At 44.6% G+C, this 72089-nt stretch overlaps 1 protein-coding gene across 1 annotated transcript; it reads right to left on the minus strand.

Annotated features, from left to right (window-relative positions):
* Positions 1-34692: 34692 nt before the first annotated feature.
* Positions 34693-37950, minus strand: LOC134601740 (acrosin-like). Its single transcript, XM_063446243.1, is given in 4 exon segments — positions 34693-34941; positions 36536-36681; positions 36801-37059; positions 37774-37950. Coding segments are annotated over 4 exon segments (831 nt in total).
* Positions 37951-72089: the final 34139 nt, after the last annotated feature.

The raw sequence follows: 72089 nt of genomic DNA on the forward strand, positions 1-72089 counted from the left end.
AGAAGCTGGCAGGCAGGCAACTGCTCTTCTATTACAGTGGAAACAAAATTTTGGTTGTAAAAGCACGCTATAGAGACACAAGATATGAGTGGCAACTGTCAAAGCACGCTGGCACAGGTCTGCAGAGCACACGCTGAAGTAGGCCTGAAACACAGACGCTTGCAGACAACTCACTGCTCTTCTATTACAGTGAATTATTTTTTTTTATTTTAAATCTAAAGCTTAACCAATTGTTAAAACAGATATGAGTGGTGGCACTGGGCTAGTGGGCACAGTATCCAATGTGAACCTCACACAGAAGCTGGCAGGCAGGCAGGCAACTGCTCTTCTATTACAGTGGAAACAAAATTTTGGTTGTAAAAGCACGCTATAGAGACACAAGATATGAGTGGCAACTGTCAAAGCACGCTGGCACAGGTCTGCAGAGCACACGCTGAAGTAGGCCTGAAACACAGACGCTTGCAGACAACTAACTGCTCTTCTATTACAGTGAAAAAAAAATATTTATTTTAAATCTAAAGCTTAACCAATTGTTAAAAGAGATATGAGTGGTGGCACTGGGCTAGTGGGCACAGTATCCAATGTGAACCTCACACAGAAGCTGGCAGGCAGGCAACTGCTCTTCTATTACAGTGGAAACAAAGTTTGGTTGTAAAAGCACGCTATAGAGAGACAAGATATGAGTGGCAACTGTCAAAGCACGCTGGCACAGGTCTGCAGAGCACACGCTGAAGTAGGCCTGAAACACAGACGCTTGCAGACAACTAACTGCTCTTCTATTACAGTGAAAAAAAAATTATTTTAAATCTAAAGCTTAACCAATTGTTAAAACAGATATGAGTGGTGGCACTGGGCTAGTGGGCACAGTATCCAATGTGAACCTCACACAGAAGCTGGCAGGCAGGCAACTGCTCTTCTATTACAGTGGAAACAAAATTTTGGTTGTAAAAGCACGCTATAGAGACACAAGATATGAGTGGCAACTGTCAAAGCACGCTGGCAGGGTTGTGCAGGGCACACGCTAAAGGAAGGCCTGACAGAGCCGCTTGAAGGACACTGACTGTCTGCTATTAGCTTACACTGGAAACCTTTTTTCTTTGTAAAAGCACGCTAAAGAGACACCAGATATGAGTGGCAACTGTCAAAGCACGCTGGCACAGGTCTGCAGAGCACACGCTGAAGTAGGCCTGAAACACAGACGCTTGCAGACAACTAACTGCTCTTCTATTACAGTGAAAAAAAAAATTATTTTAAATCTAAAGCTTAACCAATTGTTAAAACAGATATGAGTGGTGGCACTGGGCTACTGGGCACAGTATCCAATGTGAACCTCACACAGAAGCTGGCAGGCAGGCAACTGCTCTTCTATTACAGTGGAAACAAAATTTTGGTTGTAAAAGCACGCTACAGAGACACAAGATATGAGTGGCAACTGTCAAAGCACGCTGGCACAGGTCTGCAGAGCACACACTGAAGTAGGCCTGAAACACAGACGCTTGCAGACAACTAACTGCTCTTCTATTACAGTGAAAAAAATTTTTTTATTTTAAATCTAAAGCTTAACCAATTGTTAAAACAGATATGAGTGGTGGCACTGGGCTAGTGGGCACAGTATCCAATGTGAACCTCACACAGAAGCTGGCAGGCAGGCAGGCAACTGCTCTTCTATTACAGTGGAAACAAAATTTTGGTTGTAAAAGCACGCTATAGAGACACAAGATATGAGTGGCAACTGTTAAAGCACGCTGGCACAGGTCTGCAGAGCACACGCTGAAGTAGGCCTGAAACACAGACGCTTGCAGACAACTAACTGCTCTTCTATTACAGTGAAAAAAAAATATTTATTTTAAATGTAAAGCTTAACCTATTGTTAAAACAGATATGAGTGGTGGCACTGGGCAAATAGGCACAGTATCCAATGTGAACCTCACACAGAAGCTGGCAGGCAGGCAACTGCTCTTCTATTACAGTGGAAACAAAATTTTGGTTGTAAAAGCACGCTATAGAGACACAAGATATGAGTGGCAACTGTCAAAGCACGCTGGCACAGGTCTGCAGAGCACACGCTGAAGTAGGCCTGAAACACAGATGCTTGCAGACAACTAGCTGCTCTTCTATTACAGTGAAAAAAAAATATTTTAAATCTAAAGCTTAACCAATTGTTAAAACAGATATGAGTGGTGGCACTGGGCTAGTGGGCACAGTATCCAATGTGAACCTCACACAGAAGCTGGCAGGCAGGCAACTGCTCTTCTATTACAGTGGAAACAAAATTTTGGTTGTAAAAGCACGCTATAGAGACACAAGATATGAGTGGCAACTGTCAAAGCACGCTGGCACAGGTCTGCAGAGCACACGCTGAAGTAGGCCTGAAACACAGACGCTTGCAGACAACTCACTGCTCTTCTATTACAGTGAATTTTTTTTTTTTATTTTAAATCTAAAGCTTAACCAATTGTTAAAACAGATATGAGTGGTGGCACTGGGCTAGTGGGCACAGTATCCAATGTGAACCTCACACAGAAGCTGGCAGGCAGGCAGGCAACTGCTCTTCTATTACAGTGGAAACAAAATTTTGGTTGTAAAAGCACGCTATAGAGACACAAGATATGAGTGGCAACTGTCAAAGCACGCTGGCACAGGTCTGCAGAGCACACGCTGAAGTAGGCCTGAAACACAGACGCTTGCAGACAACTAACTGCTCTTCTATTACAGTGAAAAAAAAATATTTATTTTAAATCTAAAGCTTAACCAATTGTTAAAAGAGATATGAGTGGTGGCACTGGGCTAGTGGGCACAGTATCCAATGTGAACCTCACACAGAAGCTGGCAGGCAGGCAACTGCTCTTCTATTACAGTGGAAACAAAGTTTGGTTGTAAAAGCACGCTATAGAGAGACAAGATATGAGTGGCAACTGTCAAAGCACGCTGGCACAGGTCTGCAGAGCACACGCTGAAGTAGGCCTGAAACACAGACGCTTGCAGACAACTAACTGCTCTTCTATTACAGTGAAAAAAAAATTATTTTAAATCTAAAGCTTAACCAATTGTTAAAACAGATATGAGTGGTGGCACTGGGCTAGTGGGCACAGTATCCAATGTGAACCTCACACAGAAGCTGGCAGGCAGGCAACTGCTCTTCTATTACAGTGGAAACAAAATTTTGGTTGTAAAAGCACGCTATAGAGACACAAGATATGAGTGGCAACTGTCAAAGCACGCTGGCAGGGTTGTGCAGGGCACACGCTAAAGGAAGGCCTGACAGAGCCGCTTGAAGGACACTGACTGTCTGCTATTAGCTTACACTGGAAACCTTTTTTCTTTGTAAAAGCACGCTAAAGAGACACCAGATATGAGTGGCAACTGTCAAAGCACGCTGGCACAGGTCTGCAGAGCACACGCTGAAGTAGGCCTGAAACACAGACGCTTGCAGACAACTAACTGCTCTTCTATTACAGTGAAAAAAAAATATTTATTTTAAATCTAAAGCTTAACCAATTGTTAAAACAGATATGAGTGGTGGCACTGGGCTAGTGGGCACAGTATCCAATGTGAACCTCACACAGAAGCTGGCAGGCAGGCAACTGCTCTTCTATTACAGTGGAAACAAAATTTTGGTTGTAAAAGCACGCTATAGAGACACAAGATATGAGTGGCAACTGTCAAAATGCGCTGGCAGGGTTGTGCAGGGCACACGCTGAAGGAAGGCCTGACAGAGCCGCTTGAAGGACACTGACTGTCTGCTATTAGCTTACACTGGAAACCTTTTTTCTTTGTAAAAGCACGCTAAAGAGACACCAGATATGAGTGGCAACTGTCAAAGCATGCTGGCACAGGTCTGCAGAGCACACGCTGAAGTAGGCCTGAAACACAGACGCTTGCAGACAACTAACTGTTCTTCTATTACAGTGAAAAAAAATATTTATTTTAAATCTAAAGCTTAACCAATTGTTAAAACAGATATGAGTGGTGGCACTGGGCTAGTGGGCACAGTATCCAATGTGAACCTCACACAGAAGCTGGCAGGCAGGCAACTGCTCTTCTATTACAGTGGAAACAAAATTTTGGTTGTAAAAGCACGCTATAGAGACACAAGATATGAGTGGCAACTGTCAAAGCACGCTGGCAGGGTTGTGCAGGGCACACGCTGAAGGAAGGCCTGACAGAGCCGCTTGAAGGACACTGACTGTCTGCTATTAGCTTACACTGGAAACCTTTTTTCTTTGTAAAAGCACGCTAAAGAGACACCAGATATGATTGGCAACTGTCAAAGCACGCTGGCACAGGTCTGCAGAGCACACGCTGAAGTAGGCCTGACACCCAGACGCTTGCAGACAACTAACTGATCTTCTATTACAGTGAAAAAAATGATTTCTTTAAAATCTAAAGCTTAAGCTATTGTTAAAACAGATATGAGTGGTGGCACTGACTGCAAATGGGCAAGGCATCCAACCTGACACAGAAGCTGGCAGGCAGGCAACTGCTCTTCTATTACAGTGAAATTTTTTTTATTTATTTTAAATCTAAAGCTTAACCAATTGTTAAAACAGATATGAGTGGTGGCACTGGGCTAGTGGGCACAGTATCCAATGTTAACCTCACACAGAAGCTGGCAGGCAGGCAACTGCTCTTCTATTACAGTGAAAAAAATGATTTATTTAAAATCTAAAGCTTAACCAATTGTTAAAACAGATATGAGTGGTGGCACTGACTGTGCAAATGGGCAAGGCATCCAACCTCACACAGAAGCTGGCAGGCAGGCAACTGCTCTTCTATTACAGTGAAAAAAATGATTTATTTAAAATCTAAAGCTTAACCAATTGTTAAAACAGATATGAGTGGTGGCACTGACTGTGCAAATGGGCAAGGCATCCAACCTGACACAGAAGCTGGCAGGCAGGCAACTGCTCTTCTATTACAGTGAAAAAAAAATATTTATTTTAAATCTAAAGCTTAACCAATTGTTAAAACAGATATGAGTGGTGGCACTGACTGTGCAAATGGGCAAGGCATCCAACCTCACACAGAAGCTGGCAGGCAGGCAACTGCTCTTCTATTACAGTGAAAAAATAATATTTATTTTAAATGTAAAGCTTAACCTATTGTTAAAACAGATATGAGTGGTGGCACTGGGCAAATAGGCACAGTATCCAATGTGAACCTCACACAGAAGCTAGCAGGCAGGCACCTGCAATTACATTACACAGGAAAAAAAAAAAGCAGCCTGATGTTATAGCCCTAAAAGGGGCTTTTTGGGGTGCTGTCCTTACAGCAGAGATCAGATGAGTCCTTCAGGATTGTAGTGGACACTTAATACCCTAGCCTAGCTATCAATTTCCCTATCTAATCAGCAGCAGCTAAACTTTCCCTCCTCTCACTAAGCATGCATCTTCCGAATGAATCGAAAATGGATGCTGGGAGGGAGGTTGGAGGGTGTGGAAGGGAGGGAGTGCTGCTGATTGGCTGGAATGTGTCTGCTGACCGAGAGGTACAGGGTCAAAGTTTGCCCAATGATGACGAATAGGGGGCGGATCGAACTGCGCATGTGTCCGCCCGCCGCGGCGAACGCAAACACGCTAATTTCGCCGGGAACTGTTCGGCGGCGGACAGTTCGGTACATCACTAATGGTGAACTGTGAGTGGGATCTGGTGATTTTATAAGATTTAGTTGTTATTGTTAGTTAGGTTGTTGTTGCTGTTGTTGTTGTTGGTATAGTTAGTTAGATTGTGTGTCATTATTTGTATGTTGTTGTTGTTTTGTCTCTGAATAAATATTTGTTAAAGTAGACGGACCAGAGTTTATATGTGTATGCGTACATAATAATTTATACAGTTTGGTAATACACCACAGGGGCCATAAAAATAATGAGGGAGGGACCTACTGTCCTCCCCCCCTGGCCCCCACCCCTACGCGGTGGGTGGGGGCCATAAATCACAATGGGGGGACCTACTGTCCTCCCCACTCCGGCCCCCACCCCTGCGCGGTGGGTTGGGGCCATAAAAATAATGAGGGGGGGACCTACTGTCCTCCCCCCTTTGCCCCCACCCCTGAGCGGTGGGTGGGGGCCCTAAAAAAAAACAATAAGGGGGGGACCTAGTGTCCCCCCCCAGCCCCCACCCCTGAGTGGTGGGTGGGGGCCCTAAATAAAAATCCCCCCCAATCAAATGTTACTAGGGGTCCCCAAGCCCCTAGTCACCCACCCCCACCCCAAAAAAGGTTACCCCCTACCTACCCCCCTCACCCTAAAAAATAGTGAAGGGGGAATAAAATAACTAACCTGTAAAGAAAAATTCAACTTACCATTTGACGTCTTCTTTTTTCTAAAATCTTCTTTTTTCAACCCAAAAAAAGGCCAAATAAAAAGCCATAAGAACCGACAAAATAAAAAAATAAATAAAAAAATCAATCTTCACCCATGGAGGACTCCGCACAGACTGAGCTCTGCAGGGCGGGGGAAGGCTTATACAGCCTTACCACGCCCTGCAATTAGGCTAAGAACACTCTGATTGGCTGGTTTAAGCCAATCAGAGTGCTCTTTGTCATTTTACACAGTGTGGGAAAATTCCAAAGAACTTTCCCACGCTGTGTAAAATGACACAGAGCACTCTGATTGGTTAGATTCCAAGCCTACCCGTCACAGTGCTTTGTGTAATTTTACACAGCGTGGGAAAGTTCTTTGGAATTTCCCCATGCTGTGTAAAATGACAATGAGCACTCTGATTGGTGGGCTTGGAATCTAACCAATCAGAGTGCTCTGTGTCATTTTACACAGCGTGGGAAAGTTCTTTAGAATTTTCCCACGCTGTGTAAAATGACAAAGAGCACTCTGATTGGCTTAAACCAGCCAATCAGAGTGTTCTTAGCCTAATTGCAGGGCGTGGCAAGGCTTTATAAGCCTTCCCCCGCCCTGCAGAGCTCAGTCTGCGCGGAGCCCTCCATGGGTGAAAATGGATTATTATTTTTTGCGCTCATTTTTTTTTTTTTTTAAATTGCGTCGGTTCTTATGGCTTTTTATTTGGCCTTTTTGGGGCTGAAAAAAGAAGATTTAAAAAAAAAAAGAAGACGTCAAATGGTAAGTTGAATTTTTCATTACAGGTTAGTTATTTTATTCCCCCTCACTATTTTTTAGGGTGAGGGGGGTAGGTAGGAGGTAACTTCTTTTGGTGTGGGGGGTGGGTGACTAGGGGCTTGGGGGGGTTTATTTAGGGCCCCCACCCACCACTCAGGTGTGGGGGCTGGGGGGGGGGGGACAGTAGATCCCCCCCTTATTTTTTTTTAGGGCCCCCACCCACCGCTCAGGGGTGGGGGCCAGGGAAGGAGGACAGTAGGTCCCCCCCTCATAATTTTTATGGCCCCCACCCACCATGCAGGGGTGGGGGCCAGGGGGGAGGACAGTAGGTCCCCCCCCTCATTATTTTTATGGCCCCCACCCACCGCGCAGGGGTGGGGGCCGGGGGGAGGACAGTAGGTCCCCCCCTCATTATTTTTATGGCCCCCACCCACCGCGCAGGTTTGGGGGCCGGGGGGAGGACAGTAGGTCCCCCCCTCATTATTTTTATGGACCCCACCCACCGCGCAGGGGTGGGGGCGCGGGGAGGACAGTAGGCCCCCCCGATTGTGATTTATGGCCCCCACCCATCGCGCAGGTGTGGGGGCCGGGGGAGGACAGTAAGTCCCCCCTAATTATTTTTATGGCCCCCACCCACCGCGCAGGGGTGGGGGCGGGGGGGAGGACAGTAGGTTGTCCCCCCAGTGTGTATCAGGGTCCCTGAGGACAGGTGTCATTCCATATCTGCCAAGTGACCCTATGTAGGGGGAACAGTCCCTATTCTGCTCTGTGTCAGTGTGTATCATGGATCCTTCGGATAGGTGTCAATCCATATCTGCCAAGTGACCCTATGTAGGGGGAACAGTCCCTATTCTGATCTGTGTCAGTGTGTATCAGGGATCCTTAGGATAGGTGTCAATCCATATCTGCCTAGTGACCCTATGTAGGGGGAACAGTCCCTATTCTGCTCTGTGTCAGTGTGTATCAGGGATCCTTAGGATAGGTGTCAATCCATATCTGCCAAGTGACCCTATGTAGGGGGAACAGTCCCTATTCTGCTCTGTGTCAGTGTGTATCAGGGATCCTTAGGATAGGTGTCAATCCATATCTGCCAAGTGACCCTATGTAGGAGGAACAGTCCCTATTCTGCTCTGTGTCAGTGTCTGGGGGGAGTATCTGAAGTAATACAGAGTTTCTGGAGGGAGTATCTGCAGTAACACAGGGTGTCTGGAGGGAGTATCTGCAGTAACACAGAGTGTCTGGGGGGAGTATCTGCAGTAACACAGAGTGTCTGGAGGGAGTATCTGCAGTAACACAGAGTGTCTGGAGGGAGTATCTGCAGTAACACAGAGTGTCTGGGGGAGTATCTGCAGTAATACAGAGTGTCTGGGGGGAGTATCTGCTTGTAACATTTATATGCACTGAAAAAAAAATAATTATAAATTGAAAAAAAAAAATGAATGCAGCTTCCGAATGAATCTTAAATGGATGCTGTCAAGGAGGTGGGAGGGTCTGGAAGGGAGGGTCTGCTGCTGATTGGCTGGAATGTGTCTGCTGAATGTGAGGTACAAGGTAGGGGCACAGTGGGCAGGTGGGGGAGCAGTGGCACAGTGGGTATGTGGGGGGAGCGGGGGCAGTGCAGTGGTAGGTGGAGGAGAAGGGGCACAGTGGATAGGTGGGGGAGCAGGGCACAGTGGGTAGGTGGATGAGCACGGGCAGTGTAGTGGTAGGTGGGGGAGCAGGGGCACAGTGGGCAGTGGGGGAGCAGGGGTAGTGTAGTATTAGGTGGGGGAGCAGGGGCACAGTGGGTAGTTGGGAGAGCAGGGGCACACTGGGCAGTGGGGGAGCAGTGGCACAGTGGGCAAGTGGTGGAGCAGGGGCACAGTGGGTAGGTGGGGGAACAGAAACAGTGTGGTGATAGGTGGGGGAGAAAGAACTCACCCTTACCAAGCAGAGGGTTCGGACACATTTAGCTCTGCCCTCACCTGCTGCTTAGCACTGCCCCCTGCCTGCCGCTTAGCTCCGCCCTATTTACTATCTCTAAAAGACCCGAGTGGAGGATAATGGAATCCTCCACCTGGGTGCCACACGGTTATGCTACACAGCGCACCCTGTGTTGTGGAAGTGCTCTGAGCACCCCTTTACAGCTGTCACCCAGTGGGTGTGCAAGCTGTGTCGGCTGCATTGCGCCCCCTACTGCCATGGCGCCCTGTGCGGCTGCACAGATCACACACCCATAAGGCCAGCCCTGACCACACCCAACTAGGGACGCAGAGCTACTAACGATCCGTGATTCCATGCTTACTGAATGAGGCAAAGGTCATGATTAGAGTTGAGCGGACACCTGGATGTTCGGGTCCGGTGGGTTCAGCCTGAGTTTGGGATCGAACTCGACCCAGAATTTTACCCCGAACCCCATTGAAGTCAATGGGGACCCGAACTTTTGGGCACTAAAATGCCTCTTAAAAAGTCCTGGAAAGGGCTAGAGGGCTGCAAAAGGAAGTAAAATGGGAGTAAGAGTAGGACAAAAAAAAAACCTATTGCCCCCACCCCTGTGCGACGGGTGGGGGCCCTAAATAAGAATGTGGAGGGGGGAACCTACTCTCCTCCTCTCCGGCCTCCACCCCTGAGTGGCGGGTGGGGGCTCTAAATAACAATAAGGGGGGGACCTACTGTCTTCCCCCCGGCCCCCACCCCTGCGCGGCGGGTGGGGGCCCTAAATAGCAAAATAAGGGGGGGGACCTACTGTCCTCCCCCCCGGCCCCAACCTCTGTGCGGCGGGTGGGGGCCCTAAATAACAATAAGGGGGGGAACCTACTGTCCTCCCCCCACAGCCTCCACCCCTGAGCGGTGGGTGGGGGCCATAAATAAGAATGTGGGGGGACCTAATGTCCTCCCCCCCGGCCCCCACCCCTGAGCGGTGGGTGGGGACCAAAAATGAGAATGTGGGGGGGGACCTAGTGTCCCCCCCGGCCCCCACCCCTGTGCGGCGGGTGGGTGCCCTAAATAACAATAAGGGGGGACCTACTGTCCTCCCCCCCCCCGGCCCCCACCCTTGAGCGGTGGGTGGGGGCCATAAATAAAAATTGAGGAGGGGACCTAATGTCCTCCCCGCCCAGCCACCACCACTGAGCGGTGGGTGGGGGCCCTAAATAACAATGTGGGGGGGACCTACTGTCCTCCCCCTGGCCCCCACCCCTGAGCAGTGGGTGGGGGCCCTAAATAACAATAAGGGGGGGACCTACTGTCCTCCCCCGGCCTCCCCCTGAGCGGTGGGTGGAGGCCCTAAATAACAATAAGGGGGGGACCTACTGTCCTCCCCCCCCGGCCCCCACCCCTGAGCGGTGGGTGGGGGCCCTAAATAACAATAAGGGAGGGACCTACTGTCCTCCCCCCCGGCTCCCACCCCTGAGCGGTGGGTGGAGGCCCTAAATAACAATAAGGGGGGGACCTACTGTCCTCCCCCCCGGCCCCCACCCCTGAGCGGTGGGTGGGGGCCCTAAATAACTATAAGGGGGGGACCTACTGTCCTCCCCCCCCGGCCCCCACCCCTGAGCGGTGGGTGGGGGCCCTAAATAACAATAAGGGAGGGACCTACTGTCCTCCCCCCCGGCCCCCACCCCTGAGCGGTGGGTGGAGGCCCTAAATAACAATAAGGGGGGGACCTACTGTCCTCCCCCCGGCCCCCACCCCTGAGCGGTGGGTGGGGGCCCTAAATAACTATAAGGGGGGGACCTACTGTCCTCCCCCCCGGCCCCCACCCCTGAGCGGTGGGTGGAGGCCCTAAATAACAATAAGGGGGGGGACCTACTGTCCTCTTCCATGGCCCCCACCCCTGAGCGGTGGGTGGGGGCCATAAATAAGAATGTGGGGGGCCTACTGTTCTCCCCCCCCCGACCCCCACCCCTGAGCGGTGGGTGGGGGCCATAAATAACTCCCCCTAGGACCGGACGGCTTCACAGCCAAATATTATAAAACTTTCACCAATATCCTAAAAACACCATTCGTGGACGCATTTAATGCTCTCATAACTGGGCACATCCTCCTAACCGAATCCTTAGAGGCTCACATAACCCTCATACACAAACCGGGGAAAGACCCCGAGGAATGTGGGAGTTACCGCCCCATCTCTCTGATTAATGGAGATCTCAAAATATTCACCAAGATCCTAGCAGAACGCCTCCAATCACTACTTAGGGGGCTGGTCCACCCAGATCAATCCGGCTTCGTGCCTGGGCGCGAAGCAAAAAACAACACAACAAAACTGCTCAGCCTCATCCACACTGCCAGGTCAGAACAATCCCAAAGCCTCATACTCACCATAGATGCCGAAAAGGCATTTGACAGGGTGGACTGGTCCATGCTCAAATTGACACTGCAAGCGCTAGGCTTCGGCCCAAACTGGAGTAAGTGGCTCTCAGCCATATACTCCCAATCAGGAGCACGAGTACGGGTAAATGGCCAACTTTCGGACGTGTTTCAAATAACCAATGGCACGAGACAAGGGTGTCGCCTTTCCTTTTTATTCTCACAATGGAACCATTCATGCAGGGAATTAGGGACTGCCCAGATATAACGGGCCTTACAGTTGCACAAAATGAATATAAGGTCACAGCGTTTGATGATGACCTTCTGTTCACAATCTCAAACCCGGTGTCATCACTGACCCACCTCCTGCAAGAAATTGATATATACCACCAAGGCTCTAACTACAAAATCAACGTAAGCAAGAGCGAAATACTCCCCCTCAACCTATCCCACAATACCCGATCTATACTTCACAAAACCTACCCATTCCAGTGGCCCTCAGAATCGGTCAAATGCTTGAGAGTCCAACTTACCACTTCTCTAGACCGTACCTATGACATCAACTTCCCTCCCCTTCTGGCTAAGATAGCGACTGACCTCAAGGCTTGGAACAGACCACAATTTGGATGTCTCTGCAGAATCCACATCCTAAAAATGAACGTACTCCCCAAACTCCTATACCTGTTGCAAACCCTCCCCATCAAAATCCCTCTCTCCTTCTTCACACAAGCCAAATGGACATTTACTGCATTCATATGGGCGGACCCCCCCCCCCCAGGCTCCAATACGAATGCCTCACCAAAAGTAAACAGAGAGGAGGCCTAGGTCTCCCCGACCTGGAGGCGTATCACAAAGCCGCTACCCTCGCAAGAATATATGAATGGGCACACCCCGGTAATGACACCCAATGGGTGAGGATTGAGGCAAATTTTTTTACAACACCACTACACGTTGTTCCCTGGCTAGGAAGGAAACCCAACATAACAACACACAACTCAGAACTACATCCAAAAATCCCCCAGACCCTACAGACCTGGCACAAAATCAGGAGGGACCAATATATAGCTCCTCACCCCTCATCGCTCTACCCACTAACTGACAACCCAGCCTTCTTGCCAGGCACCAACCCGGTCGCTCTCCAAAATTTCCCCAAACAGACCCACACACTCACCCTAGGTGATTTCCGTAACGACAAAGGGATCATCCCATTAGAGGACCTGATACCCAACACTGAACCCTCTGGCATGCTCAGACTCAGACACTCACAAATCAAACACTTCGTACACTCAGACCCAATACTCCTCCAGGGACATAGGAACCCCACGCTATTCGAAACACAATGTTCTCAACACACATTACAGAGGGGTCTAATCTCATCCTTCTATAAAACAATTCGCCAAAGTCAGGATAAGATCCTGCCAAATTACACCCCACAATGGGACAAGGAACTGTCCACCCAAATACAGACTAAAGACTGGCACAGAATTTTCAAAAACATCTTTTATACATTTAGGAGCAATAGTACCCATGAAAGCAACTATAAGCGAGTTGCCAGGTAGCACTATACGCCAACTCGCATTAACAGGTTCTTCCCTAACACACCAAAAACATGTTGGAGATGCAAACAAGCTGAGGGATCCACAGGACATGTTTGGTGGCTCTGCCACGTGATCCAAGACTACTAGAGAAAGATTGCCAACCTCATACGCATCATCACTGGCATCAACCTTCCCCAAACACCTGAAACCATGCTATTCCTAATATATCCCCCAACCTCTAGACAAACGCCAACGCATCCTACTCAATCACCTCTTAACGGCAGCTAAGGCTCTAATCCCCACAATGTGGAAACAGACCACAGCCCCGACTATTAGAGCCTGGATAGTCTCCATTAGAACTATGGAGGAACTGTCCTACTCCTTCATTCTCAAATATGATGAATATCACACCACCTGGACACCTTGGCTCCAATTCCTCCAAGGAAAATCACAATTAAGGTGACAGCTACCACTTATCCCATCCGGCCTAAACCCTTATCCACCTACGAACAATGCCAACCTTACAGGCTGATAAGCCATGTAAACCTCTCAAATTGTTGTGCACCTAAATACACTGCCAATCAGTGTTTACATTCACACATTACTGCTATATTCCTACTACACGGTACCATCCCGCACCACCTTGCAATAATTGATGACCGGCTATAGAATCAACCTACGCTCTACACTGTCTAACATACACTATACTTTAGTTTACTTTCCGTATTGTATTATTGTGTACGCAGACATCAAAGTCATATAAACCTCATCTACACGTAACACACCCCTCTATACGACAACCACAGGTTTTATACTGTACTTTCCCTGTTATCAACAAAACCGATATACTTGTAACTATGGAACATTCTATTGCATTGTTGACCTCTTTGTATTGCTCATAATATTTCAATAAAAATAAAAAAATACTAAGCCAAAGTAAAAAAACAGAATACAACGGTTCAGGAACGCACTCTCGGACAACCACTAGGGAAACCACGACAGGGCAATGAGGAAAGGTAATTCTGAGCTTAAATAAATGCTTTACCTTTCTGATTGGCCGAGATCGATCTTTGACCCCAAACGGGCTAATGTCGTCAACAACGTGGGCGGACATGGGGGTATAATTTGCAGTGGATCCGCAGCGTCCATTAACATACTGCAAGTGTCAGTCATGCAGACGCATGGCCGCTGGGTGCAGACATCACAAGGTGAGGGAGAATATGTTACAGAAACCTTCTGTTATGGTTACCTCCGGGCTAGCTGAAGGCTGGATCGCTTGGATGTCCTGGTTCCTGAATGTGGAGAGAGAGAAGCGCTGTTCCGTTCAGCAACCATCAGAGTCCTGTGAATATAAAGCAATCCCACTAGCTCTAGTCTAGCTAGGATATGATGGTTCCCACAAAACGAGTCGAGGCTGCGATTTGAAGGTCAAACACGAATTGGCTTTAAAGCGGCACTGTCATGCCGAACTTACCTCTTCCTCTTGTCCCCCTATCTCAGGATCTGTTCATCTTTTCTTCCTGTCTTCTTTAGTTTTCTTTAAAATCATAAGACAAAGTAGGGACTCTTTGTCTTATGGAGGATTCCTCCGCTTGACCAGCTCTGACCAGCGGAGGAGCAAAGTGTGCTTCATTTCCGCTGGTCAGAGCAATTTTCCCATGATCCCGAGCTTTCCTCCCTGTTCCCACGATGCTTCCTGTCAGTATTGCCGAACATCCTGTCACTTAGACAGAACGCCGGCAAAACTGCCGAATTGCATCCTAACAGAATGAGAAGAGTTTCTCCATTCGTGTTAGGATGCAATTCGGTACTTTGTTTGGATCGCAATTTCATTCGAATGAATGAAACTCCGATCCTATTCGTGCTGTGGCTGCATCTTGCAGCCGCTTAGTAGATAACTCCCTAATTCCCACAGTATTAGGGAGCTATCTACTAAAAGTCTGAAAGACCTAAATTGGTCTTTCAGCCACATTTACTAATACTAAGTAAAGATTACTTAGTATTAGTAAATTCAGCCCCTACTCGCTATACCGCGAGTAGGGGCATGTCTATGAAACAGTGAGCAGCCTATGGCTGCTCACTGTTTAAAAAAAACAAAAAACTACTAACTGCCCCCCCCTCCGCGGCCGGTGGGGGCCCCATTAATAACAATTGGGGGGGGGACCTATTGTCCTCCCCCAGCCCCCACCCATGTGCGACGGCCCTAAATGACAATGGGGGGGATACTGTCCTCCCCTCCCCCGGCCCCCACCCCTGCGCGGTGGATGGGGGCTATAAATCACAATGGGGGGACCTATTGTCCACCCCCTGCTCCCACCCCTGCACGGCGGTTGGGGGCCCTAAATAAGGTTAAGGGGGGGACCTACTGTCCTCCCCCCGGCCCCCACCCCTGAGCGGTGGGTGGGAGCCCTAAAAACCAATAAGAGGGGGAGACCTTCTGTCCTCCCCCTGGCCCTCACCCCTGAGCAGTGGGTGGGGGCCCAAAAAACCAATAAGGGGGGGACCTACTGTCCTTCCCCCAGCCCCCAACCCTAAGCGGTGGGTGGGGGCCCTAAAAACCAATAAGGTGGGGGAACCTACTGTCCACCCCCAGGCCCCCACCCCTGAGCGGTGGGTGGGGGCCCTAAAAAAAACAATTGGGGGGGACCTACTGTCCCCCCTCCGGCCCTAAATAACCCCCCCAATCAAGGTGACTAGGGGTCCCAAGCCCCTAGTCACCACCCCCCACCCAAATAAAACTATCCCCTACCCAATCAGAGTGCTCTGTGTCATTTTACACAGCGTGGGAAAATTCTTTGGAATTTCCCCACGCTCTGTAAAATGACAAAGAGCACTCTGATTGGCTTAAACCAACCAATCAGAGTGTTCTTAGCCTAATTGCAGGGTGGGGCAAGGCTTTATAAGCCTTCCCCCTGTCACGATTCGGGGAACCCAACACGCTAACACACACACACACACACAGAAAGCTGCAGTACCGGACCTTAGAGTGGCCGGGCTAAGCACACACAGAATAGTCAGGAGACAAGCCGAGTAAGGGGAACCAGAAGACAGGATAACGAGAAACAAGCCGAGATCAAAGGGTAGGAGAAAGTCACAAAGTCAGATTAACAAGCCATAGAGTACGTAACCAGAAAACACAAGTTCAGTATCAATACTAGCAAGCAAAGACCACAACAGGGCAGGGAGGAACAGGAAAGGTAAGTATTTAAACCATCAGGTTAATTCTGATTGGATAATTTCCAATCAGAATTAACAATCACACGTGGGAGATATCTAAACCTCCCACTGTGATTGAGGCACTGTGCCTTTAACGCCGGGTCAGGTGACTGACCCCGGCGTGTCATATCTTGGGCGGTCTCCCAGCGTGCAGCATCATGCATGCTGCCGCTGGGGGACGTCGAGGAAGACGCGGGCAGCATCCGAGGCTGGAGGGATGCCGCTCGCTGAACCCACGTGGAGGAGGGGACCGCGGACGGCTGGAGGGTGAGAACTGCGAGCGGAGTGCAGCCTCCCCACGCAGCCGCCCGCGGGATCCCGACACCCCCGCCATGCAGAGCTCAGTCTGCGCGGAGCCCTCCATGGGTGAAGATGGATTCATTTTTTAGCGTTGTTTTTTTATGGATTTTTTTGGGCGCTAGGGTTTTTTATTTTATTTTAAGTTCGACGGGTATGATTGCTTTTTATTTGGCATATTTTGGGGCTGAAAAATTAAGATTTTAGAAAACTCCAAATGGCAAGTTTACATTTTGTTTACAGGTTAGTTATTTTATCCCCCCCCTCATTATTTTTAGGGTGAGGGGGGTAGGTAGCGGATTGTTTTTATTTGGGTGGGGGGTGGTGACTAGGGGTTTGGGACCCCTAGTCACCTTGATTGGGGGGGGGTTATTTAGGGCCCCCACCCGCCGCTCTGGGGTGGGGGCCAGGGGGGGACAGTAGGTCCCCCCCCTTAGGGTGGGGGCCGAGGGGAGGACAGTTGTTCCCCCCCTTATTGTTTATTAGGGCCCCCACCCACCGCTCAGGGGTGGGGGCCAGGGTGAGGACAGTAGGTCCCCCCTTATTGTTTTTTTAGGGCCCCCACCCACCGCTCAGGGGTGGGGGCCGGAAGGAAGGACTGTAGGTCCCCCACCTTATTGTTTATTAGGGCCCCCAGCCACCGCTCAGGGGTGGGGGCCGGGGGGAGGACAGTAGGTCCCCTCCCTTATTGTTTTTCTAGGGCCCCCACCCACTGCTCAGGGGTGGGGGCCGGGGGAAGAGGACAGTAGGTCCACCCCCCTTATTGTTTTTCTAGGGCCCCCAGTAGGTCCCCAGACAGTAGGTCCCCCCCACCATTCTTATATAGGGCACCCACCCACCGCTCAGGAGTGTAGGGGCATGGGGGGAGGACAGTAGGTCCCCCCCATTTATTGTTTTTAAGGGCCCCCACCCCTTGCTTAGGGTGGGGGCCAGGACAGTAGTCCCCCCCAGATTTTTATATAGGGCCCCCACCCCTTGTGCTATTATGGGGGTCATATTGACCCCCATAGAGTGAGAGGTGGACCTGGGGGGCTTATGAAGTGGTGGAGAGCACTGCTCCCTGCCGCTTCTATCTTAACAAATTACAAGGAGGGAGCTGCTTGCCGGTAGCTCCCTCCATGTAATAAAATGAACGAACAAACGAACACTGATACACAGTGTTTGATTGTTCGTCTGATTTTTCTATTCATTCATTCGTCTGTCTGATGATAGCTCGGGTCTGAGCGCATCATATAGACGAATAGCACTCAGACCTCACGAACAGTATAGCCAGTCTCTGGTATATAAGTCTTTTCGTGTCCCTTTGTCCCGAACACGAGATGGCAGCCATCTTTTCTACTCATGAATAGGCGAGCGGGTATCGGTTTCAAAACTCCTGGAACGAAACACGAGTAGTATGCTGTACGAATACCGCTCTCTGGCTGGTTGTCCCAACCCTTCGTGAACGGAACGTAGACCACCCTGAAGGGGCCAATTAGCCTGCGGTTAACCGCAGCCTCAACGTTCTAATCGTCGACACACACTGTGGTGTAGGTGGTCCTCGTTTGGGAGTTTGAATATGGTGAAAATAGTCGACGAACGAGGCCACCCTTAGGCAGTCAATTAAGGTTGTGGTTAACCGCAACCTCCCGGTGGTCGTTCGTTCGGTTGTTTCCGAGGTCAAAAAGGTTAAGTGGCGGCACACGCCAGGGGCCGGGTGGTCTAAGTTCGTATGCACGAATATGTAATCCAAGTTGTTTTTGTAAATGGAGTATAGGTAACAATAATACCGAAAGAACCGACTTCGGTAACTTAACATAATGTAATCCAATATGGGTCGGTGGAGTGTCCGTAACACCTTCTGAGTAGACGGGGAGCATTGATGTTATTCACAGGTTCCCAGGACCTCTCCTCTGGACCATATCCCTTCCAATGTATCAGATATTCAAGGATTCCTCTTCGAATGCGGGAGTCACGGATGTCTTGTACTTCAGACTTAGGTTCCCCAGTGACAATCACGGAAGCCGGAGGAGGGATGATATGACCATGGAAGATATTTTCTTTAAAAGGCTTGAGGAGCGACACAATGAAGGGTGGATGGAAGTGGTAGTGAGAAAGTAGATCCAATTGAACCACGATGGGAGAGATGGCCTTCTTGATATGAAATGGACCAATGTATTTGTTACAGAAGTCCCCTCTATCTGCTACAACCTGGTTACTTTGCTATTATTATTGTTACTTTTGTCCAAACAATTATTACAGGCCATTCGTATGTACGAATGGCTGACCAACCAGCCCCTGGCGTGTGCCGCCAATTAACCCCATTCACCTTTCAAAACACAGAAAAAAATGTCGGACGGACGACCACCCTACCTAAGGAGTGTGCCTACAATCAACCACCCAGGAGCTGCGGCTTTTGTGGTTAACCGCAGCCTAATTGATTGTCATCAGGGTGGTCACTGTTGAAAGGGTCGAACGGGGTACCGAACTAAATGTCAAACAAACTACCGAACGACCGACCACCCTACATGTGGCGTGTGCCCGCAGTTAATCACCGTGATGCTGCGGTTTTGTGTTAACCGCAACATAATTGATCATCGCCAGGGTGATTGTCGTTCATATGCACGAACACGTGGCGTCGGCCATCTTTTATTGTCATACGCCCAGCGGGACCTGGTCGTCAAACAACATTAAAGGACTTACTAGAGAGACGAGGTGGAACCACCAGCAATCGACCTAGGAGGGAGCTGATTGAGGAGCTAACAGAACTGGACCAGAGCTTCACCATGGCGGAAACCCTGGTGATGGCTGGTGATGAGAAAACCAGGATTGCCAGGGAGAGGCTCTCCCTATTTGGGCCGAACCCCCCTATAGAACTGATCCAACAGCTGATGGCCAAGACAGATGCGGATATCCAGATAGCCAGAGCACACGAACTCAGCCTGATTACCGCTCACCGTGGCCCCAGGCCAGCAACGATGATTACCCCTTCAGAGACCACCGGGAAGCGAAAAATCCCATTCGTGGCTTTCAAGCCCTACCTGGAGAGCGAGGTGGGGATCGATGAGTTTTTGGCCGACTTCGAGAGGCAATGTGCGCTCAATCAGATCCCCAGCGAGGACTGGCCCACCATACTGTCAGGTAAAATTATCTTGGCGAGCCTTAGATGCGTTCCGGACACTAACCCCAGAGGAGGTGATACAGTATGCGCTGGTCAAAGACACCCTGCTGAGGCGCTAAGCTGTAACCCCCGACACGTATCACAGGCAATTTCGCAATATGAAGAAAAAGCCTAATGACACGCACGCCGAATGGGCTCACCGAACGAAGGGCTGCCACTCACTGGATTAACGGGTGCCAGGCAGTAACCGCTGAGGAAGTACTACAGCTGTTTTTGTTAGAACATTTTTTATGATAGACTAGACCAGGGCTTCCCAAACTTTTATGGGCCGAGACCCACTTTTCAAAATGGTAATTTTTCGAGACCCACTTGCTTTTAATGCGTATTTTAAAAAGTGAACACCATGGCAATCCGCTTCAAAGGCATACAATTGGCACACCATGGCAAACCGCTTTAGAGGCATACAATTGGCAAACTATAGCAATCCGCTTTAGATGCATACAATTGGCACACCGTGGAAATCCGCTTTAGATGCATACAATTGACACACCAATGCAATCCGCTTTAGATGCATAAAATTGGCATATCATGGCAATCACTTTTAGATGCATAAACTTGGTACATCATGGCAATCAGCTTCAGAAGCATACAATTGGCTCACCGTGGAAATCCGCTTTAGATGCATACAATTGGCACACCATGGCAATCCGCTTAAGATGCATACAATTGGCATACCATTGCAATCAGTTTTAGATGCATAAAATTGGTACATCATTGCAATCAGTTTTAGAGGCATACAATTGGAACATCATGACAGCTTTAAATACATAAACTTGGCACACCATGGCAATCAGCTTCAGAAGCATTCAATTGGCACACCATGGCAATCAGCTTTAGATGCATAAAATTGGCATATCATGGCAATCACTTTTAGATGCATAAACTTGGCACATCATGGCAATCAGCTTCAGAAGCATTCAATTGGCACACCATGGAAAACAGTCAGATGCATACCATTGGCACACCATGGCAATCAGCTTTAGATGCATACACTTGGCATATCATGGCAATCACTTTTAGATGCATAAACTTGGCATATCATGGCAATCACTTTTAGATGCATAAACTTGGCACATCATGGCAATCAGCTTCAGAAGCATACAATTGGCATACCATTGCAATCACTTTTAGATGCATAAAAGTGGTACATCATGGCAATCAGTTATAGAGGCATACAATTGGAACATCATGACAGCTTCAAATACATAAACTTGGCACACCATGGCAATCAGCTTCAGAAGCATTCAATTGGCACACCATGGCAATCAGCTTTAGATGCATAAACTTGGCACATCATGGCAATCAGCTTCAGAAGCATTCAATTGGCTCACCGTGGAAATCCGCTTTAGATGCATACAATTGGCACACCATAGCAATCCGCTTAAGATGCATACAATTGGCATACCATTGCAATCAGTTTTAGATGCATAAAATTGGTACATCATTGCAATCAGTTTTAGAGGCATACAATTGGAACATCATGACAGCTTTAAATACATAAACTTGGCACACCATGGCAATCAGCTTCAGAAGCATTCAATTGGCACACCATGGCAATCAGCTTTAGATGCATAAAATTGGCATATCATGGCAATCACTTTTAGATGCATAAACTTGGCACATCATGGCAATCAGCTTCAGAAGCATTCAATTGGCACACCATGGAAAACAGTCAGATGCATACCATTGGCACACCATGGCAATCAGCTTTAGATGCATACACTTGGCATATCATGGCAATCACTTTTAGATGCATAAACTTGGCATATCATGGCAATCACTTTTAGATGCATAAACTTGGCACATCATGGCAATCAGCTTCAGAAGCATACAATTGGCATACCATTGCAATCACTTTTAGATGCATACAAGTGGTACATCATGGCAATCAGTTATAGAGGCATACAATTGGAACATCATGACAGCTTCAAATACATAAACTTGGCACACCATGGCAATCAGCTTTAGATGCATAAACTTGGCATATCATGGCAATCACTTTTAGATGCATAAACTTGGCACATCATGGCAATCAGCTTCAGAAGCATACAATTGGCACACCGTGGAAATCCGCTTTAGATGCATACAATTGGCACACCATGGCAATCAGCTTTAGATGCATAAAATTGGCATATCATGGCAATCACTTTTAGATGCATAAACTTGGCACATCATGGCAATCAGCTTCAGAAGCATTCAATTGGCACACCATGGAAAACAGTCAGATGCATACCATTGGCACACCATGGCAATCAGCTTTAGATGCATACACTTGGCATATCATGGCAATCACTTTTAGATGCATAAACTTGGCATATCATGGCAATCACTTTTAGATGCATAAACTTGGCACATCATGGCAATCAGCTTCAGAAGCATACAATTGGCATACCATTGCAATCACTTTTAGATGCATAAAAGTGGTACATCATGGCAATCAGTTATAGAGGCATACAATTGGAACATCATGACAGCTTCAAATACATAAACTTGGCACACCATGGCAATCAGCTTCAGAAGCATTCAATTGGCACACCATGGCAATCAGCTTTAGATGCATAAACTTGGCACATCATGGCAATCAGCTTCAGAAGCATTCAATTGGCTCACCGTGGAAATCCGCTTTAGATGCATACAATTGGCACACCATAGCAATCCGCTTAAGATGCATACAATTGGCATACCATTGCAATCAGTTTTAGATGCATAAAATTGGTACATCATTGCAATCAGTTTTAGAGGCATACAATTGGAACATCATGACAGCTTTAAATACATAAACTTGGCACACCATGGCAATCAGCTTCAGAAGCATTCAATTGGCACACCATGGCAATCAGCTTTAGATGCATAAAATTGGCATATCATGGCAATCACTTTTAGATGCATAAACTTGGCACATCATGGCAATCAGCTTCAGAAGCATTCAATTGGCACACCATGGAAAACAGTCAGATGCATACCATTGGCACACCATGGCAATCAGCTTTAGATGCATACACTTGGCATATCATGGCAATCACTTTTAGATGCATAAACTTGGCATATCATGGCAATCACTTTTAGATGCATAAACTTGGCACATCATGGCAATCAGCTTCAGAAGCATACAATTGGCATACCATTGCAATCACTTTTAGATGCATACAAGTGGTACATCATGGCAATCAGTTATAGAGGCATACAATTGGAACATCATGACAGCTTCAAATACATAAACTTGGCACACCATGGCAATCAGCTTTAGATGCATAAACTTGGCATATCATGGCAATCACTTTTAGATGCATAAACTTGGCACATCATGGCAATCAGCTTCAGAAGCATACAATTGGCACACCGTGGAAATCCGCTTTAGATGCATACAATTGGCACACCATGGCAATCCGCTTTAGATGCATACAATTGGCATACCATTGCAATCAGTTTTAGATGCATAAAATTGGTACATCATGGCAATCAGTTTTAGAGGCATACAATTGGAACATCATGACAGCTTTAAATACATAAACTTGGCACACCATGGCAATCAGCTTTAGATGCATAAACCTGGCATATCATGGCAATCACTTTTAGATGCATAAACGTGGCACATCATGGCAATCAGTTTCAGAAGCATTCAATTGGCACACCATTGCAAACAGTCAGATGCATAAAATTGGCACACCATGGCAATCAGCTTTAGATGCATAAAATTGGCATAACATGGCAGTTTTAGAGGCATAATTTTGATATATCATGGCAGTTTTAGAGGCAGAAACTTTACACATCATGGCAATCAGTTTTAGAGACATACAACTGCTTACTCACAAACTCAGAATCAGAAATTTTGTTGTCCTGCTCTTTCATCCAGGCACCTCACGTTGATTATCCTAGTGGTGGAACTAATGTAGAGAGGACCGTGGTGCAAGTATGTTTTCTGGGCCCCCATCTAGTGAAAGTGTGGCCAAAAGGTAGATCTCCATCTGTCGGAGAACTTCAACAATAATATGCCAAATGGAGATCTACCATTTGCACATCATTGCAGGGTTATATTTGTGAGCAGTGTTTGAATGTAAGCATGTTTTTGTATTAAGTATATGTGTGCATGTATGAGTGTATTTGTATGTACTGTTGCTATTGGAATGTAGTGGTGTACTTGTTTGTAATGTTTGCATCTGAATGCAGGGGTGTTTGTATATGTAGTGTAGGACTTTAAATGCAGGTGTGCTTTTTGTGTGTAGTGTTGGTGTTTGAATGAAGGGGTGTTTGTAGATCATTTTAGTGTTTTAATGCAGGGGTGTATTTGTATGTAATGTTTGCGTTTGATTGCAGTGTGTGTGTGTGTGTAGTGGATGCAGTGTGTGTATATTGTGTTTATAAAATATACATATACACAATGTGTGTTTCAATGTAAGCATGGTTTTTGTATGGAGTATGTGTGCAGTGTATACACACACACACAGACACACAAATACACACATTGACACAGCGATACACACAATGACACTTAGTTTCCCACACACAGATACACAGACACTCATGTACACAGATACACACAGAAACACAAATACACACACACAGTGACACAAAAGGACACGCAGAGACAGGAGGTGAGGGTGACAGTGTGGGAGGGAGTGTGTGTACTGGTAACAGTGGGGGGGCAGTGTGAGAAAGGGTTACAGTGGGTGGGCAGGGGGAGAAAGGGTTACAGTGTGGGGGGGGCAGGGGGAGAAAAGGTTACAGTGTGGGGAGAGGGGCAGGGAGAGAAGGGGTTACAGTGGGGGGGTAGGCAGAGAAGGGGTTACAGTGGGGGGAGGGGGGCAGGGAGAGAAGGGGTTACAGTGGGGGTAGGCAGAGAATGGGTTACAGTGGGGGAGGGGGCAGGGAGAGAAGGGGTTACAGTGGGGGTAGGCAGAGAAGGGGTTACAGTGGGTAGGGTAGGCAGAGAAGGGGTTACAGTGGAGGGGTAGGCAGAGAAGGGGTTACAGTGGGGAGGGGAGGCAGAGAAGGGGTTAGAGTGGGGGGTAGGCAGAGAAGGGGTTAGAGTGGGGGGTAGGCAGAGAAGGGGTTACAGGGGGAGGGCAGGCAGAGAAGGGGTTACAGTGGGGGGAGGGCAGGCAGAGAAGGGGTTACGGGGGGAGGGCAGGCAGAGTAGGCGTTACAGTGGGGGAGGGGGCAGGCAGAGAAGGGGTTACAGTGGGGGGAGGGGGCAGGCAGAGAAGGGGTTACAGTGGGGGGAGGAGGGCAGGCAGAGAAGGGGTTACAGTGGGGGGGAGGAGGGCAGGCAGAGAAGAGGTTACAGTGGGGGCAGGCAGAGAAGGGGTTACAGTGGGGGGGGCGGGCAGAGAAGGGGTTACAGGGGGAGGGGGGCAGAAAGAGAAGGGGTTACATTGGGGGGAGGGGGCAGACAGAGAAGGGGTTACATTGGGGGGAGGGGGCAGACAGAGAAGGGGTTACATTGGGGGGAGGGGGGCAGACAGAGAAGGGGTTACATTGGGGGGAGGGGGGCAGGCAGAGAAGGGGTTACATTGGGGGGGAGGGCAGGCAGCGAAGGGGTTACAGTGGGGGGAGGGGGGCAGGCAGAGAAGGGGGAGGGGGGCAGACAGAGAAGGGGTTACAGGGGGAGGAGGGGGCAGAGAAGGGGTTACAGTGGGTGGGGGGTAGACAGAGAAGGGGTTACATTGGGGTGGGGGGGGCATTGTTTGGGCTCTGTGCCCTACCTTCTTTAAACATCCCTGGTGGTCCAGTGTCTCCCTGGTGGTCCGGTGGGTTACCTCTCCGGTCTGCAGCTCCGCCGGGTGCTGAGCTGCAGACAGTGTAATAAAAGTCTCGCGAGTTCCCTGAGTGTTGCCATGGTAACGCTCTGGGAGCTCGCGAGACTTCTATCACACGGTCTTCAGCTCTGCACCCGGCGGAGCTGCAGACCGGAGCTGCTGGCAGACTGACTGGAGGGAGCCCGGCGGCATACAGGGCAAGCTGCCGGGCTCCCTCCTGGTGTCAGTCTGCATGCCTGACTGCCCGGCGGCCCTGGATGTGTGGGTCAGCGCGACCCACTGGGGATCGCCCTGCGACCCACCAGTGGGTCGCGACCCACACTTTGGGAACCGCTGGACTAGACCAAGAGGGCAGAGCCTGGCTTAAAGACCGATGACCAACCACCCTAAACGAAGCGGCAAAGCTGGCCGATGAACACTATGATTGTCGACTGAGAGAATCCACAAACTCCCCAACGGCAACTCGAACGGAGTTCAGGGAAAACACCTGAATGACGGCTCAAAATGAATTCACTTGTCACCGGTGCAAACAGCCCGGTCACTTCATAGGCAACTGCCCGCTCAACGCTAGCCATACCTCTCGTAATTATAACTCTTCCTCGTCCCGGTCCTCTCGACCAGCCCGTGCGCTTTGTGTGGACAGAGAGACACCCCAGGAGGAAAACCTGGGGCCCCTCCATGAAGCAGATCCAGTGTATGTAGCCTCTGACAACCATCAGCACCACAGGCAAGAGGTACAGCTTGAGGGTCGCACCGCTCAGGGACTAAGGGACACAGGCACTACGATAACCTTGGTCCAGAGTCGCTTAGTTCCCGAGCACAAACGTTCAGGACAAACTGTGGCCATTCGAGTGGTGGAGGGGATGTGTACAAAGTACCTACTGCTAAGGTGCACCTGGATTGGGAAGCGGGACAAGGGATTGTGAACATGGGGATCATGGACAACCTACCAGCTGAGGTCCTGTTGGGCAACGCCTATGCCCCCTCATATAATACAGAAGCTCACCCTGTGACTACCCGGGCACAAGCAAGGACCCAAAAAGACCCTTTACTAGTGCGGGAGACTCAGGTAAGACAACCCCCTGTGACTTGTCCCCAACCCCCCGTCCCATGGGATACCCCTGCAGCATTTGAAACAGAGACTAGGTCTGACCTGACTCTTAGAAGGTATAGGGAAAAGGCAGATACTGGGGCTGGGGGGCTAGATAACAATACCTTTGTATGGGAACGAGGCAAATTGTACAGGTTAACTGAAAAGAAGGGCCACCGAAAGCGCCAACTGGTAATCCCTCACAAATATAGACTGGAAATCTTAAGAGTAGGGCACGATTTCACTTTAGCTGGCCACCTAGCCGTGACCATTACCCTGAAACGCATCACCCACACGTTCTTCTGGCCTGGAGTACACGCTGACGTGAGGGCATATTGCAATACATGCGATATCTGTCAGTGGCTAGGGAGGAGAGGAGACCACCCCAAGGCGCACCTGGTGAATATGCCCATCATAGAGGAGCCATTCAACCGGGTCGCCATAGATTTAGTGGGGCCACTAGCTACCCCTAGTCCATCCGGGAAAAGGTATATCCTTACCGTGGTGGACTATGCATCCCGCTACCCAGAAGCAGTGGCCCTATCTAATATCTAAGCAGATACTGTAGCTAATGCTTTGGTTTAGTTGTTCTCTCAGGTAGGATTCCCCAAAGAAATCCTATCCAACAGAGGCACCCAGTTTACCGCCGAACTCACTCAGCAGCTATGGCATGTCTGTAAGATTAAATCCCTCCTCAGCTCCCCCTATCATCCGCAGACCAATGGGCTATGTGAGCGGTTCAATGGAACTCTCAAACAAATGTCCAAGACGTTTGCCCAGGAATATAGGGACTGGGAGCGATTCCTGATGCACCTCCTGTTTGCTTATCAGGAGGTGCCCCAGGAAACGACAGCGTTCTCTCCCTTTGAGCTGCTCTATGGATGCAAGGTACGGGGAACCCTGGAGCTTATGCGTGAGCACGGGGAGGGAGAGACCGAGAATGCTGGAGTCCCCATCATGCCATACGTGCTGGAGTTTCGGGACCGTATGGAGCAGTTAGCCAGATCAGTTCAGGCTAACCTCCAGACGGCCGGGAGGCGACAAAAAGTGTGGTATGACAGGGGGGCCCGGAAAATAAGTTTTTTTTTATAGGGCAAAAAGTCATGGTGCTTAAGCCGGTTAAGTCAGATAAATTACAGGCATCCTGGCAGGGTCCTTACCAAATAGTTGAGAAACGAGGGGACGCTACATATGTCATTGCTAGCTGCCATGATGAAAGCCTACGGAAAACCTTCAATGTAAATATGCTCAAGGAGTATCTTGAAAGACCGGAAGACGTGGCAGCCATATGTAACCCACTCACGAGGACCCTGACAACCTTTCCATACCGGATCTGTTAGAACGGAACCCCCATCCTGATTTACTGGAGCAAGTTCAGATAGACTTAACCCTGCAGAGAGGGAGCAGCTAAGTAGGTTACTGCAGGAAAAACGCTCTACCTTCTCTCAAGACCCTGGGTATACCAGCCTAACCACTCACCAAGTAGATACCCCGGGACAGCAGCCCCTAAGACAGGCTCCTTACCATATCCCAGAAGCGGTCCGGGCTGAGATGAAGAATGAGATAGATGAGATGAGATGCTCAAACTAGGGGTCATCGAGTCCTCCGACAGTCCTTGGGGATCCCCGGTAGTTTTGGTACCCAAGAAAGATGGTACTCTCAGGTTCTGTGTGGACTATCAGAAACTCAATGACAAGACTGTGACAGGCACCTACCCAATGCCCAGAGTAGATTAGCTACTCGATCGTATAGCCAGGGGAAATTACTTAACCACCATTGACCTCTGTAAAGGTTATTGGCAGATTCCCCTGGCCAGGGAAGCTTTTGTCACCCCGTTCGGCTTGTACCAATTTAAGGTCATGCCGTTCGGGATGAAAAATGCCCCAGCTACATTCCAGCGATTGGTGGATAGACTCCTTGATGGCTTTCAGGGTTTTGCCTGTGCATACTTGGATGACATAGCGATCCACAGTGAGTCCTGGGAGGAACACTTAGCTCACGTGGGAATGGTCCTGGATCAAATTCGGGCCGCCGGCCTGACTCTGAAGCCAGAGAAATTTAATTTTGGAATGGCAGAGGTTCAGTATCTGGGTCACCGGGTGGGGTGTGGAAAGCAGCGTCCAGAGCCGGCCAAGATAGAGGCAGTTGCGAACTGGCCCACACCCTGCACTAAGACCCAGGTCCTAGCCTTCCTGGGCACTGCTGGGATTTGTACAGGACTATAGCACCATCGCTAAACCCCTGACAGACCTGACGAAGAAAAACCTTCCCCGACAGGTCCTGTGGTCAGAGAAATGGTGGATCACACCCAATCCTGCGCTGACTAGGTCACATCTACAAGGAATCACCAATAGTCCCGGAAGCTCTGACAGAGCAAAAAAGTAGTAGTAGGGTGGATATGCCACAATTCTAACCCTAAAGGGGGATATATGGAAAGAGTGGTTTGGTAACTGAGAAAGGAGGCACTGAGGTAAACCTGGTGGGTGGATAACACCATGTGGGACCACATATACAAAATGCAATAATATATGCAATGTATGTAACCAAAGGAGAAGGAACAACCAAGTCACATCCTATGTGAAAATAATAGGGAATAGTGCTCAGAACAACAATACAGTAGTCAAATAATGATATCAGTACCACATACAGTCAGTACATTCATAAGTTATCTATAAATGGTAGACCTACCAGGGTTCCCTGAGAGACAAAAACAATCTCTGAGTGAAGGCAGAAAGATCCTGTAACAAGTGCTCCAAAATCCCTCATATTGAGACCCCCCCCCCAAAAAAAACGGTCACTTAGTTGCAGAATTTCCGTGAAAGCAAGGAGGTCACTGTATGTCGCTTAGCCAAAGGATTGCCACGTGGGGAAGGAAAAAAAGCCACAGGTGCAGAGCAAAGCAAAACTCTGACCTTGTGGTGAGGAGAAGCCGTGAGCATGCTTTGCAACCGAAATGTCCACCACGAGATAACAGTCAGAGTTTGAAAGGGCAACAGAGGGAAGCACAGAATGTGCGCTGAAACAGAAGGACGAGGCCCAAAGGTGTGTTAGAGAGAAAAAAAAGTAAAGAAAGAGGGTTTATAAGTTATAAGAAAAGAAAGAGCAGAAAGTACAAATCAAGGAAACAAGTACATATAGATAACAGAAAAAATTAATCTGAGAAATAAAGGGTCCAAAGGGGGAAAAATATCCAAGTTTCACAGACTAACCTGGGAGTCAGCAGCAAAGAAAAAGGATGTAGAAGGGGACTGTTTTGGTTTAAATGCATACTTCTTGTTTCTTGATTGTGTTTTCCATTTAACTCTTTGTTTAAATGATGAAGGTAAAAGGTAAAGGTAAAAAAAGGTAAAGCAAATACAATGAGAGAAAAAAGTATTTGATCCCCTGCTGATTTTGGACGTTTGCCCACTGACAAAGAAATCATCAGTCTATAATTTTATTTTTGGTAGGTGTATTTTAACAGTGAGCCACAGAAAAAACCCAAAAACAACCTCTTCCTCTTCCTACTGTTCTAGTCAGCAGCCAGGCAGACTATGAGATATAACACATAACTGATTACCATATGTTCACATCTCCCTACAATGGCTGGTTCATTGGAAGAGATACAGGCATAAGGAAAAATCTTGGTTGCTTCCTCTGATGTTCACACTCTCAGGCTCATTCCCTCTACTCATGCCAATCCCATCCTGATGGCCTCTGTCCAGTGGTTAATCATGAAGGTGGGTATGTAATGGACCCTGTGTGTCCTGTATGCAGATATATACCCAGGGCCGGACTGGCCCACCGGGATACCGGGAAATTTCACGGTGGGCCGCCGGCACCTGGGGCCGGGCAGACAGCTGGGTCTGCTGGCCGGCGGCCGCTGGCTGGGGAGGTCTGCTGGCGGCCGCAGGGGGAGCAGGCTCTTCTGTCTCTGCTCCCCCGCCCTCCACGCAGCTTAATGAGACCGGGGCCGGAATATGACGTCATATTCCGGCGCCGGTCTCTTGCTAGCGCGCGAGGGCGGGGGAGCAGAGACAGAAGAGCCTGCTCCCCCTGCGGCCGCCAGCAGACCTCCCCAGCCAGCGGCCGCCGGCCAGCAGACCTCCCCAGCCAGCGGCCGCCGGCCAGCAGACCTCCCCAGCCAGCGGCTGCCGGCCAGCAGACCTCCCCAGCCAGCGGCCGCCGGCCAGCAGACCTCCCCAGCCAGCGGCAGCCGGCCAGCAGACCTCCCCAGCCAGTGGCCGCCGGCCAGCAGACCTCCCCAGCCAGTGGCAGCCGGCCAGCAGACCTCCCCAGCCAGCGGCCGCCGGCCAGCAGACCTCCCCCAGCCAGCGGCCAGCAGAAGACCTCCCCCTGCGTCCACTAGCCCACCCAGCCGGTCACCAACAGGTAAAATATGTAATTCTGTCAGTGTCAGTGTGAGTGTATGTGTGTGTGTGTCTGTGTCATGGTGTGTGTGTATGTGTCATTGTGTGTGTGTGTGTCTGTGTCATTGTGTGTGTGTGTCATTGTGTGTGTGTCTGTGTCATTGTATGTGTGTGTGTGTGTCTGTGTCATGGTGTGTGTGTGTCTGTGTCATTGTGTGTCTGTCTCATGGTGTGTGTGTGTATGTGTGTTTGTGTCATGGTGTGTGTGTGTCTGTATCGTGTGTGTGTCTGTGTCATTGTGTGTGTCTGTGTCATTGTGTGTGTCTGTGTCATTGTGTGTGTCTGTGTCATTGTGTGTGTGTGTATGTGTCATTGTGTGTGTGTGTCTGTGTCATTGTGTGTGTCTGTGTCATTATGTGTGTGTCTGTGTCATTGTGTGTGTGTCTGTGTCATTGTGTGTGTCTGTGTCATTGTGTGTGTGTGTGTGTGTCTGTGGCATGGTGTGTGTGTCTGTGTCATGGTGTGTGTGTGTATGTGTGTTTGTGTCATGGTGTGTGTGTGTGTGTCTGTATCGTGTGTGTGTGTCTGTGTCATTGTGTGTGTCTGTGTCATTGTGTGTGTCTGTGTCATGGTGTGTGTGTCGGTGTCATTGTGTGTGTGTGTCATTATGTGTGTGTCTGTGTCATTGTGTGTGTGTCTGTGTCATTGTGTGTCTGTGTCATGGTGTATCTGTGTGTATTTAAAAAGTGTTTTTACTCACCTTTTTTTTTCTCCCCACGCCGTGCTGGTCTCCCCTCGACTGGCCCTGCCTCTATGGCTGAGATCATCAAGCATGATGATCTGAGCCAATCCAATGCTCTGCCATAGGATTGGCTGCAAAGGTGCTGCACACTGTGCAATCACGCTGTGCAGCACTGACACAGGAAGCACCTCTAGTGACTGTCTGAGTGACTGTCACTAGAGGTGTCACTAGGAAGCAATGTAAACACTGCATGTGAGTATGCGTAATGTATTATTAAATTAAAAGGAACAATATTATAAAAAATATATATATATATATATATATATATATATATATATATTACTCAACCATCTGGGGTGGCAAGACATTGCCTTACATATTACATACGGCAATATATGGGGCAATGACTTATGGGGCTGGCATAGATTATTTTTTTCCAGGGCTGCTTTGTATCCCCAGTCCGGCCCTGTATATACCCGTATTGATGCTGTGCATAATTCTGGTGTCCTTTTCTAGAAACACAGTTTAGGGACTGCACACGCTCAATTAGATGTATATCAGTCCATGGTGCCTTTCAGACTGTGGTGAAAACATTCCCATTTAATAGATGGGACTATTAAGCACAAACAGAAAAGCTCTAGCTCAGAGCCAAAATGTTGCCTACTACATTGACCTAATAAAGTCTGTATTTGGATGATTTCTGTGTGTGCCCACTCTACCTTGCATTTTTTTTAATGCTGCAGCAGGCCATGCCATTCCAGCGACATAAGTCTCATACATATGGAACCTGTGGGAACAGATGTGGGGTTATTTAAGACCACTCTATCCACTCCTCTTTGACCTGTCGTCATGTCAGTTATCCAAGAGTGCATGTAACTTGGCTTTGTATCTGACCACTCTGACCCCTGCAATCCCTGACTTTGGCTCTGCTTAATCATTTTTGCCACTTTGCACTCCTTGACCTCAGTCTGTCTTTGTTTACATATTGTCTGTTTTGCTTGCAGACTGTATTCTATACTTTCAAACATTAAGCCTAGCCGCCCTAAAATTCAGTAATATGTGTTCCTGTAGAGTATAGGATACCCGATGCTTTTTAGTTAGCATGTTAGATTTCCTGCCTGCACAGGAGCCCTATTGTGCAATGTGGTTTGGCTAGGGAGATATACACTGATCGGCCACAATATTAAAACCACCTACCTAATATTGTATAGTTCCCCCTCGTGCTGACAAAACAGCTGTGATGTGCTGAAGCATGACTCCACAAGACCTCTGAACATTTACTGTGGTATCTGGCACCAAGACATTTGCAGCAGATCCTTTAAGTCCTGCAAGTTGCAGGGTGAGGCCTCGAGGGATTGGATTTGTTGCTCCAGTACATCCCACAGATTCTAAATCGGGTTGAAATATGGGGTATTTGGAGCCCAATACAATTCCTGAACATGCCACTGCCCTCAGGTAACACTGTTGTACGTGGTCTGCAACAATCTCTAGGTATGTGTCAAAATAACATCCACATAAATGCCAGAACCCAAGGTTATCCCAGCAGAACATTGCTCAGAGCATAACATGGCCTCCGCCAGCCTGCCTTCTTCCCATAGTGCATCTTGCTGCTATCTCTTCCCCAGGTTTATGACGGACACGCACCTAGCCATCCACCTGATCTAAAAGAAAATGTGATTTATGAGACCAGGCAACCTTCTTCCATTACTCCATGGTTCAGTTCTGATGCTCACGTACCTACTGAAGGCTTTTAGCTGTGTACAATATGAGCACTCTGTCCAGTCTGCAGCTACACAGCAGAATATGCAGCAAATTGCGATGCACTGTGTGTTCTGACACCTTTTTATTTTAGCAATTTGAGCTACAGTAGCTCTTATGTGTGATTGGATCAGACCGGCTAGTCTTAGCTCCCCACTGGAATCAATGACCAGTGGGCGTCCATGATCCTGACACAGGTTCACCAGTTGCCTTTCCTTGCACCACTTTTGGTAGGTACTAACCACTGCATACTGGGAACACCTCACAAGACTTGCCGTGTTTGAGATGCTCAGACCCAATCATCTAGCCATTACTATTTGACACTTGACAAAGTCACTCAGATCTTTTCGCATACCCATTTTTTTCTGCTTTCAACAAATGTAATTGAAGAACTGACTATTTACTTGCTGTCCAATATATACCACCCATTGGAAGGTGCCATTGTAACAATATATTCAATGTTATTCCCTTTACCTGTCAGCGGTTTTAATGTTGTGGCTAATCAGTGTATATGTCTCCCTTAACCAAAGCATTACCAGATTGTGCTGCTTTGCTCCTGCCCCATTCTCCACAGCATGAAGAAAGTCACGTGGGATTGAACAATGGCTCGTCCCCACTACATGCAGGGAACTCAGCCTCCTGCTGCATCAAAGTAATAAACTGGAGAATGTCTGAAACCACAATGTAGTTAATATTTTTGATGGAGTATGGAGTTAGTGGCAGTGTGTTTACCTAAATGTGTGTTTGTGGCAGTGTGTGGTAGAATGTGGCAAATTGTATTTTTGTTTGGACCTGTGTATCTATGGTTTTGTATGTATGGGTGTGAGTGCACGTGTGCCTGGTAGTATGGTCCAGATAACAATGGTTTCCTAATGACCCTCAAATAATTGATTTAGGCCTTGGCAACTTATGCAGGTTTTATGCTCTTGATTCAGAGAAAGAACTACTTTGACAAAGCATACTAGCACAACTGTTTTCTTTATTGCCTTGCTGTAGAATGCAGAAAATAGGGTTTCCTTTTTTTGAAGGCAAAATTGTGTCCAGTGCCCTTCTTTTGTTTATTGGATTCTACTTGTGATTACACAATGTAAGAATGTTTTTCACAGTAAGAATACCCCATTTTGGAAAGATTGGCTTTAAATATAAAATAACAATTTTACCACAAATTAATAGCATAAAATGATTATGCCTCCTGTCACAGAACATTTCCTTAAACCCAAATTATGTTTTGTATTTATATTTCTGTGTTTTATAATGCATCCAAATGAACGCACGCAATGTACAATAAATAGTATATTTATTTACTTCATTTGCCACATGTCCTCTCTGTAGATAGACCAAACAATTATATATGTGCCATGTCAGCTCTGGATTTTAAAGGAAGTTTGTGCTAGGTGTGCAATGTGCTCCTCTGCTACATGGTTGAGTTTCATGGAGCCCAAGATGAACCTGCTTTTTTGTGTGGAGCTTTCTTTTTATGAGATGATTTACCATGCGTCCTTTTCACGCTTGAAGATTTGCCAAGTTTTCTCGTGATCCAGTCCAAGCAGTACTTAGTATTGGTGTATACTCCTGGTTTTTGTGCATTGGCACAACCCTGACCCCAGCTTGTTATACCAATTACATAATATGTACTACTTTGTTCATCCTTACACATAAGCGGTCCCCCACTGTCACCCTGCAAGAAGTGATATAGAGAATATTAAAAAATCCTGACTACTTGGAAGGTCCATGTTCTCAATAAATGTAATTTAACCATTAACATCTTACATTGCCTACTCCAACTTGGAAAGGTAATCAAGTCATACAATGCCTCATATGATTAACAAGAATCAAATGGAATGGGTTGCAAAAATAAGAGAGATTATTTTTTTTTGTCAATTCCTGTCCATCCCAATTTAATGCTGGACTCAGCAAAGGTGCTGGACCACTATCCTCTCTCGCCTTGACTACTGTAATCTGCTTCTCAGTGGTCTTATATGTTCTCAACTTGCCCCGTTAAAGTCTATAATGAATGCAGTGGTGAGGCTCATCTTCCTGTCTTACTTGCCACTTACCACTTAGTCCTTACTTGCCTACTAGGTCAGTATTTTTTTCTGCCCCTATAGTCACGTTCTTTTCATCTTCCTGTCTGCCCGCACCTACCATACCTCCCCTTTCTGTCAGTCCCTAATACACAAGTCTTTCTCGACTAGGTCCATATGCTCTGCCCAAGACTATGTCTATCTTCTGTTCGCACTCCCACTTCTAATGCGCACCTTTAGGACTTCTCTAGAGCTACACCATTCCTATGGAACTCTCTTCCATTTTCCTTTAGACTCTCACCCAGTCTCCACTCCTTCAAAAAATTACTGAAAACGTCTTCAGGAAGCATATCAATTAAACTGCTAATAGCTTTCCCTCCCCGCACCTTGATTCCTTTCCTGCAACTGTCATAAAAATAATGTAAAAATTGTGAAAACTATTCTAGCAACCTATTTTTCTACCCTTACCTTTTGTGTCACTATACCCCACTCCCTATAGTATGCAAGCTCATTGAGCAGGGCCTTCAACCCCCTCGGTTCCTGTGCGTCCAACTCGTCTGGTTACAAATACGTGTCTGTTAGTCCACACATTGTACAGCGCTGTGGAATTTGTTGGTGATTTAAAAATAATAATAATATCGGAAGAAGAAAGTAAGTGGGAGAATCCAGCAGTGGAAAGTAGAAATTATGGGAAGCTACTCTCATGAAAAATTTGTATAGATGAAAGAGAATTAGTTTGCAGAAAAATATTAATTCTTAGATGAGCTCCTATCTAGCTCAAAACTGGAACAAAATGTTAATCTCTAATAAGAAAGGTCTATTCAACACATGCCTGTTCCTCTTCAGGAAGAAGTGTTTAACATAGAACATAGAAACACAGAATGTGACGGCAGATAAGAACCATTCGGCCCATCTAGTCTGCATAATGTTCTAAATACTTTCATTATTCCCTGCCCTTATATTATACTTAGGATAGTATAAATACAGTTTAAATACAAAACACTCTGATCCCACCTTTAAAGGGGGCAATCATTCCTGCATTCATAAGATGATAATGTTTGAAAAAATGAATTTTATCTGAGATACAAAATGTACAATCTTTATCAACATCAGTGAACAAAGATTGGAAATGTAAAATTTAGCATTTTGGGACAATATGTAGATTCTTACCAAAAACAAAAAAAATACACATATAATTAACCAACACATTCCACTGGACAGAGGACAACATTTATCTAGTTTTCTTACCTGACAACTGTCAATGCCTCCCTCCTCATACCCTGCACACAAGTTAAAGTTTTTGATTGCGCCATCATACCAACGAGAACTGTTACATGTGTCTAAGTCAATCTGATTTACTTTGGCCTCCTGTAGAATATCTGCTGTCTGTATAGCTGTCAAGATGGAAAAAGCAAGTATCTGATTACAATCAGTAGCAGACAGTACAGCAGTGAACATTTGAGTTTTACTAGGTCTCCATAAATACCTTGGGAAAGTTAGATTAGTTACTTACAATTCTCCTGAGTGATTCCCCAGCCACTTATATAGCATGGGTGTAAGGTGCTGATATCCACAGTGCTACTTGGCAGGCAGGCAGGCTGGACAAAGTCAGTGTATTTAACTGGTTTGTTAAGTTCTATCAGAGCCAGGTCATAAGCCTCTGTGCGTGGATTGTACTTCTCATGCTGCACATAGCACTGGATTGATCGAATTTGAACTTCATCTTCTATGAGTTCTGAAAGCATATAACCTCCCAGAATAATTCTCCATTTGTGTACAAGGCTGAGAAATTGATGAAAAAAGAGCAAATCACAATCACAAGAAGTGTTTATTTATGAAAACATTTACAGTTGTGTTCTCCTTGTTCTTCCAAAAGATTGGTCACAGAATTTTAGATTAACACAGCGATCTAAAATAAATGTAATTTAGTCCAATACGTAGCTGAATAAGTGCATCTATATCAAATAGGTTTGCATCACGCTAACTCACAACATGAGTTCGCAATTATGCTTCTCTGATACTGTGACATAATTATGTCAGTAAAATGGACGCTACAGTCTCAGATGCATTCATCCCTTAAAAGAAGCAAGCTATTATCTAAGAAATAGGGCTGTCAACATGTCTTTTGTTGGAACACAAGTATATTTTTTCCCAAGGTTCTTTATACAAACTTACATTCTTGCCCACCTGCTCAATACAAGCGCATGGGCATAAAGCTGAAGATTATGATAGGTCTGATATTATATAATTTAGTATATATAATAACAAAGATGGAAAGGATAGTGAATGGAAACACAGGAGCAGAAGTTGTCTGTCTCTATACTAATATCACCTTACGATTTGCCCCATCTCTTAATATTTCCCATCATTGTATTTTTTGTCTGCATGTTAATAGTAGTTAGTGTGCACGGCTATATATACAATCTTTAATCATTGCTATGTATTATTCATTATATCAATTAGTCCTTACCTTCTATCCTTTCTCCTCTGATCTTTTCTTACCTTTTCATGGTTTTGAAGCAATGAGCTGCAGTCAGGACCCAATGTTGATTCACTAATACACCTCCACAAGAGTGACGATGAGCGCTTTTGGAGGGAACTTGAATGCTTACCAACCATGGCCACGCCCCAGGCTGGGCATCTACTCCGCCCACAATGCGCATACCACCATAATCTGGTATTAAAGGACGTTTACCACAGACTGGAAGAGAGGTAAGACAGTGAAACTAACAGAGGGGAATAACAAGCCTTTACAACTATAGCTAAAATGTCTCCAACCTCCAAAATCCTCATACAGTGCATTCAACATAAACGTCTTCTGCCAGGAAAGCTGCATTTTTATTAATATATTATTAATCACTTAATGACCACATTATAATCTATGCCACCATGCAGTGCAGGACTTTAATGCCCAGTGAAGGTTAAATCCCTGCTGGCACCAAAGACACTTTGAGGGCCCATCGGTGTCAGGATCCCACGGGCGGCTGCGAGGGGAGGCTGCAGTCCACTCGCGGCACTCACCCTCCAGACGTCCGTGGTCCCCTCCCTGGCGTGCGCTCGGCGGGCGGCATCCTCCCAGCCACGGATGTCGCCCGCACCTTCCTCTATGTCCCCCAGCGGCAGCATGCATGACGCTGCACGCTGGGAGACCGCCCATTTTACTAAACGCCGGGGGATGCCTCAATCACAGTGGGAGGTCTAGATATCTCCCACGTGTGATTGTTCATTCTGATTAGAAATTATCCAATCAGAATTAACCTAATTATTTATATACTTACCTTTCCTGTTCCTCTCTGCCCTGTTGTGGTCTTTGCTTGCTAGTACTGCTACTGAACTTGTTTTTCTGGTTACGTACTCTCTGGCTTGTTTATCTGACTTTGTGACTTTCTCCTACCCTTTGACCTCGGCTTGTTTCTCGTTATTCTGTCTTCTGGTTCCCCTTACTCGGCTTGTCTCCTGACTATTCTTTGTGTGCTTAGCCCGGCCACTCTAAGGTCCGGTATTGCACCTTTTCTGTGTGTGTGTTAGCGTGTTTGGTTCCCGGAATCGTGACATTACAACAGGGCCAAAATGGAACCTGCTAACATTCCACAGCTCCTAGTTAATCAGGAGACTAGAATGGATGGTTTAGACCACCGTATGGATCAGTTTGCTCAAGCTTTACAAACCATACTGGCTCGTACTGCACACTTGCAACCTGCCGTTCAGGAGGCTGCTGCTGCTGTGCCCGAACCCATTCCCACTCCGGTACCCGTTCCTGCTCATGTAGTTCATATGACACCGCTACAGCGGTGACCCAGCATTGTGTCGTGGTTTCCTCAACCAAATTGATATCCATTTGGTGATGAATCCACGTTCCTATCCCACTGACAGATCCAAAATTGCCTTTTTGATAAACCACTTGTCCGGGAGAGCTTTAGCATGGGCCAACCCCATGTTGGGGAATACGTCTCCGATGTCCTTTGCAGATTTTTTGACAGCTTTCAAACGCACGTTTGATCAACCCGGTAGGGTTGCCTCTGCTGGCAAAGCTCTGCTTAGGGTCCGACAGGGTAACAGATCTGTAGCGGATTATACTATCAAATTCCGCACTCTAGCAGCTGAAGTGGTTTGGAATAATGACGCCCTCATAACAGCCTTTCTGGAGGGTTTGGCCGCTTATATACTGGATGAAATAGCATCCAGGGAATTGCCTGTTCTTCTGGATGATGTTATAGACTATATAATTCTTATTGATAACCGTATTAGAGAGAGGCGTAGTCAAAGACGGATGGATACACGGGTGTTACCTGTTCTACCCAGTACTGCATTACTAGCATTACCCGCTCCTAGGCAACCATCCCCCGAACCCATGCAATCGGGTGCTACGGGGTTAACTGAGGCTGAAAGAGCATATCGTAGAAGGGAGGGGTTATGCCTTTATTGTGGAAAGAGGGGGCACCACTGTAATGCCTGCCCTAAATTACAGGGAAACTACAGCACCTAAGGCCTAGAGAGGGGTCGGCCTCGGGTGTTATGACTTTGTCCCCTCATGTTTCCATCTCCAGACCGTTTATTACGGTTTCTCTTTTGGTCAATAAAACCACTATAACAACCAAAGCCTTGATCGATTCAGGTGCGGCAGACAACCTTATGGATGAGAACTTTGCTAAAACCGCAGCCCTTACTTTGATCCAAAAGGCCACACCCTTGGCCGTTGAGGCCATAGATGGTAGACCACTTGAGAAACCTCTGGTGACCCATGAAACCCAAGAAATAGTTATGTCTGTGGGTGCTTTGCACAAGGAAAGGTTAACCTTCCAAATAATTGACTCCCCTACTGCTTCCATCGTTCTGGGTTTTCCCTGGTTAGTTAAACACAACCCAGTACTTGATTGGGGTTGTTTAGATATACTCTCCTGGGAGGAATCTTGTCAACGAGACTGTATCGCTCATGTACGTCCTGTTTGTTTACTCAACGTGCCCACGGCTAAACCACTTTCTGTTTCTGTCCCTTCTGTGTATGCAGACCTTGCATTGGTTTTTGAAAAAAGGGAGGAAGATAAGCTACCTCCACATCGTGACTATGACTGTGCCATAAACCTGTTACCGGGTACTATGCCTCCTAGGGGTAAGGTCTACCCTCTTTCTGAGAAAGAAAACCAGGTCATGGAGGAGTACATACGGGAATCCTTAAGTAAAGGCTTTATTAGAAGGTCCTCCTCTCCTGCTGGTGCTGGTTTCTTTTTTGTGGCAAAGAAGGAGGGCGATTTGAGGCCATGCATAGACTACAGGGCTCTGAACAATATAACGATTAAAAGCGCCTACCCTATCCCCCTCATCACTGAGTTGTTTGATCGTGTTAAAGGTTCTAAGTACTTCACTAAATTAGACCTCAGGGGGGCTTATAACCTTGTCTGTATAAAGGAGAATGACGAGTGGAAGACAGCGTTCAATACACGTAGTGGGCATTACGAATATCTGGTCATGCCTTTTGGACTGTGTAATGCTCCTGCTGTGTTTCAGGACCTCAGGACCTCATAAACGATGTCCATAGGGATCTATTGCATGTCTGTGCCGTGGTGTACCTTGACGACATACTTGTATATTCTCCTGATTTGAAGTCACATCATAAACATGTGAGGATGGTGCTTAAAAAGCTATTACAGAACGGACTTTATTGTAAGTTAGAAACATGTTTGTTCGATCAGACCTCGGTGCAACTCCTAGGATATATAATTTCTGAACAGGGTTTCAGTATGGATCCTGCTAAATTGGAAGCCATACTGTCCTGGCCACTTCCCCAAGGACTTAAGGCTATCCAGCGTTTTATAGGATTTGCTAACTATTATAGGAAATTTATCAAAAACTTTTCACCTCTTATCTCCCCTATAACAAAGCTGATTTAAAACGGTCTACACCTAGGGTTTGGACTCCTGAAGCCCTTAAGGCCTTCGAAACTCTCAAGAAGGCATTTGCCTCTGCTCCAGTGCTACACCACCCTAATCCTTCTCTTCCCTTTGTTATGGAAGTAGACGCTTCTGAATCGGGTGTGGGAGCAGTACTGTCACAGAGGTTATCGTATGACGAACCCCTCCATCCCTGTTGTTACTTTTCAAAAAGGTTGTCTGATCCAGAAAAGAATTACGATGTTGGGAACAGGGAACTATTAGCTATTGTGTTAGCTTTTAAGGAATGGAGGTACTTATTAGAGGGTTCTAGACACAAAATTATGGTTATAACAGATCATAAGAACCTCTCCTGAACATTCAGATGGGCGGGATGACGGAAGGCACGTGAAGACGTGCACGCTCACGCCGTGAGGGGAGGAAGCGGCCTCATGGAGGGGAAAAAGCCGAGCGCCTAACGGGATCCGGAGAGTGAGGGAGAGCGGAGAGAACGGCGGACACAACACAGCACCGTAGGATTATCAGCTCCGTTTGTATCAGCTCCGTTTGCTCCGCTTGTATTGTATGCTGGCTCTGCATGTGTACCACAAGCTCAGCTCGGGCACGGAATACGGAGCGGCAGAGGCGGACGAGGGTCAGTCTAACACCCTGAAGCTCGCCCAAGAAGAAAGTGGGAGCTAGAAACGCTGAAAAATCGTTATTGGTGGGGCAACAGCCGATAGCTGAATGAAGATCTGACTGCGAACTCTATGCAGTCTTTTTCGTGCAGGACACCAAGCAACCATAACGGTCAGTAACTTTACTCATATAAGTACTCTGATTTGTATATATGGTTCATGGTGACCAAAAATAAAATAGGCAAAGAAAGTTACATATTACAAAAGGAAAAAAAAGAAAGTAATTTAAATCTGAGGTGGACAAGTGAGTGGGAAGAGGAGAGAGGGAACACAGAGGAAGGAGGAAAGAAAGGGGTAAGAGGAAAACATGGCGTCAAAAAAAACGCAAGAAAATAAAATGATATTAAAATCGGACAAAAAAGGACAAAAAAATGGAAAAAGACTATCTAACAGTCAAGAAAGCACAGATAACTCTGTTCTAGAGCTTTCTCTCTCAGCAGCCACGGTCCCAATCAAAATACCATTAGAAAAAGAGACGGTCTCCCTCTCAGAACTAAAGGCTTGCTTGGAAGAGGTTTCAAATGATATAAAGAAGGAGCTTAAGGAGAAATTCGCAGATATTAAGACAGACCTGGCTATGCTGGATAATAGAATTCAAAAAATGGAAAATACAGAAGAAACGAGAGAATTTCAAATGAAAGAGCTGAAAGACTCACACAATAAGACATTAATAAAACTCAAAGAAATGGAAGATAAGGTCTGTGTAATAGAAGACAGATCAAGAAGAGCTAACTTGAGAGTTAGAAATATCCCTGAAGAAATCACGGACAATCAACTAAGGGATTTTCTAGGAGAGTTCCTAGAACATCTAGGAATACAGAAGACACAACAAGATTCACAGATCATCAGAGCTCATAGATTGTCCCAAAAGAAACAGGGTCAGAAATACCCTAGAGATGTTATTATTGCGTTCCAGTCATACGAACTAAGAACTCAGATATTTTTCACTGCAAAAAACACATCTATAGCGGAAGAAAAATTTAAATCTCTGAAAGTCCTAAACGATCTGTCAGCTACCACAAGGACAAGAAGATTAGCGTTTGGCCCTATCTTTCCTGCTCTGAGAAAACATAACTTGAAGTTTAGATGGAACCCACAATCAACCTTGTTTATTCTCTTTAAGGACACATGGACACCTTTTGGCACATTTGAACAAGCAACAGAATGGTTAAACACTAACGATTTAGCATAAAGACTTTTTTTTTTTTTTTTTTTCCTCCCTATGGGAAATAGGTTTTTTACAAACTTAGCTGCACTCATGCCTAAAGTAGAGGTTAAAAATATACTTTTGTAAAAGGTTAAAAAAAAAAGGTTTCTGTGCGCAGATAGATAGCCACTAAGCTCAAACACGGGGAAAATGTTTTCGTTAAAATAAGGATTAGAAAACCACAACAGTTGGAAAGAGGGGGAAAAGGAGATGACAATAGAAGTAATCTATAGGGATAATGGGATTCTTGATATTATGTTTTATTTATTTATTTATTTTTTCTCTATTTTTTTTTTTCTTAACACTACACAGTATCAGAGATGAAGGGTAGCAACCAGAAAACAATGGAGTGTAAATAATGGATATGGAAGTAACTACGCTATAGTAAGTCACTAAAAGAACAAGGAGACACTGCACAAGGTTTAAGAATTCATAAGGTCACAAATTAAAGATGTGAAATAATATAGAATTTCAACAGGGAAATGCACTATCTCACTAGATATGAGAGTTTGAAGATAATTTTTTTTTATTTTTTTTTTTGTACACTTTACATAGTGATATGAAATATGAAATAGAGGGAATTAAATGTAAAGGAAAGGGAAATTAGGAAAAGCTCAAATGCACAATTGACACTCAAGTATACAAAGGGGATATACACTAATGGACGGTTATATATATATGCAAACAAGGTGTACTTTTTTTTTTTTTTTTTTTTTCTTCCCTTACGAATAACAGGATTCTCACAAATCAAACTTTAAAAGATAAGAGCCAGCTCACTTCTAAATCAGAGGATAAAATATATTAGAGTAAAAGGCTAATAAAAATTTTCTCTGTGTACAAGTATATTGCCACAAAGCTGGAACATGGGTAACTCCATGTCAAAAGGATAGAGAGAAGAAAAAAGAAAAAAAAAAAGAAAAAAGGGAAAATCATAAAGCTGGGAAAGAGGGGAAACGAGATAATAGTGGAAGTAAAATAGAGGAAAAGAAAATGTGATCCTTTAAATTCTGTCTTCTGAATGTATAAAAATGGCGTTTATAGAAATATGAGATGTAAGGGAAAATTTAATATATGAAAATGAACAAATACTAATAAGCATGAAACAGTTAAGACTGGTGATATGAAAAGTCAAAAAGAAAAAGAAAAGAAAAATATAACACAAAATAGGGGATATATTTATAAGTAATGAGTATGTACATAATGCTTTTTTTTTTTCTTCTCCGTTTTCTCCTCTCACCCTCTCTCTCGTTCTCCACAAAGAGAGATTATGAAGAAACTAATTGAGGCGATTTGGAGCAGTCCCCACTAAGGGAAGCTGCGTTCCCCCCTTAGGGTCCCTGAAAGGTACCCAGACCTTGGATTACAAGAGGTTATCCAAGAGTAGGTTTTAGGATGAAAGATTAAGTTGTGACTGTATGTCTGAAGTATGTAACATGGAAATGGGTATTGCTCTCAGTATGGTTAACAAGAAGAAAGGGATATGGTTAGATTGATCTCTATTAACGCGCAAGGTTTAAACTCTCATGTGAATAGAGGGTTTTTATATGATACTTTGATTAGAGAGAACATCAAGGTGGGATTCGTCCAAGAAACTCACTGGCTACTCAATGACAAACGACTATGGCACTACAAAAAGTTCCCTCTTCTCTACGCGGCCTCCCTATCGGGGAAGAAAAAGTGTGGTGTAGCAATCATTTTTTCGAAAGAGGTGAACTTTGAGTGCCAATATCAGTTTTTAGACCCTGAGGGAAGATTCATTATTCTGGTCGGGCTGTTAAATGGGACGATATACACATTGGCAAACGTGCATTTGCCAAATATACGTCCAACTAAGTTGCTGACAAAAATTTTAAGGATAATAGAACAGGTGAAAAAAGGGAAACTGATAATAGCAGGAGATTTTAATTGCATACTGGATCCTATAATGGATAAGCAGCTGGGCCCCAACCAACTAATGGATAAAAAGTTAATAAAACAAGCTGCAGAAATGAATAGAGTGCTCAAAAAATATGAGGTATATGATTGCTGGAGGCTAGTCCACCCAAATGACAAAGAGGTAACTCATCGATCTATTCCTCATAAATCAGCAGCAAGAATCGATATGATTATGGGAGATATTAACCTCTCTAAGGCCATACATTCAATAACAATTAAAAAAAATACCTGGTCTGATCACGATTTAGTAATCGCTGATGTACTAGATGTGATTAATAAGTGTCCACCAATATGGAGACTGGATGATAAGCTATTAGAAAAAAAGATGAATATAGAACATATAGCTAAACTTATGGACTTATTCTTTAGAGAAAACTCAATGGAGGAAATATCTAAAGAATGCTTATGGTGCTCTTTTAAAACAGTCATAAGAGGCTACTGGATAAAGCTAGCCAGCCAGCAAAAAAATAGCAATCCTAAATTATCAGACCTCTACATCGAGTTCTATAACCTATCTAGTTTAAATAAGAACAGCATATCTATGGAAAGAACAGAAAAAATTAAGATTTGTCAAAATAAAATAAATAAACAGATTGAGGATAGAATACAACGGAATCTAAAGAAACTACAAATTACATTTTACTATAAGAACAATAAAGTAGATACCATGTTAACAAATAGATTGAAAAAACTAAACGTGGAAAGGAAAATCTCTAAATTAATTGAGAATGGTAAAAATATTATAAATCCTGAAGATATTGCAGAGACGTTTAAAGGTTTCTATGAAAAACTATATAACCTAAAATTAAACCCACCATCAAAAGCTCTGGAAAGATACTTTTCAAATATAAAGCTGCCAAAAATTTCGCTGGAACAAAGAAATGAACTAAATAAGACCTTCACCACGATAGAAGTAGAACGGGTAATAAATAAGCTGGTAAACAAAAAAGCCCCAGGGCCGGATAGATATTCCAACCAGTTCTATAAAACCTTTAAAACACAGATCATCCCTGTTCTAACAGATACATTCAATGAAATCTCTATAAAAGGACATGCATCGACGGATTTCTTAAGAGCGCATATTAGCCCAATTTTAAAGCCAGATAAACCCACAACAGATATCGTCAACTATCGTCCAATATCGCTTATAAACGTAGACGTTAAACTTTACTCGGCTATATTGGCGGATAGGTTACAAAGGGTGCTTCCATCTATTATCAATATAGACCAGATAGGTTTCGTGAAAGGGAGACACTCAAGTAACAATACCCGGAGAATATTAGAGATACTAGATTGGGCAAAGTCAACGGACACGCCCCTGCTAACCCTGTCGGTTGATGCTGAGAAAGCCTTCGACAGGGTTGGCTGGGACTTTTTAAAGAGAACTATGACGCACTTCGGTTTTGAAGGCTGGTTCATGGGAGCAATGGGAGCACTCTATTCGAATCCATCGGCTAGAATAGTGGGAAGAGACATTCGATCAGAATGGTTTAAGATACAAAATGGAACCCGACAGGGCTGTCCGCTCTCCCCTTTATTATATGTTTTATCAATTGAACCTCTAGCCTGCAAAATAAGACAAAACCCATTAATAAAAGGAGTATGTATTCCCAAGGACGATTTAAAAATATGTCTATATGCAGACGACATACTATTGACCATCACTGAACCCAAAATATCCTTACCCACACTAATGCTAGAGTTCGAACAGTATAGTGAAGTGTCGAACTATAAACTAAATATAAGCAAAACAATGTCTTTAGCAGTAAATATAAAAGAGGACGAGCTACAAAATTTAAGACAGACATATGCGTTCAATTGGGTAGTTAAAGAAATCTCATATCTGGGCATTTGGCTGACAGCCGATGTGTCCCACATAATGGAAAATAATTTTTTTTAAATGCTGAAAGAAACAAACAAACTTTTAAAAGACTGGAGATCAATTGAGATATCATGGTGGGGAAGGATCAATACAATCAAAGCTTATATTGTTCCAAAATGGATATACCTATTTCGCATGATCCCCCTCAAAATACTAGTGTACTGGCTGAACATGATACAAAGCAGCTTTACAAACTTTATCTGGAGAGGTAAAAAACCCAGAATAAAAGCTACTACGCTAGCCAAAAAAGCCCAGTCTGGGGGGATGAGCTATCCCTTGATATCTCAAACATATCAAGCAATTATGACGACACACGCTTCCAATCTACAAATTGTAGATATCAAGGACCAGGCGTGGTACAAACTAGAAACACATAGGGAGGGGATAAATAATCTAGAAATACTGCTATGGAACAATATCGGAAAAAATAAAAACTTTCCAAATCTAAGATCCACGATTCTCTCTCAGACACTGAGCGAATGGTATAGACTAAAAAGAAAGCTGGGGTTTAACAATAAGATACCAGATACTGTATCCCTTAAAACACTAGAACTCATAATGCCAGATATGAACTTGATAAACTGGCATAAAAATAAAAATATTCAAATTAAAGACCTATATGTAGATAAGCATCTAAAAGAGTATGTGGAAATATCTGACATGCTATCTCTACCTCCTAGAGAATTATTTAATTATTTTCGAGTTAAAAGCTTTTTGAAAGAATATGTATTAATTATAGAAGGCGATACGGGTACTCTGATTGAGAAGGTCCTCTCAATCGAATCTGCTAAAAACAAATACCATCCAACAATGGAACTACTAAAAGATATAGATGGACCAGATATTCCTACAGCTTTTAAAAAATGGGAAAGAGATTTGGGTATAGAGATTCAATATAAACAATGGTGTCACGCGTATTCAAGAGTAAAAAAATTCATACACTGTTTAAATATATTAGAAAATTTCATCAAAGTAAGCCATAGATGGTATATGGTCCCAAGTAGACTAAATAAAATGTCCCAGAGTAATCCCCCCAATTGCTGGAGATGCTTCCACACGGATGGCTCTATGATGCACATCTGGTGGAACTGTCCCAGATTAAGATCCCTGTGGGACCTCTCATTCAAACTAATATGCAAGGTGGGAGACACTTGCCTGAGTAATAAACCTGAAATAGCATTATTACATTTGTATGGAACGAAATTAGACAAAAAAGTAGAGATTATGGTAATTCATAGCCTTTTGGCGACTAAATTATTGATTGCTAGAGCGTGGAAACAAACATTAATACCAAACATGCAACAATTGAAAAACCAAATAATTTCACAAATGGAGATGGAAATGGGTGGGATCTCACCAAACGTGCATTTTAAAAATAAAACTAAGGATCTCTATCTGAGTCTTATCACGGATATTAAAAGAGCCATAGTTAATTAAAAAAGTGAAAGAGAGGAAAATTTGAGAGAAAGATAAAGGAGGCGGGATGATGTGCCCGTAAAGAGTGAACCTGAGCGTATAAACTACCTTTTTTCTATATGTATGTATGAGACATATGAGGAAACCCAAATCCCACATGAATGCATGGTATGAATGTTATAGATGTAAGAGTAATAGTGAGAGTGTAAGTGCAAGAGCAGGAGGGGATACAAAGACCCAATAAGAAGATTACAAGGCTGAGGCATTCTAGAGTCTATCAGCGTAATAAAGGATAATAATTTCTGAACATCTATTGTTGAATAAACGTAACTATCTGATAGACTTAGCTTAGCCTGGAAAATTATGGTAATACTGTATGGGGATATAGGGCCTAATAACTATTGGCTAAAAACTTTAAACCTCAGTAAAGATGTATGAGACGTATTCCACAACAACTGCTGTTTTGTTTGTTTGTAAATGGTTCCATGGATGAACCTATACATGTCTATTTGTATTTATTGTATTAAAAAAAAAAATCTTTTTCAATAAAAATTAAATTAAAAAAAAAAAAAAGAACCTCTCCTATATAGCTGATGCTAGAAGGTTGTCCGCCCGGCAGGCTAGATGGTCGCTATTTCTTTCACGCTTCCAATACGTTATTACCTATAGACCTGTTTGCCGTAATGCCAAAGCTGACGCTATCTCTTGACAGTATGAACCTTTAGAATTTATTAACCCGACTCCTGAACCTATTGTACCTGCGTCTCAGATAATAGCTGCTACCCGTTTGGTTGTTTCGTCTCCTTTCCTTGATAATATTAAGACATACCAAACCCAAGCACCCCCTGAGACGCCTGTTGGTAAACTATACGTTAAAGTAAATGACAGAAAAAAGTTATTAACTTTATTTCACACCGCCAAAACTGCTGGTCATCCGGGGGTTACCAAGACTTATAAGGGCCTCCTTCAACAGTTCTGGTGGCCTTCACTTAAGTGGAGACATGGTGGATTTCGTACAGGCTTGTCGGGTCTGTGCGCAGTGTAAGTCTCCTAATGTGAGACCCCAGGGTCTACTGATGCCTCTATCTGTACCCAAGAAACCATGGACCCACTTATGCATGGATTTTATTGTAGATCTTCCTCCTTCTGATGGTCAGACAGTGATATTGACTGTGACGGATAGGTTCTCTAAAATGGCGCACTTTATTCCGCTTAAGAAACTGCCTTCTGCGATTCAGCTTGCTCAGGTGTTTGCCAAGGAAGTGTTCCGCTTGCATGGGGTACCTCAGGACATCGTATCTGACAGGGGCCCTCAATTTGTCTCTCGGTTTTGGAGGGGCTTTTGTGCTGAGATGGGGGTCTCCTTGTCGTTCACTTCCTCCTATCACCCTCAATCTAATGGTGCAGCCGAACGTGCAAATCAGTCTGTGGAATTGTATTTGCGCTGCTTCACTAATGCGCACCAGGACGACTGGTCTCGCCTCCTTCCGTGGGCTGAATTTGCCAGGAATACGGTGTCTCATTTGTCTACTGGCTTAAGTCCTTTTGAGGTTGCTTTTGGGTTTCGGCATTCTGTCCTTCCCGGTGCGTTCTCCGACAAGGGAATGTCCGCCTTGGACCAACACCTCGCCTCTTTGCGGAAGATGTGGGACCAGGTCCATATTGCACTGTCTCGTTCAGCAGCTGCTCAGAAGAAGTTTGCTGATCGCCGTAGGGGTGCGGCCCCTTCTTATGCTCCGGGTGATAGGGTATGGTTGTCGTCCAGGAACCTCCGTCTCAAGGTTCCCTCGATGAAGTTTGCTCCCAGATTTCTTGGTCCCTACAAGGTGTTACGTAGGATTAACCCCGTTTCCTACTCCCTGGACTTGCCTGCTTCCATGCGTTTTCCGAACACATTTCACGTCTCGCTTTTGAAGCCCTTGCTGTGTAACCGGTTCTCTCGTCCCCTCGGACGGCCCGTTTCCCCTCGCACTGTCTCTAGCGACATGTACGAAGTGGCTGCCCTTCTCGACTCTTGTGTTTCTAGGGGTCGGCTGCAATATCTGGTGGATTGGAAGGGTTACGGCCCTGAGGAGCGGTCTTGGGTTTCGAAGTCTGATTGCACGCTCCCTCTTTGGTCCGCTCCTTTCATGCCTGGTTTCCTTTGAAGCCTTCTGCTTCCCACCCTTCGGGCAGTCTTCGAGGGGGGGGTAATGTCAGGATCCCGCGGGCGGCTGCGAGGGGAGGCTGCAGTCCACTCGCGGCACTCACCCTCCAGCCGTACGCGGTCCTCTCCCTGGCGTGCGCTCGGCAGGCGGCATCCTCCCAGCTACGGATGCCGTCCCCGTCTTCCTCTACGTCTCCCAGCGGCAGCATGCATGATGCTGCACGCTGGGAGACCGCCCATTTTACTAAACGCCGGGGTCAGCCACCTGACCCGGCGTTAAAGGCACAGTGCCTCAATCACAGTGGGAGGTCTAGATATCTCCCACGTGTGATTGGTAATTCTGATTGGAAATTATCCAATCAGAATTAACCTAATGATTTATATTCTTACCTTTCCTGTTCCTCTCTGCCCTGTTGTGGTCTTGCTAGTACTGCTACTGAACTTGTGTTTCTGGTTACGTACTCTCTGGCTTGTTTATCTGACTTTGTGACTTTCTCCTACCCTTTGACCTCGGCTTGTTTCTCGTTATTCTGTCTTCTGGTTCCCCTTACTCGGCTTGTCTCCTGACTATTCTTTGTGTGCTTAGCTCGGCCACTCTAAGGTCCGGTACTGCACCTTTTCTGTGTGTGTGTTAGCGTGTTTGGTTCCCGGAATCGTGACAATCGGTCAGCTGAGTCCACATCCAACATCCTCAGCTGACTCCAATCCCACACTCCTCAACCTGCTCTTACTGGTTCCTCTGTAAACCACAACATTTTATATTCAAATGTTCACAGGAATACACCTGTAATATCTGTGGATGTTTGGATCCTGTACGCAAGTTGCTCTAGAGACATAACAAATAAAAAGGGGGAGAGGGGACACCCATGTCTTATGCTGTTGGTGATTGTAAAGCATGATGATGAACATTTGGCTGTAGATACACTAGCTTCAAGGGAACCATGAAGGGTCATAATGACAAATATTAATGATGTGGGTAAACTGAATTTAAGTAAGACTTTTTGCATGTATACCCAATTAAGCTTGTCAAATATTCGGCATCAAGGTCCAAAAATAGGTTTCTAATGTAAGATTTAAGTTTTTGGGGAATTCAAATCATAATCTCTGAAGAAGTTGTCTTAAAGAGAAATAGATCAGAAATAAAGAACAGATTCTGAAAAAGGAAGAGACAGAAGAACAGATTCTGAAAAAGGAAGAGACAGAAAAACAGATTCTAAAAAAGTAAGAGAAAAAAATAGGAAAAAAGTAAGTCTGAGGTGACTGAGCTAGTTTAATTCTCTTTCTAGAATAACATGTGGCTTCGTACCAACAATATAAGATCTGCTGCACCCAGCCACGTCCAACATAAGAACTCCATTATTTACTTTTCTCCATATTTTTTTTTTCTTACTCTGTTGAACGTTTGGGGATGGAGGATGAGTGCTTCATAAAACCAAAAAATATTAAACCATAATTTTAACAACAGTGAGGCAAGTATTTTGTTCTGTGTAACAGCATGTAATTATTGGTAAATGCAACATGTTGTCAGACCTTCCGGCATTCGCTAACCGTGGACTTCCGGGTTCTCGGAGCGCGGCCACTCCCCCTCCTATGACGTGGTCGTTCCCAGGGTTCATAGAGAGTCCGCGTCAACACCACAGTGCTGGATCAACTCGAAAGCTCCCGCGAACTTCAAACTGAATATTTACTTCTACTGTGTATCGGACCCGGACTGTTTAATCATTTACCCTCCTTCTCCTCTCCTACGACCTCGGACTGTTTTGGATATTCTCTTGCCTGCTGCAACCTCGATTCTCTGTGGAATCTCTATCACCAATTTGGATTATCACTCCTTCATAAGTTAAGTAACCCAGATTGGCTCAACTTAATATATAACCATCCTAAATCTAAGTGGTTCGCTATCTGCTCCACATCAACTCATAATCTTGTTTCCAACACCTACTTATTAATTATCTGCATCCTAAATTGGAACTTCTCGCTGGTTGTGTTAAATTTACCTTATCCTATAAAAGCTTCAAACACCGCTGCTGGTTATAACCTGCCAGGAATTAAAGAGACAGTTCAATTTGATTATCTTTTTTATTTAAAGTAATAAACATTATCAAACTCAGAAATCTGCAGTTGTTTCCATCTTATCAACAATTGAGCGTTACAGATTGATCCAGCCTAATTAATGGATACAGCAGATCTCACTTCTGAAATCACCAGATTAAACCAAAGAGTGGATACTCTCACTCAAGGCATGCAAGATCTACAGATCACCAATGAAAGAATCCTTACTTATGTAAGGGACTTGCAAACCCATACTCCTCACACAGTTACACACTCGGCTAGTGACCCTGCTGTCTCCAACCCCGAAAAATTCTCTGGAGACAGGTCCCAATACCGAGAGTTCATCAATTCTTGCAAGTTGTTGATTGCATTAAAACCCCGATCATATCCCACGGAAAGATCTAAAGTTTGTTCTGTTATTTCATTTTTGAGAGGTGAACCCATGGCCTGGGCTCATTCCTTTCTTGAGAATGATGATCCCATATTGGATTCTCTGGATGAATTCTTCGAAGCCATGTCTCTCCTTTACGAAGACCCAAACAAACAAGCGACTGCAGATTTAACCATTAGAACACTGCAGCAAAGAAACCGGCCTGTTGAAGATTACATTGCTGAATTCAAACGATGGGCACCTGAAACTCAGTGGAATGACATAACTCTACGTAACCAGTTCCGTATTGGGTTATCTGAAGCTGTCAAAGATGAGCTCTCCAGAACTGAACTACCTACTACACTAAATACACTTATTCAACTGTCAATCAGTATCGACAGAAGACTTAGGGAAAGAAAAGCTGAGAAATCACTCACTAGCTCTCTATGGAAAAAACCCTTCACCTCTTCAAAGGCACCGGAGAAACCTATAACTCCCGCTGAACCTATGGAAATAGGGGTTGTGAGAAGTCCTCTTACTCCAGAAGAGAGAACCAGAAGAAGACAACTGAACCTCTGCATGTACTGTGCTTCGCAAGAACATGTGGTCCCAGACTGTCCCCTATTGAAACGTCCAAGAGGCGGTAAGCATGGTTCTACCACGACTATAATGAGTGTACTTCCTTCTAAACCAACCTCTCATTTCTCCTCTGTCTCTCTCATATTACAGTGGGACAAAGAAAGAATTGCGACTAAGGCCATTATTGATTCCGGTGCTAATGGGGTGTTCCTGGACTCATCCTTTGTTACAAAAAATAAAATTCCTTGTGTTCAAAAACGTAATTCCGTCTCTGTCAGAGTTATTGATGGCTCCTTAATCTCCTCGGGGCCCATTCGCCTTGAAACTGTCCCTTTAAGGACTACTACTAATTATGTCCATTCTGAATTTCTTGTTTTTGATGTCATAAATTCTCCTCTTTATCCTATAATATTAGGGATAGACTGGTTACGGACTCACAACCCACTTATTACCTGGGCTCCTTTCTCTCTCACGTTTAACTCTGCATATTGCCAGAGAACATGTCTACAACACATCCCCATTTTGCATGTTACTAGGGAATCCACTATACCTTCCAGCTATTCGGAGTTCGCTGATGTGTTCAGTAAAAAGGAAGCAGAGACACTTCCTCCTCATCGACCCTATGATTGTCCGATTGACCTTGTTCCTGGTGCTCCTATCCCTTTTGGACATATTTATCCCCTCTCTGAATCAGAGCTAAAAACCCTCAAGGAATACCTAGATGAAAACCTCCGGAAGGGGTTTATTAGACCTTCCTGTTCACCAGCCGCTTCCAGCATGTTTTTTGTGAGAAACAAGGACCAGACTATACGCCCCATCATCGATTACAGGTCTTTAAATAAAATAACTATTAAGAATCGTTACCCTCTTCCCCTGATCAATGAGTTGATTGAAAGATTAAGAACAGCTACCATCTACACTAAACTTGACCTTCGTGGGGCATATAACCTTGTTAGAATCAAGGCCAATGATGAATGGAAAACGGCGTTCAGAACCCGATATGGTCTTTACGAATATCTTGTCATGCCCTTCGGGCTATGTAACGCCCCTGCAACCTTTCAGCATTTCATTAACGATATCTTCCGAGATCTCCTAGACGTTTGTGTCATCATTTACTTAGATGATATTCTCATCTACTCCAACAACCTTGAAGAACACAGAAAACACGTGAGATGGGTATTATCCAGATTAAGAACACACAAATTATACGCAAAACCAGAAAAATGTATATTTGAAGTCAATGAAATCACTTTTTTGGGATATGTTATCTCCCCTCATTCAATAAGTATGGATACCTCCAAAATAGATTGCATTGTCAACTGGTCTACTCCTACTAATACTAAAGACTTACAACGTTTTTTGGGATTTGCCAACTTCTATAGGAAGTTCATTAAAAATTACTCCAAGGTTGCTCATCCCCTCAACCTGCTCAATAGCAGTAAACGGTCCTTTGCTTGGAACGAAGAGGCTCAAGCAGCCTTTGATGAATTAAAACGGAGATTCACAAGTGCTCCCATTCTTCAACTACCTAATCCTGCTTTTCTCTACGTCATGGAAACGGATGCTTCTGATACAGCTATCGGGGCTGTCCTCTCTCAACACCAAACGCCTCAAGATCCTCTCCATCCAGTAGCTTTTTTCTCACGATCTTTGTCTCCTGCTGAACGAAATTATCCTGTAGGAGAAAAAGAATTATTAAGTATTAAAGCTGCATTCGAAAACTGGCGTCACATACTTGAAGACACACGCACTCCTGTAATTGTTTATACCGACCACAGGAACCTTGAATATCTTCATTCCAACAAAACACTCTCTGCCAGACAAGTACGCTGGAATCTTTTCTTTTCCCGTTTCAATTTTCAAATCATCTACAGACCTGGATCCAGAAATAAAAAGGCAGATGCCCTGTCCAGAATTCACCAAGATCTTCCTGTAAACGAAACTCAACCTCCTAAAATCATAGGTATTATTTCGTCATTAACTGATGATATTAAACATCTTAAAGAAGAAGATCTTGAACTTCCCAAACAAGACAATCTATCAAAAAAGGACGGATTGTACTACTTCAAAGACAGGTTATACATTCCTCCCTTGCTTAGAAATAAAATACTTTCCTTGATTCATGATTCCCCTCTGGCTGGTCATCCTGGTACAAGAAAAACACTGGAGCTGTCTAAAAGATATTACTGGTGGCCTCGCCAGGACAGAACCATAGAATCTTATGTCAAAAACTGCCCAACCTGTCTGAGATCAAAATCTGACCATCATCCACCATTCGGTCAATTACTGAGCCTACCTGTTCCAGAAAGACCTTGGCAGTCCATCTCAATGGATTTCTTGGTAGAACTCCCTCCTTCGCAACATCATACCACCATTCTGGTAGTGGTAGACCGTTTCACCAAGATGTCCCATTTTATTCCTTTAAAGAAATTACCCTCTTCATCTGAACTTGCAAAAGTATTCATCAACAACATCGTGAAACTCCATGGTCTTCCTGAAGAAATCATATCAGACAGAGGAACACAGTTCACCTCCAAATTCTGGAATGAGATGTGTTCCTCCCTCAACATTCAACGTAAATTATCTTCAGCCTATCATCCTCAAACCAACGGACAAACAGAGAGAGTTAACCAATGTCTTGAACAATACTTGCGGTGTTATTGCTCTCATTTACAAGATGATTGGATCACGTGGTTACCAATGGCAGAGTTCTCATACAACAACTCGGTACACACTAGTAGCAAAATGACTCCATTCTTCTCAAATTTTGGATTCCATCCTTCTTCATTCCCCGATCAAGGACTTCCTTCTTCTAATCCATACGTCTCCAACCATAACTCGTTCATGTCTGCCCTCTTCCTCAGGTTACGTGATAACCTTAAAAATGCATCATCTACTCAGAAAAAGTTTTTCGATACTGGTAGACGACCTTCCCCTACTTACAAGGTTGGTGATCTAGTATGGCTCTCTTCAAAAAACATTGTTACCAACCGTCCCTCAAAGAAACTAAGTTCACTCTTCCTTGGCCCTTTTCGTATATTGTCACTCATCAACGAAAACGTGGTTAGATTGAAACTTCCACCTACCATGAAACTGCATCCAGTCTTCCATGTGTCGTTGCTTAAACCACACCACTCCGACCCTTTCATGAGGGATGTTCATACCACTCCTGATCCCATTCTGGTACAAGGTGAAGAGGAATACGAGGTTCAGAGGATTCTCGACTCACGAATCCATCGTGGTTCCTTACAATATCTTGTCCGGTGGAAGGGCTACGGAGTTGACGAAGACTCATGGGTGTCGTCCCCCGCGGTGCATGCTCGTCGACTTATCAACGCGTACCATGCTCGCTACCCATCCAGACCTCGTTGACAGCATCCGGTGGCTGCTTCTTATGAGGGGGGTTCTGTCAGACCTTCCGGCATTCGCTAACCGTGGACTTCCGGGTTCTCGGAGCGCGGCCACTCCCCCTCCTATGACGTGGTCGTTCCCAGGGTTCATAGAGAGTCCGCGTCAACACCACAGTGCTGGATCAACTCGAAAGCTCCCGCGAACTTCAAACTGAATATTTACTTCTACTGTGTATCGGACCCGGACTGTTTAATCATTTACCCTCCTTCTCCTCTCCTACGACCTCGGACTGTTTTGGATATTCTCTTGCCTGCTGCAACCTCGATTCTCTGTGGAATCTCTATCACCAATTTGGATTATCACTCCTTCATAAGTTAAGTAACCCAGATTGGCTCAACTTAATATATAACCATCCTAAATCTAAGTGGTTCGCTATCTGCTCCACATCAACTCATAATCTTGTTTCCAACACCTACTTATTAATTATCTGCATCCTAAATTGGAACTTCTCGCTGGTTGTGTTAAATTTACCTTATCCTATAAAAGCTTCAAACACCGCTGCTGGTTATAACCTGCCAGGAATTAAAGAGACAGTTCAATTTGATTATCTTTTTTATTTAAAGTAATAAACATTATCAAACTCAGAAATCTGCAGTTGTTTCCATCTTATCAACAATTGAGCGTTACACATGTATGTGTATTTATGTCTAGAATCACAGTGGAAAAGCACTGTGATTAGCTAGGACAACCAGTCATTTTATCTTGGTTTACAAAGTCCGAGTGTTGCTCCTGGTGCTTAGAACAATAAAGTTTCGGTTGCATGCGTTCCATGGTGGAACGCACATGCGCGACGGAAGCTAGCTGATGGTATGTCATCAGGCTGGCGCCCGGTCGCGCATGCGCAATCGCACAATGAAGACGCCGGCCGGCATATTTAAACATCGAACCAGGGAGAAAACGGACATGCTCTTGAAAAAATCTGAATGAATAAGAATAGACGAAACACGTCGAGCAGCTACTAACCCGAAGATCTGAAGCAGCGGATGGTGAATCAACTGGTCGACATTGGTTGCAGAGTTTTGCACAGACCTCCATAGACTGCCAGACCGGGAGTTTTAGCCTATTTAAGGCAACAGCATCTTTGCACATATTGATTTTTTCAATTGTGCCACATCGTTTGTGAGTGTTTTAATTTATGTGTTTTTTATCATTTATATATTAAATAGTTTGCACTATGATGTTCTCTTTTATATTTTCCATGTGTACATTCTCCACATGAATATTCCTACCCATTTGCTGGAGGGTAATTATATCCAGTTTTTTCATATATGGTGATAAGTGGCGCCCTATTCTCTGTATTGTATATACAGTTTTTTTGCACAACCAGTCAATTGTGCTGGATTATAGCTATGATGCAGACATGAAATGTGATGGGATTTATTTCTTGTGTTTTTAAGTTGCATTAAGACTTTTATGATTTTTAAAATAATTATTTTAAATTATGTCTATTTGCATGGGCAAACATGAAAATATGTTGTCATTTTAAAGTTAAATCATATTTTATTACCTCTTTTGTCTGGTTTTGATGCAATTTCCAAACTCCATTGTGCACTTTTAAATAACAGAAATTTCTCGTAGAATTGCCAGAAATTCTAAATTACTTACCCAAACTGCAAACATAGCTGACAGGTAGAATGTTTCCATTTTTTGCAGTTTTGGCCCCAAAGTTTAAACTTTACTTTGAATTCTTGATTTAGTGAAAACCCATGTGGGGTTTTTATGTTTATCTTTTGTAAAGTGTGGTCCTGTCACATAGGACAACGGTCTACATATACAACAACCTCAGCCCGGCCTCTGGACCAGAGATTTGTCACTTACCATAGAAAAGCTTTCCCTGTAACCCACCTCTGTGAACAGGAATAGCATATTAAACAAAATTTAGCATCACTACTAACATATACTTATAGAAATTATATAATTTGAATTAAAGCTCTATGCTTCCCAGATCTACTTACCTCTAGAACTGGTAGTCTCCGATACCCAGTAGAGGACAATGAGAAAGAAAAAACACAGGGATAGCTTCATAGTTCAACTTTACTTGCCATGAACATGTCTTTATGCAGTGGATTGGGAGTGATGTAAACAGTATGACATCATTAATGCCCAGGGATAATCACTGAGTCACTGAACAAAGGATGGAAAAAACATTTAGCTATTGCAGACTATTGAGCTAGAGATGAAGACAGAGACAGGATCCGTCATCCATATACATACACCTTGGGTCAGACACTGTTTGAAAACTGACAGTTGGTCTGATGATGTCACTGCACAGTGCAGGAAGTGAAGCAGGGAAAACCATAGAGACTAACTGTCAGATGCAAACACCATCTGACCCAGGGTGTATGTATATGGCTGAAGGATCCTGTTACATACAAACATAGGGATGACTTTTTCATCTTTTTACATATACTACATTTAACAATGAAAGGATCATTATATTAAAAAAACTAGTAGTTATGTAACAGTTGTCTTTGAAATGTTATAGTACCCTATTCAGGGCCGGCCTTAGGGGTGTGTGAGCTGAGTGGCTGCACAGGGCGCCATGCCAGCAGGGGGCGCCATGCAGCCGACACAGCTCGCACATGCCCCGAGTAACAGGTGTGAGGGAGTGCACGGGCACCTGTCATGAGCAAGTAAGATAACATAAGACCACAGGGGGCAGAGAGTAATGTGAGGCTGGGGTGGGGCTAACAGGGCTGTGGGGGTGGGCTAAAAGCACCCAAACCCGCTGCCTGGTAACTTCTCCACACTAAGGCGGGTGCAGGAAGGAATCCCTGCTTCCCCAACAACTATCAGACTCCAGGACCTGCATGGTCCCTGCTCCACATAGGCCATGATGGAAACAGGTAACTGCTATGATGTGTGCATGTGTCTGACAGACAGACTACCTGTAACTGTGTGTGTGACTTTCTGCCTGTACCTGTGTCTGTCTACCTGCTACTGTGTGTTTGTTTCTGATTGTCTGTCTGTAACTGTGTGTGACTGTCTGCCTGTACCTTCGTCTGATTGTCTGTGACTGTGTATGTTTCTGCCTGCTACTGTGTGTGTGTGCCTGTGTATGTTTCTGCCTGCTACTGTGTGTGTGTGCCTGTAACTGTGTGTGAAACAGTCTGTAACTGTGTGGGCACATGTCTGCCTGTAAATGTGTATGACTGTCTGTCTCTAACTCTCTGTGTGTGTGTGTGTGTGTGTGTGTGTGTCTGTAACTGTGTTTGTATGTGTGACTGTCTGCATGTAACTGTATGTGTGGTTTTATGTGTGTGAATGTCAGCCTGAGCCTGTGTGTGTGTTTATATATGTCTGCATTTAATGGTGTGTGTGTGTGTGTGTGTGACTGCCTGTAAGTGTGTGAGACTGTCTGCCTGTACCTGTGTGTGTTTGTCACTGTCTGCCTGTAACTATCTGGCTGTAACTGCGGGTGTGACAATCTGTAACTGTGTGTAACTGTCTGCCTGTAACTGTGTGTTTCTCCATGTTACATAGTTACATAGTTACATAGCTGAAAAGAGACTTGCGTCCATCAAGTTCAGCCTTCCTCACATATGTTTTTTGCTGTTGATCCAAAAGAAGGCAAAAAACCCAGTTTGAAGCACTTCCAATTTTGCAACAAGCTAGGAAAAAAAATCCTTCTTGACCCCAGAATGGCAGTCAGATTTATCCTTGGATCAAGCAGTTATTACCCTACATTGAAAGATTGTATCCTTGAATATTCTGTTTTTGCAAGTATGCATCTAGTAGCTGTTTGAACATCTGTATGGACTCTGATAAAACCACTTCTTCGGGCAGAGAATTCCACATCCTGATTGTTCTTACAGTAAAAAAACCTTTCCTTTGCCTTAGACAAAATCTTCTTTCTTCTAGTCTAAACGCATGACCTCGTGTCCTATGTAAAGTCCGGTTTGTGAATAGATTTCCACACAATGGTTTGTATTGGCCCCGAATATATTTGTATAATGTTATCATATCCCCTCTCAGGTGACGTTTTTCTAAACTAAATAGGTTTAAATTTGTTAACCTTTCTTCAAAGCTGATATATTCCATTCCTTTTATTAATTTTGCAGCCCGCCTCTGCACATTTTCTAGTGCCATAATATCCTTCTTTAGAACAGGTGCCCAAAATTGCACAGCATATTCAATGATGATTGACATTGCACATTGTTGCATAGTTTGTGGTCTATAACAATTCCCAAGTCCTTTTCGTGTGTTGTTATCCCTAATTCGCTTCCATTAAGGGTATACGTTGCTTGTGTATTCTTTACGCCGAAGTGCATAACTTTGCATTTTTCAACATTAAATTTCATCTGCCATTTGAGTGCCCAGTCCTCCTGTCTATCTAAATCCCTCTGCAGCAAAGTAATGTGTGTGTCTGCCTCTAACTGTGTGTGTGTGTGTCTGTAACTGTGTTTGTGTGTGACTGTCTGCGTGTAACTGTATGTATGTGACTGTATGTGTGGTTGTATGTATGTGACTGTCTGCCTGTAACTGTGTGTTTCTCCATGTGTGTGTCTGCATGTAACTGTGTGTGACTGTCTGCATATAACTGTGTGTGTGACTGTATGTGTGGTTGTATGTATGTGAATGTCAGCCTGAGCCTGTGTGTGTGTTTATATCTGTCTGCGTGTAACGTTGTGCCTGTAAATGTGTGTGACTGTCTGCCTGTACCTGTGTGTGCTTGTCACTGTCTGCCTGTAACTGTGGGTGTGACAATCTGTAACTGTGTGTAACTGTCTTCCTGTAACTGTGTGTGTATGTGTGTGTCTTTGTGCCTGTGACTGTGTGTGACTACCTGACTGTAACTGTATGAGAGTGTGTGTTTGACTGTCTGCCTATACCTGTGTCTTTCTGTTGCTATGGTGTGTATGTGTGTGTCTAACTTTCTGCCTTTGATTGCGTGTGTATGACTGTTTGCCTGTACCTGTGTCTGTCTACCTGCTACTGTGTGTTTGTTTCTGACTGTGTGTGTGTGTGTGTGTGTGTGTGTCTGCCTGTACCTGTGTCTGTCTGCCTGTGACTGTGTGTGAAAGTCTTGGACTGTCTGACTGTAACTGTATGAGAGTGTGTGTTTGACTGTCTGCCTGTACCTGTGTCAGTCTGCCTGTGACTGTGTTTACATGTGTCTGTCTGCCTGCTAATGTGTGTATGTGTGTGTCTGACTTTCTGCCTGTGATTGTGTGTGACTATTTGCCTGTACCTGTGTCTGTCTACCTGCTACTGTGTGTTTGCTTCTGACTGTCTGCCTGTAACTGTATGTGATACCGTCTGTAACTGTGTGTGACTGTCTGCGTGTGACCGTCTGCTGTGCCTGTTTGCCTGTGACTGTGTGTGTGTCTGCCTGCTACTGTGTGTGTGTGTATGTGTCTGCCTGTAACTGTCTGTGACACAGTCTGTAACAGTGTGTGTCTGCCTGTAACTATGTATGACTGTCTGCCTCTAACTTTGTGTGTGTCTGTAACTGTGTTTGTGTGTGACTGTCTGCATGTAACTGTGTGTATGAGACTGTATGTGTGGTTGTATGTATGTGACTGTCTGCCTGTAACTGTGTGTATCAGTCTGCCTGTAACTGTGTGTGTGTGTGTGTGTGAAAGTCTGTATCTGTGTGTGTGACTGCCTGTAACTGTATGTTTCTCTGTATGTGTCTCCTTGTAACTGTGTGTGACTGTCTACATGTAACTGTGTGTGTAACTGTCTTCCTGTACCTGTGTTTGTTTGTCACTGTCTGCCTGTAACTGTGTTAATGTGTGACTGTCTACTTGTATGTATATGACTGTCCCCCTGTACCTGTGTGTGTTTGTCATTGTCTGCCTGTAACTGTGTGTGTAACTGTCTGCCCGTGGCTGTGTGCTTGGCTATGTGCATAGGACTGTGTACATTTGACTTTATTTGATAGTGTATATGTATAACTATGTGCATCTGACTGTGGGACTGTAGGACTTTGCAAATAAATACACCGGCATTTACACATGGGCCTTCATGCATATTTTTATTTGAATTAAATGCCCATCACACACAACCAATACACACATGCATCACACACAGTTAATACAACCATTACAAATAACACATATAGCCATCACAGACACACACACACACACAGAAAACACACACATTACATCATAGTATTATGAGATTTATTACAGTGGAGCACTGGCAAACAAAATGCACATTAATCTGTTTACCCTGTGATACACTAATAGGCACATTACTGGAAATTGTATTGTTGTGAAACTCTGTGACATATTCATACACTGCACATTACTGTGAGCTTTAATGTTGTGGAGTTCTGTGATAAACTGGTACACACCACATAGTACTGTTAGTTTGTTTTAGTGCTGTGGAGCTCAGTGATAAATGGTGAACAGCGCATTACTATGAGTTTTTATTCCAAAGAGGGCAAGGTAAATAAGGAAAATCCAGAGCTCCAAAGCAAACAACTAATAGTATTATGTGACATACTTAGTCTGCCCCTCTGTAATGGTGAGGAGGCACTGGGATACCTCTGGCCTGCACTTCTGTTGGCTGCAGACAATAAGAAGCTGTCTTCTGACCTCTGGCCAATCAGAGGGCTACCACGGATTACCACAGGAAACACTGTAAGTTTTTGAGCTCTAGACAGTTACGCATGGTCTGCATCCAGTGGAGGGGCAGACCAGATTCCCAGCAAACTGGACCACCAGAGATCAGCATGCCCTTCTACGTGCAATGTAACAACAGGGAAAGGGGGAATTAATATTTTTTTGACAATCATTAATTTAATAAATCCCCTACTGAAACACTACACACCTATACACACACTATAAGGGGGTTGACTTGAGCAGGAGGAGGCGTTGTGAAGATATTTTGCATAGGGCGGCTCTGACCCCATTTGCCACTTATCTTTATTTCGCTTTTCTTCTTTGAGTAAGCCCTCAATATCTGGGCACCTCCATTTTGCTCTCCTTTATCCATGCTGCTTGATGTTTTCTCTTCTGTGGGATTATTTTGACTGTTGGATTATTGGTGCATTAGCCTTGCAACTGAAATAAAGTTCTGCTTAAACTCCACCCATTGCCATAAATTGCCAACTATCACACTTCTAATACAAATTTAGAGTCCCTGAATTCTTATATATATATATATATATATATATATATATATATATATATATATATATATATATATATATATATATATATATATATATATATATATATATATATATATATATATATATATATATATATAGTAGTCTGGAAACAAAGGAGGTTTCTTTGATAGGCAGTCTTTATTTGGAGTGCAGAATAAAATAAAACGTTGTTTTAGCTCCCCTGAGCCTTTTTCAAGTCTAAAATCATAAGTGCAATGAACCCATATAAATATTAATTTTTATTAAGCAATTAAGCAGACAATGCAGTGACAGGTAACCAAGTGTAATCAGTAAAACAATTCACATGTGTAAAAACAAACAGCATATACAACTCACAGAATTCATCCACAGATAATGAAGTGTAATCAGCAAAACAATTTACGTGTGTAAAAATAAACAACTAATTTGTTTATGCTGACTTGGATAATAGCCAGGAAAAGAGAATTAAAGGGACACTATAGTCACCAAAACAACTTTGGTTTAATGAAGTAGTTTTTGTGTATAGATCCTGTTCCTTCAGTCTCACATGCTAAATTCACTGCCATTTAGGAGTTAAATCATGTTTGTGTTTGTTTGTGCAGCCCTAGTCACACCTCCCATGGCTGTGACTGACACAGTTTGCATGAAAACAAAATGATTTAATTTTTAATCAGATATAACCTACTTGGAGAGTTTTTATCTCTTGCTGTCAGTATAGGTACTATCATGCCTATTAAAGAACTCTGCTTATATGAAAGCTATCTGGATGCTAATCCAATCAAGTTTTAACCTGTTCTTCTTCAAAACCTAAACTGGAAAAACATAATATACCTCAGACTCTCAATTCTGGGTTAATGAAAAAGAATAATGAACCCATCTCAACACTACGGGTACAAAGAAAAAAGAGTAACTAAAAAGATACCACTTAAATGCACCAAAGCCTCAAACGGTACTAATGTACGTCTTGCAAACCTATCCATGTCTGAGGAGTTACTAAAATTCAAAGAAAAGAAATAAAAAACATAGGAGAAAGAAATAATGATGTTGATTTCTGTTTATTGTGGTCTGTACGTAACTTCATTTGTATTCCTTTTCAGTTCCTCCATTAACCTTAGTGTCCGGAGTCCGCTTTTGAAGCACAGGATTGTGTCAGGATCCTATGCTGACAAACAAGACTTTTGTTCCGTTTATTCTGTTCCTTTAAAACCAAGGTCCTGCACTGAGTATATTTTACCACTAGTGGCCTCCCTTGCCTCTAGTTCTGGAAACTCACCTGCCTAGGTTTGATTACTTCAGCTACAAAAGGCTACACGCAACTCACCACATGGCCTTTACATTGAAGTTGTTGATTTGCCTGAAAAACTTAATATCCTAGCTTCTTTGAACTAACCTGTGGACTTACCTTCTTGGTTACAAACCTGCCTTATTACCAACCTGCTCCAGACATATCCGAACAACTCTGCATTCCTGCTTTACTTACAAACCTGCTCCATACCAGCCTGAACAACTCTGCATTCCTGCTTGACTTCCAATCTGCACAATACCAACCTGAACTTCACAAATATCCAGCTTTATCCTGCCATCCTGATTTATACCTGCTTAATCCATACAACCTCTCTGCTCTTTACCTGCCTGCATAACACCACTCTGGACTTTGCCTCAAAGTAATATACCATGGTTTTATTTTCCTGCTTGAGCTGCTACTTGCTCTGTAAATTGAATGTTAATTACATACAGGAGGCTCCTGCAAGGTCTAGCAAGCTATTAACAGAGCAGCAGATAATAAATTCTAAATGAAACAAAATTGGCAAAAATTACATGACTCTTTAGAGGAAGTGTTTAGGAAGGCTGTGTAAGTCACATGCCGGGAGGTATGACTAGAGTACACCAAAACTGCTTCATTAAACTCAAGTTGTTTTAGTGACTATAGTGTCCCTTTAAGGTAAGTATAAAACAGAAAATTTACACCATACTCACCTAAATTTTCTTTTCCCGGATATATGCCATGGCAGCACTACGTATGGGTATAGCTCCTCCCCTTCTCAATTGGACAGGAACCACCTCCTAATTAATTAATAAAAGAGACTTCCTCCCATGTCCCTTCAGTCTTAGTTTAAAGCCACGAAACAACACAAAAATTAGAAAAGGGTGGGACCGTAGTGCTGCCATGGCATATATCCGGGAAAAGAAAATATCGGTGAGTATGGTGTAAATTTTCTGTTTTCCCCGGATATATCCATGGCAGCACTGTGTATGGGTTATACCCAAGCCAAAAGGTACAAGGGAGGGGAAAATAAAAACGACCAAAAACGCTTAAGTGAATGCAAATTAAAACTCTTTATTGACAAATCAACTATAAGGCAGCGGAGAGGACACTTCTACCGAATTCTGTGGTAGAGGAACGAACTACGTCCAGCTGATACTGATAATTAAATGTGTTAAAGGAGGACCATGTTGCTGCTGAACAAATGTGGTCCGGAGAAATGTTGGCTGCAGTTGCCCATGAAGAGGCCAATGATCTGGTGGAATGAAAGAAAAGGATATAAGGGGGGTGCAAAGGAAATATACAAAAATCCTGTATACTTAATATAATGAGTGGAACACCTCCTGGTTTTCCTACAATAAAAACACATACATAGTGTAATACTGTTATGTAAGGAACATTAATCAGTCAAAGGTATTGGGTCACTCACAATATGCAGAGCCACATAAAGCTGGCTCTGACTTCAATGGCAGGTGAATAATTAGCTTATTCTGGCTTTCAGGTTCCTAGACAGGATAGCTTCTTTCCAGCCCTTCAATGATTTCCAGGATATCCAATTTGTAAAGAGCAAATTAAAACTTTACTGGATAAAATACAGGAAACAGAAATAAGCTTAAAATAACATGAGAAATAAAAAGTCCACAGCACTAACGCGTTTCGACCTCCAGGTCAAAGATCTGCACCCCCCTTTATTTCACTTTATATTTGAGTGCCGTTTTAGTGATTTTGGGCACTGGGGGTAGCTGCTTATTCTTTGGTTTTAAGTGCCAATACACCATTCTTCTGTTGTGTTTGCAATCTGGTGGAATGAGCTCGAAGACCTGGAGGAACTGGATCCCCAGAAGTTGCGTAAGCCTGACTGATGGCTGAGATTATCCATTGGCCAATAGAAGTAGAAGAAGCAGCCTGACTCCTCTTGTATCCTGAAGGAATGATGAATAGATTAGAGGATTTCCTTATATCCGAAGTACGGTTCAGGTAAACAGACGAACAGAGCACCAGATCCAAACAATGCCATTTCTCTTCTTCTTCAGATGAGGGATGAGTGAAAAAGGCTGGCAAGATGATGTCCTGATTCATATGAAATGCGGAGTCCACTTTAGGTCTGAATGCTGGAACCGTACGAAGAATAACTCTGTCTTCCTGTAGAATTAAAAAGGGAGATTCGCAGGAAAGAGCTCCAAGCTCTGAAATTCTTCTACCTGAGGTCAGTGCTAACAGAAGAGCAGTTTTCAAAGCTAGAGTTAGCAGAGAAATATTATCTAAGGGTTTGAATGGAGTACCAGACAAAGTCTGCAAAACCAGAGGTAAATACCAAGGAGGGGAGCAAGACCTTACAGGAGGGCGTAGCTTGAGAATGGCTTGAAGAAACCTTCCCACATCCGGGTCAAATTCCAATTTCTGATCCAACAGAGCAGAAAGAGCTGAAATCTGTACTTTCAAGGAGCTGAGGCTCAGCCCCTTATCAAATCCACCTTGCAAAAATTGAAGGATGTCACTGATACTGGGAGACAAAGGAGAAATTGTATGTGCCATACACCAACTACAGAAGATGTCCCATATCCGATAATAAGCTGATGAAGTAGATTTCTTTCTGGCGTTAAGAAGGGTACTGATTACTGAAGTTGAGAAACCTTTACTGGAGAGACGTTGCTTCTCAATTTCCATGCCATCAAATTCAAAGACTGATGAGATGGATGAGATATTGGACCTTGTTGCAGAAGAAAGTGCTGGTCTGAGAAATTCAGAGGGAGGTCCTGAGAAAGTTTCTGTAGCAGGGGAAACCAAGGGCGCCTGGGCTTGCAAGGGATAACTGCCAGAATCGTTGTTCACTCTTGAAGGATCCTCCTTAGCAGGGGAAAAATCAGTGGAGTTAGGGGGGAAAAACATACCTCAGATGGAACTTCCACTCGCAACAAAGAGCATCCTGGCCTTTCCACTTTGCGATTCTTTGCTGTGGCCATCAGGTCTACTTGAGGAAGGCCCCACTTCTGGACTATGCTTTTGAACGCCTGAGGAGATAATGCCCATTCTGTGGGGTCCAGAGTTACTCGGCTCAAGAAATCCGCAACTTGATTGTTCTTTCACTGCCTTGATTCCTTTCAAATTATTTTCCACCCAGGACATCAGTGGAGTCAAACTTTTCATTATAAGTTTGCTCTTTGTACTCCCCTGGTGGTTGATGTATGCTACCGCGGAAGCATTGTGTATCCTTACTCTTACACAACTTTGCCTCAGTGAAGGAAAGTGTAGAAGGGCCTGGAAGACTGCTTGTAACTCTAAAACATTCGAGGATTGAAGATACCGCTTGGTTTTTCCACTGACTCTGTACATGATGAAGGTCCAGATGAGCTCCCCAACCTGATTGACACGCATCCGTCATCAAGGTAACCCGAGGAATATTGTTCAGAGGAAATCCTTGATATCAATTCTGATCTTTCAGCCACCATGATAGTTCCTTTTTGATCTCTGATGTCAAAGAAATTGCTTGGTTCAGATTTTTGTTTGCAAACTAGGATAAAAATCCTTCTTGGGGAATCCTCATATGCCATTGAGCCCATCTTGAAAGGACTATTGTAGAGGACAAGCTTCCCAGAAGGCTCAATTCCCTGGCCGGAATGGAGTTGAGGGACAGAAGGTGAAGAATCTTTGACTGAATACGAAGCCCTCTGTCCAATGATAGGGAGACTTGCGACTGAATCGTGTCGAACCTCGCCCCTAAGTATACCATAATTTAAAAGGGAGAAAGCGGACTCTTCTTGAAGTTTATTATCCATCCAAATTTTTGAAGAAGAATCAGAACTTGATCTAAATGAAGAAGGAGATGATCTCTGTTGTATGAGAGTATCAAGATATCGTCAAGATAATGGAATATTTAAATGCCTTCCAAACGGATGTGGGCTATTAAGGAAACAAGGATCTTTGAGAAAGTTCTGGGAGCTGTGCTCAAGCCAAAGGGGAGAGCCTAAAATTGAAAATGCTGGTGACTAATCGTAAACCTCAGGAACTTCTGGTGTGGTGGAGCAATCAGAATGTGAAAATAAGCATCTCAAAGGTCTATGGAGATTACCAGTCACCTGGGGAGATGGCTTTGATAATGGAACTTAAAGATTCCATCTTGAATTTTCTCACACACAGATCTACATTTAGCTTGTGAAGATCTAAAATGGGTCTCCATTCCCCCGATGCCTTTGGAGTGAAGAATATTCTGGAATAGACTCCCAATCCTCTTTCTTTTGCAGGAACAGGACAAATGACTCCTTCTGCTGAAAGGGAAGAAACAAAAGAATGAATGGCCACTGCTTTCTCTGGTTCCAGAGGAATGCTTGTAGACATGAACCAAGGATGAGGGATAGTACAGATGTAACACTTCCTAGGGATTTGGAGTGGAACTCAACTGCAGAAATAATTAGGAGAAACCTTAATGGTTTATCAGAACAATTTATTAGGATTTAAAGGGAACAATTCTTCAGTAAGGAATTTTACTTGTAGGTAGATTGCTGAGAACAGTTACTGTAACTTTAAGGATTACAATGTGAGATATCTGCATCTGCAAACTTTTTGTAGCTCTGTGACGAGGACTGGAGGTTTGCTTTCAATTTAAGGAACAATGAGGACATAGAAGCGTTCCATTCAGTGACAGCAGGACTAGACGTAGAACCGATGTCACAGGGAAATGAAGAGGGATGAAACCCATAATTTAAGAAAAAAGGAGTCATTTTAGTACTGGTGTGTATAGAATTGTTGTAGGCAAACTCAGCCATTGGTAACCAAGTAACCCAGTCATCTTGAAGATGCGTACAATAACAATGTAGACAGGGCCGTCTTTAACAAGGGGCAAACGGGGCAGCTGCCCCGGGCCCTGTTGCTCCTGGGGGGCCCAAAGCAGCTGCCCTGTGGGCCCCCTGCCTGCAGCCAGGTCTGAACAGCCCACCGAGATACTAAGAAATATTCCAGTGGGCTTCAGCAGGTGAGGTAATCAGAGGCCCCCGGCCCTTTAAGAGAGCTTGAAACCGGTCTGCTGGGAGGAAGTGTTGTGAGGTCACTTCCTCCCAATTAACTGAGTGCCGCTGGGGAGGAGCAGGCCGGGCCTCTGTCTTTCTGCCTGCTGGGAGGAAGTGTTGTGAGGTCACTTCCTCCCAATTAACTGAGTGCCGCTGGGGAGGAGCAGGCATACATGGAGAGAAGGTGACCAAGATAGAAGGTACAGACCAAGAAGAAGACTCCCATCAATCTCAGCCATCCAGCTCCCACTGGACTCCAGGGAAGCCACACTTCTGTAAAGGTAAGGAGGGTGGCTAAACTATGTAAAATGATATGTGTGTGTGTATCTGACTGTGTGTGTGTATCTGACTGTGTGTGTGTATCTGACTGTGTGTGTGTGTGTGTGTGTGTGTATCTGACTGTGTTTGTGTGTGTGTGTGTGTGTGTGTGTGTGTGTGTGTGTGTGTGTGTGTGTGTGTGTGTGTGTGTGTGTGTGTGTATCTGACTGTGTGTGTGTGTGTGTATCTGACTGTGTGTGTGTGTATCTGACTGTGTGTGTGTGTGTGTGTGTGTGTATCTGACTGTGTGTGTGTGTATCTGACTGTGTGTGTGTATCTGACTGTGTGTATCTGACTGTGTGTGTATATCTGACTGTGTGTGTGTCTGACTCTGTGTGTCTGACTGTGTGTGTGTTTATCTCACTGTGTGTGTATGTATCTCAGTGTTTTCTGTGTGTATTTGACTGTGTGTGTGTGTGTGTGTGTGTGTGTATATGACTGTATGTGTGTCTGACTGTGTGTGTGTATGTGTGTGTCTGACTGTGTGTGTGTGTATATCTAACTGTGTGTGTGTGTCTTACTGTGTCTGACTGTGTGTGTGTGTGTGTGTGTGTGTGTGTGTATCTGACTGTGTGTGTGTGTATATCTCACTGTGGGTGTGTGTATCTCACTGTGTTTGTGTCAGTGTTTATGTGTATCTGCGTGTGGCAATGCGTACATCCCCTCTAACATTGCACACAAATACACCCCTGCATTCCAACATTAACAATGCACACAAATACACCACTGCATGTGTATCTGTGTTCCTGTGTGTATCTCAGTGTTTGTGTAAGTGTGCATCTGTGTGACAATGCATACATTCCAGCATTCCTTCACCAACACTGCACACAAATACACCACTGCATGTGTACCTGTGTTTGTATGTGTACATATCTGTGTCAGTGTGTGTAAGTGTGTATCTCTGTGTGTGGATGTGCCAGTGTTTTTATCTCTGTGTGTGCAAGTGTATTTATGTATGTGTCTGTGTGTGTATACGCCAGTCTTTGTCAGTGTGTGCATGTGTCCAGATGTGTGCATGTATCAGTGTGCTAATGTGTATGTATATCTGCGAATGCATGTCATACATCACGGCAATCAAACCCCGCTGCAAACATTACATACAAACACACCCCTGAATTCAAACTCAAAAAGTATATAGAAACACATCCCTACACCTAAACACCAATACTACACCCTACATGCACACACATACTGTATACAACAACATGCTCACATTCAAATGCACAAACACTGCTCACAAATACAGCCCTGCAAGAATGGCCAAATGGTAGATCCCCAGCTGGCATAGCATCGTGGGAATTGTACAACAGATGAGGATCTATCTTTTCTCTGCTCTTGCGCTAGAGGGGAGGCTCAAAACAATGTCTTGCACCAGGGCCCTCTTTACATTAGTTCTGCCACTCTGTTGGGGTGGAGGGCGTGATTGCATGCCAGAGAGTGAAAGTGTGGGAGGGAGGGGGGGGGGGAGAGGGAGGGCAGGATCCAGGGGGCCCAAACAAATGCATGCCCAGGGTCCAATCAATGTTAAAGACGGCCCTGAATGTAGATATTG

Source organism: Pelobates fuscus, chromosome 3 (genome assembly GCF_036172605.1).
Source record: "Pelobates fuscus isolate aPelFus1 chromosome 3, aPelFus1.pri, whole genome shotgun sequence".
NCBI lineage: Eukaryota > Metazoa > Chordata > Amphibia > Anura > Pelobatidae > Pelobates > Pelobates fuscus.